The sequence below is a fragment of the Ailuropoda melanoleuca genome, chromosome 13, assembly GCF_002007445.2.
Source record: "Ailuropoda melanoleuca isolate Jingjing chromosome 13, ASM200744v2, whole genome shotgun sequence".
In the NCBI taxonomy this organism is placed as follows: Eukaryota; Metazoa; Chordata; class Mammalia; order Carnivora; family Ursidae; genus Ailuropoda; species Ailuropoda melanoleuca.
In genome coordinates, this window is record NC_048230.1 from 75,527,244 (window position 1) to 75,598,039 (window position 70,796).

General features: G+C 49.6%; 1 protein-coding gene and 1 long non-coding RNA gene across 11 annotated transcripts; both read right to left on the reverse strand.

The window, feature by feature from the left end:
• Positions 1-8,419: 8,419 nt before the first annotated feature.
• Positions 8,420-52,988, reverse strand: RASSF2 (Ras association domain family member 2). Of its 10 annotated transcripts, none has more exons than XM_019805503.2 (13): positions 52,936-52,950; positions 51,724-51,785; positions 51,402-51,461; positions 28,391-28,481; positions 25,898-25,973; positions 23,795-23,946; positions 21,379-21,467; positions 20,217-20,377; positions 19,278-19,379; positions 18,356-18,407; positions 17,807-17,928; positions 16,212-16,309; positions 10,480-14,323 (listed from the first exon to the last, which is right to left on the reverse strand). In XM_019805503.2, exons 4-13 carry the CDS (start codon positions 28,447-28,449, stop codon positions 14,254-14,256), a joined length of 981 nt encoding a protein of 326 aa, XP_019661062.1. In that variant the 5' UTR covers positions 28,450-28,481; positions 51,402-51,461; positions 51,724-51,785; positions 52,936-52,950; the 3' UTR covers positions 10,480-14,253. The 10 variants fall into 10 exon arrangements, with proteins under 10 accessions (XP_034497623.1, XP_019661062.1, XP_019661061.1 ...); XM_019805502.2 differs by lacking the exon at positions 52,936-52,950 and adding an exon at positions 52,697-52,833; XM_034641731.1 differs by lacking the exon at positions 52,936-52,950 and adding an exon at positions 52,570-52,586.
• A 9,283-nt stretch (positions 52,989-62,271) lies between these two features.
• On the reverse strand, positions 62,272-65,892 carry LOC109490493. The gene is made up of 3 exons (XR_002143823.1): positions 65,776-65,892; positions 64,575-64,682; positions 62,272-62,304 (listed from the first exon to the last, which is right to left on the reverse strand). It is a non-coding gene; the product is annotated as an uncharacterized LOC109490493 (long non-coding RNA).
• Between the last annotated feature and the right edge of the window lie 4,904 nt (positions 65,893-70,796).

A 70,796-nucleotide genomic window follows, 5' to 3' on the forward strand; every position in this document is an offset into this window, starting at 1 on the left:
GCTCCTTAGGGAAGGAAAAGCCAAGCTGAATATCTGAGATGGGGCCATCTGCTGTCACCTGGGAATGGAGACGACCTCACCCAAGGTGAGACAAGTTGGAGCAAATCGCTTGGGCAAGGAGCAAGAAAACAGAGGGGCAATTTCAGCATGTCATTAAGGCTGACACACAGGAGGGCTTGGCCTTCTGGATTACCAGCAGCCTCCTCCCCGGGAAGGGCTGTCTGTTGAGAGAAGAAAACACCCTCTTTCTTGGCTCTGTGTGTCATAATGGGATCTTGATGGTTCCAGTGTTCAGTGAACGACAGGGGGAAAGAACTGCAGATCACTCAGTGCTTTGGGAATTACCCATGAATATGTGCCGGCCTTGAGATTGCTTACAAGAAGGGAATGATCCCTGAGAAGTGGGGTGTTAGGGGCTGAGGGGCTGGGGTCAGCCCTGCCTTGGCCTCATTTCAGTTACCTTTGTTTTTCATGCCTGGGCGATGTTCCAGGCTTCCACTGGTATGCATTCTCTTGTCTCCTAAACAGGGTCATCCAAGGACTGCAGGCACTCCTTTTTGCCTAACTACACTTTTCCCAAATAATTCTGGTTTTCCATAGTATGGGTAGGCTGGAAAATGGCCCCCAAAGACACCAGGAACCTGCCAATGGTACCTTGATTGGAAAAGGGATCTTTGCAAGTGAGACTAACTTAAGGGTCTTGAAAAAGGGCAATTATCATGGATTATTTAGGTAAGCCATAAATAAATTTCTGGAGTGTCACCTGGGGTGGAGGAGAGAAGCCTTTCTTTTTAGGGCATCCAGAAAATTGCAAGCTGAAGAAATGCGGAAATAAGTTTACAAAAGTGTGGAATAGTTTAAATATTTACATCTAACAAATTGCTGCTTATAACACATACAGTTACACCAAGTTCATGTAGCAGACATTGTCCATATCCACTTGCCATTTCTGGCCACGTACACCTGACCTCTAATGGCCAGCACTTGGGTCCCTTGGCCTGTGGACTTTCTTTGGCCACCATGGCTTGCTGTGCCTGTGGACCCTGAAAGTCAGAGATGCCAGGGAATTAATGCCTCCCCCACCCCCCAAGAGCAGCCCTCTCTCTCCCTACCGATGCCTGATGGAAGTCGGTGTGTAAGTACCCCGGCTCCCTTGCCCCTCGGTGGGAGAACTCTGAGGTATGCTCTACCCTGGCTTTCAGAGGTCTCAGGTCGGATGGAGCTCCAGTTGCCCAGACAGTGACTTAATTTACATGTGAAATATTTGTGTGCGTGCGCGGGATGCCCAAGGATCAGGATGGGGTACCTTCCTGTCTGTGTCTCTTGCCGACTAGCTGTTTTCACCAACCTTCTGTCTTGGCATCTACTTTCAGAGAGTGAAATCGGTTTTGTGCTACGTCTATAGACTTAAACGTACGTTCTCTACAAATTCTGAATGAGCAAAACATTACACACTGTGAAACAAACCTTTATCACCAGGACTTTAAGTTCTTTTATGTAGTTCATTGGAACCAAATTGTTAGCTTTCGATATGTCTCCCAAGAAAGACAGTATTACAGGTCTTGATCTTCTGAGGGTGCATTTTTGGAGCATTATCCTTTGGGGGGATAAAGCAGGTTAAGTCATGACCGCTCAGCAGGGTTCATTTACAATATACCCTGTCTGGATTCTTGGGGCTGGCTCATCCTTTAAGTGGTGGCTCCTGGGATTTTGTGTTTTCCCCTCACCATGCCGAATCTCACACTGGCCTGACAAACAACTTGGTGACTATAAGGGCAGCTTATAGTTAGTTTCATGAAGCCTAAAATCTACAATATTTTCATCTTAATTCAGGGTCAATTTCAGTGATTACATTGGGAAGAACATGGTGTATGATTCCCAGATGAATTTTTGGTCCTAGCTCAAAAGTGGAATGAACTCCTAGAAAGTATTCCTTCAACTTCTTTTTTAGCTAGATTCTTAGGTGACAGGCATGCACATGGAACTCAGAGTGAGGAGTGTTGCGGGGAGGGTCTGTGACATTCCGTATCAGGAAAATCAGAACTGTCACCACATGTGGGCGATCTTAATACTGCTTTCTCGTTTTTCAGTGTTTAGGGTTTAAGGTCAGAGTTATTAAGGTTTAGGGCTCTGGGTATCAGAGTCGAAGTCACATTTAGGTCCAGGTAAGCCTCAGAGTAACCTCTGTCACAGTTCTCATGTCATTTGGATCATCAGGATGAAGGCATAACATCACTAGGGGGAAGAGTGTAAGGTTAGGGTTGAGGTCAGGGTATCTGTGGGTCTGCTCTAGTCTGCTTTCCTGAGTTGACAGTTCACCGTCGTTAGTTTATGGTAATCAGGCATTAAAGTTCGCCAGTGTCAGGGGAGTCAGAGCCAACCACACCTCAATCCTCTCAGTTCGGGTTCAGCACGAATGGCCTCCCAGGGTCAGGGTTAAAGGCAAGGTATATAAACAGAACCCTGCTCTTTGGGGCATAGATGCTGAGTCACTGGGGTGGGGGGTAATCAGGGTCAGGACAGGCCATCAACAAAGCGTCTGCGCCATTGCCTCTTAGGGTTTTTAGATCGCTGCGTCATTAATGTCAAGTTCATTGACGTTGTTAACATTAATGTCGCTGAGAGTGGGAAAGTCAGGCTCATTAGATCTAATCTCCATTTAAACTATTTAAGGTCAATTTGGGTTTAGGATAATTTTGGGTCAATTAGAATTGTTTAGAGAGTCTGGGATTTTAGGTGTAATTACGCTCTCTTGGGTCTTTTAGGATCTTTTGGACTGTTTGGGTTTAGAATCATTTAGATGTGAATTTTTTTAAAGATTTTATTTATTTATCTGACAGAGAGAGAGACAGCCAGCAAGAGAGGGAACACAAGCAGGGAGAGTGGGAGAGGAAGAAGCAGGCTCCCAGCGGAGCAGGGAGCCCAGTGCAGGTCTCGATCCCAGGACCCTGGGATCACGCCCTGAGCCGAAGGCAGACGCTTAACGACTGAGCCACCCAGGCGCCCCTAGATGTGAATTTTGAAGACATTTAGGGAGGTGCAAGGGTTAAGATCCTTTAGAGTCTATTGTGATCCTTAGGGTCATTCAGAGTCATCCTAGTAAGTGTAGGGTCATGTGAGATAATTTGGGGCTTAGGGTTTTAAGCATCATTTGAGAAGCTTTAAGGTGTTTGGGGTTAAGATTTAGGGTTTCATTTGGTGAGGCTCTTTGAGGACATTTTAGAAAGTAGAGTAGCTTTACTTCTTTTAGGATCCTTTTGAGGCATTTAGAGTTATGTAATTTCTAGCCTTGCTGTACAAAGCGTGGCCTGTAGATCGCAGCACCCGCGTTCCCTGGGGCGTTTGACAGTAAGGTAGGGGGTCTCCAGCCCCCTCGCCTCAGATCTGCTGAAACCTAATCCACATTTTAATAAGACAACCCCCCCCACCACCACCCTGAGTCTCTTTGTTCTAAGACGGTTTAGGGTCCTTTGGGACCATTTCCAATCATTAGAGCTTTGGGGTTGTCAGACATCCTAGCCATGAAGCCATTGAAATGACCGGGTTCTTTAGAGCCCTTGGAATGAGGGCCATTTTTTTCATTTAGGATGTTTTATGCCTTTAGAGTTATCTAGGGTTCAAAAATACGGAAGGTCCTTTAGAGACTTCTAAGGTTCAGGTTCTTTTTGGATTACTTTGAGCTTTTTAAGGATGGGTTATATCATTTAGCATCATTTAAAGTGGTTGAAGATCATTTCGGACTTAAAGTTATTAGTAATTTATTTAAAATTTCAGTAATTTATGCCTCTTCAGGGTCTGTACGTGTCTGAAGTCTTAGGCCATTTTGGGTAGTTTAGGGTACCAAAAGGCTTGGGAGCATTTGGAGTGATTTATGGCCCATTAGATAGTCCGGGATGTCTAAGGCCATTTTGGTGGGGATTACAAGGGTTACGATTGTTAAGGACCCAGGGCCAAGACCTTAAGGCTGTTATTAGCGTTGGCGTTCTTGGCATTTTAAGGTCTTTGTGTTCAGGGTACATTGGATATTGACTCGTGCATTCCACGGATATTATCAAGGTGCCCACCCAGGGTCAGGCACTACTCTAGGTGTTGGGGTTACCCTCATGAGGTTTGGGTTCTAGTGGAGAGAGAAATAAATCAACAAGTATATTCAGCCAGTGACGAGTGCTCTGAGGGACATGAAAGCAGAGATAACCGGCAGGAGGGCAGCTGATGGAGGTAGGGCACTCCCGGGAAAGCCTCACTAGGATGCAAGGGTTGTGCCGAGACCTGAATCAAAAAGAAGCCAAGCACGTGATGAGCTGAGGGAAGAATGTTCCAGAAAGAGAGGGTGGTGAGTGCAAAAACCCAGAAGCAGGCAAGGTCTTGGCACGTTTGAGGGACAGCAAAGCCAGAGAGCATGAAGCGCAATGATGGTTGAGGCGGGTGGAAGCACGGGGGTCCCAGGATTAGGTGGGATGAGACCATTTAGGTCTAGGTAGGCTGGAAAAGATTTTGGCATTCTTTTAAAGGTCTGAGGTCATTTAGGGTCACTGAATATCACGTGGGTTCTTTAGGGTTAGAATTGGTTCCTTCAAGGTTTAGGATCCTCTAGGGGCTCTAGGAGCCATTAAGGATCATTTAGGCCATTAGGTCATTTTACGGCCACTTAGGATCTTTGTTGCATAGGATTTTTGAGATTCGTTTAGGATCACTTAGGGTTGATTAATAGCACTTAAGAATCTTTTTTTTTTTAAAAGATTTTTATTTATTTATTTGACAGAGAGAGACAGACAGCAAGAGAGGCAACCCAAGCAGGGGGAGTGGGAGAGGAAGAAGCAGGCTCCCAGCGGAAGAGCCCGATGCCGGGCTCAATCCCAGGACCCTGGGATCACGCCCTGAGCCGAAGGCAGACGCTTAATGACTGAGCCACCCAGGCGTCCCCAGCACTTAGGAATCTTAGACTTATTTAGGATCATTTTAATTGCTTATCATGTGTAAGTGTTTCACGTGGAGTCGTGTTTAATTGTTTAGGATTGTTTGGATTCATTTGGAATCTTTTAGGATTGTTTGGTGAAGTGGTTCTTAAATTCAGTGCAGAAAATCCTGCTGCCAGAGCCACACTTGAGAAGAACTAAATCAGAATCCCTCGTATGAAATATAGCCTCCGTGTTTGTAGAGCTCCCGGGGGACTGCAATGCACGGCCAAGCTGAGAGGCAGCACTTCATCCTGGCTCAGGACAGAGCTCCTCACGTGCACCCGCAGCCTCGGCGTCATGGGAGAACTCGTCAGAGATGCGAACTCTCGCCCCACACCATCTGCTGAATTAGGAACTCGGCGGGTAGGGCCCAGCAATCCGTGTTAAGAAGTTCCCCCAGGTGATTCTGATTCTAAAGCTCGAAACCACGGGCATGGAGTTTACAAGAATCTTCAGGATCCTTGACCTTCTTTTAGGGTGGGGGATTCTAGGTGCATTTTTGGATCATTGAATGTCATTTGGGTTAGTTTAGGGTTCTTTACTGTTGGCTTAGTGTGTGTATCTTTGTGGGGTACGGGTGGACACCTGAGGGAATTATTTTTAAATTAGGTTTATTTGCTAATTCCCTGAATCCAAGAGTACTCTTCGCTGCCACCCTCCCTAGACCTCTTCTTCCCTGCAGCCCTCGGAGAAGCTGAGCCCCTGCTCTGTGGGGATGTAGGTTCTGAGTTCCTGGATCAAACCTCCTGGCATGTGAGGTAAGACAGAGGAACAGGGACTGTCCTGTGGGCCAGGGTGGGGACTTGGTTAGCCGATCGGGCACTGCCTCTGGTACCCAGTTCTTAATAAAGGGAACTTCAGAACGTCAGAAACGAAAGTACAACAGTCTGACAGCATATTCCGCATGACCTCGGGTTTCCAGAATTTATAATAGGTTTTTTCCCCCCTCCTTTTGAAAGCTGTTGCTTTTCTAATTCCTGAAAGAAGCATCGAGAGTACTATTAGAAAGTGGGGTTTCGTGTCCAGGGTGACTGAGCCGAAAGACAAGGAATTCCCCGGTTTCTTACATAGAGCTTCCATCCCTCCGGCTCCTACTGGTTTTCTCACGGGCCCTAGAACTACAGATGTGATCCTTCCTTTCTGGAGTGCCGTTGTATCTGCCCGTCTGTGTTGTCACATTAGCGTGTATGCATGTGATGTCTATTACATGCACACTCACAGGGACTGCATTTCAATTGCGTGAAGGGCCTCCTAGGACAGTGAGGCCTTTGAAGTCTTGCACAGGGAGAAAACTGGCCCCAGCAAGGGGATAAGGGCCTAGCTGGCTTTCATGCTCTGGCCACTGTTTGTGTTTTGTGTGTGTGTGTTTTGTATATATATGTGCTTTTGGACCCTCAATATTTTTGGACATACTAGCAGGAAATTTTTTTTTTAAGATTTTATTTATTTATTTGACAGAGATAGAGACAGCCAGCGAGAGAGGGAACACAAGCAGGGGGAGTGGGAGAGGAAGAAGCAGGCTCATAGCGGAAGAGCCTGATGTGGGGCTCGATCCCATAACGCCGGGATCACGCCCTGAGCTGAAGGCAGACGCCCAACCGCTGTGCCACCCAGGCGCCCCTACTAGCAGGAAATTTTAACCTAAAAGCCAGTGTATTAGAAACATAAAGAAATCATAATCCTATCCTCCAAGGTAACTTTTTTCATTGGCTTTAAAGAGAGTCCTGCCAGCCTATTGAACATGTTATTTTATTCACTGTATGTAATAATATTTTCCATGTTTCTACAAAAGCTTTGTAATTATACCTTTAATGGCTGAATAATATTCATGCTTATGGTTTCTATTTTATCTGCAGCATTATCACAGAAGGGAGGAAGAAAGGAAGAAAAAGTCCTACTTGGCTTTTTTTTTTTTTTTAATTGAGGTATACTGCTGGGCTTTCCATTGGGATTATTTAGCTCAATCTAGGGGGAGCTGCTGTCTTTCTAATCCATAAATGAGGAATGCCTTTCCATTTTTTAATTTTATTTTCTAATCTCTTATTGCTGATACATAGAAAAAAAATAAATTTGTATCTATTCACATCGTTTTGGCAACTTTGCAAAATTCATTTGGTACTTCTAAATAATTTCTAGATTATTATGACCATTTTAAATTCAGCTTTCCCTTGTTGGTTTCTTTTAATGGGTCTGGATGTTATAATTTGTTCTTTTCGCTTAGATAACTCAAGAGCTTTTCGGCAAACTACTCCAATGTATTTTTGTGACTTGTGTTAGAGACAAAATTTGGCTAAGGAGCTTTAACAGTTTAAGTTGAACAATACATCACATTTCTGTAAATACGGGCCCTACCTTTAGAATCTTTCCTTGGGATCATTTTGGACTCAAGTTTTTTCATCGCCCCAGACATTCAGTATTTGCTATGCGTGGGAATTCTCATCAGCAGTTTGTTCCCGAAATTATACCCCAGACATCTCTGAGACATAATTACTTCCCATTAGCAAGACATACCCACGCTGTCCTGCGCCTTCTGCCCCAGTCTTTGGCACCAGCTACTCTCCTGGGAGCCCAATTTCTCTCAGTGGAGGTTATGGTAAGAGACCCCATAATCTGGGTGCTGCCCTCCCCTTAGATGGCTCTGCAGCTGTGGGTAGAGCGACGTTCACGCACGAGTTCATGCTAATGCGTCCGGTTCAGAAACTCCTTTAGGAAAAATGGAACTCACGGTAACACAAGAACGTTTAAATCAGTGTTATCAAAATATGATATGTAAAATATCCACATTGTGGGGCGCCTGGGGGGCTCAGGCGGTGAAGCGTCCCGCTCTTCATTTCAGCTCAGGTCATGATCTCGGGGTCCTGGGATGGAGCCGGCCCCCCAGCTGCACTCAGCAGGGAGTCTGCTGGAGATTCTCCCTCTTCCTCTGCCCTGCCCTCCCCCCAAGTTCTCGCTCTAAAAATAAATAAGTAAATCCTTAAAAATAAAATATCCATATTATATTTTGCCTTTCACCAAAACACGTGTTTAGATTTCAGTTCTATCATAAAATTTAAATTTAAATTCCAACTTATGGTTTCATCTTGAAAATCTCACACATTATAATGAGGGCGAGCTGTTTTTCTCGCCAATGTGCAGAGCGACCATACTCATCACCCACACCGGGACATTCTGAGAGACACAGGGGCTGCTTTTGGTAATCACAACGGAACAACAGGTATAAGCCGAAACTGTCCTGGGCAAACCAGAGCTTACAGTCCCTACCAGTGCGCCCGTGGATTTAAAGCTTAAAGTTAACTGAAGTATATACTTAAATCATAAGTAATAACTTTTTTTTAAAGTACGCTTCGTGCCTGGCGTGGGGCCCAACACGGGGCTCAAACTCACGACACTGAGGTCGAGACCTGAGCTGAGATCAACAGTTAAGACGCTGAACCGACTGAGCCACCCAGGCGCCCCTTAAATCGTAAGTAATCATTTTTTATTTTGCATAGTTTTAAAATGAAAAGAGCAATGTCGATTTCACCCAAGTTCAATTTTCAGTAGGTTTGCTTGCATCTAAGCATCTCAGCAAAACCTCTTCAAATGTATTCAAAACTTGACAGCTCGGTCTTGTGCTCATAGCAAACTCCATTCAGTACTAGCTTCATTACCTAAAATAGACAAAACCAAGTTATTTCATAAAATCTGTTTCCATAAGGAAAGCCAAGAACTGCTGGCTCCTTGGGGAGAAGATTATTAGTATTTGCTGGGTAATTTTCAGCACTCCAACTTCTGTAAGGCTTACTGCCTGATTTGGGGTGTTGGTGGGACCCCAGGCAGACTGTTTATCTTTTGTCTTTGTCACCTACATGCCCCCGTCTGAACAGTACAAAAACCTCACTGCCTTGGAAGTGTTTTAACTGTCTGCTCGTCCGTTGCACCCTGCTTAGCTAATTCAGCAACTAAAAAGCTACTGCTCGAAGTGAAAACTCTAAATATAAAAAATCAAAACAGCACTTAGGGGGAGCTTTGATTCATCGAAGCTTTTTTCTCTCTTTTTATTTTTTTTAAAGATTTTATTTACTTGAGAGAGAGAGAGAGACACAGCATGGGCAGGAGGGGCAGAGGAGGGGGAGAGAATCCCAAGTAGACTCCCCGCTGGGCTCAACATGGAGGTTTTGATCCCAGGACCCTGAGATCATGACTTGAGCTGAAATCAAGGTTGGACACTTAACTAACTGCACCACCCAGGCGCCCCTTTCTCTCTCTTTTAAAAGAAACATATAGGGGCACCTGGGTGGCTCTGTCAGTTAAGCATCTGTCTTCAGCTCAGGTCATGATCTTGGGGTCCTGGGATCAAGCCCCACATTGGGCCCCTGCTCAGCAGGGAGTCTGCTTCTCCCTCTCCCTCTGCCCCTCCCCCCTGCTCATGCTCTTGTTCGCTCCGTCTCTCTCAAAAGAATTTGTAAAAATATTTTAAAAAACAGTAAATAAATAAAAGAAACATATAAGTATCACTTGGGGGCATTGTGGAAAATTTTACCTTGGTTGTTAGCTTTTTTTAGAGGCCAAATTATGTTGGTCATTATTTATGCTCCTAGGAAGACAATTATCAATCACATATTCAAATGTTGTGAACCAACCATATAACCCTCTGTGTTAGAGTTCTCCAGAAAAACCGAAGCAACAGGACATGTCTACATAGAGATTTGTTTTAAGGAATTGGCTCATTCAATTGGGGGGTGGCAAGTCCAAAATCTGCAGGGTGGCCTGGCAGTCTGGACACCCAGGGAAGAAAGAGCCAATGTTGCAGCTCAAGCCCAAAGGCAATCGGGAGGCAGAATTCTCTCTCCCTCAGGGGAGGTACTATTTTCCTTTAGGGCCTTCAACTGATTGGATGAGGCCCACCCACATTATGAAAGATGATGATCTGCTTTACTCAAAGTCTACTGATATGAATGTTAATCTGATCTAAACCTTCATAGCAATGTCTAGACTAGTACTTGACTAAATATCTGGGCACCATGGCCCAGCCAGGTTGACACAGAATTAACCACCACACTGGCCCCACACCATAGGGTGGAACTTGGGCCCCCATCTGGGGTCTTGCATTTTGCAACCCCTGGGGAGCTGCCTCCAACAGAAGAAAGCCCGGGTCCCCACACCCCTGCAGGGGTGGCTCGGCCATTTTAGATATGGGGAAACCAAGTCTTAGCAAAAGGTTCCACGACTTGGCCCCAGGATCAAAACAGGCCTGGGGTAGAGTCAGGACAAAATCCAGCCTCATCAAATGGTAGCTCCCAGCTCTTTCCACCTCAACTCTTGGCTCTAGCAGGACCTGAACTCGAGACTCCTAGGGGACGTTCTCATTTCACTTCCTATTTGGAACATTACAGCCAAGTCTGAGCACGTCCAAAGCATAAACTCTCAGGGAAGATAATCAACTTATTTCCTGGATGTGCCTTCGCATTCCCATCCCCGGCCCTCCCACAAGGCAGGGCTCCCCGCCCAGCGGCCAACGCAGACCCATCCACAAAGGGACTTCTCTTTGAAAAGTGCTTTATTTCAACAAGATCTAAGTTAGCTGCATTAAAACATACCAACATGTTACAGACATTTATGGCTCCCTCCTGAGGCCTTGTCAAATTATGTTACAACACCCAGACGCATCAGTCTGTACGTTCAGAACCAAATGCTGACCCAGGTCATGTACCATGGTTGAGGCAAGTTATGATGAAGGAAAGAATACTCACAAAGCTAACACAAGTGGGGAAACCCTGAAGAAACACTAGAGTAAAGCACCACAAACCGTCGGCCTGGGGAGCAGGTCTGCAATCCGCGGGGAAGACTCCAAGGGCAACTTGAGGCTTTCCCTTCCCAGCTTGTCCACGTCTTGTGCTTGGTTCAAACACAGGGGGCGCTGTAACCCCCCGTGGCAGGGTAAACGCTTTCAGTTCTGCCTGAAAGAAGGGGTGCCGGATTCACCCGTATCTCTACCTCTCTCTCGGAGATCATTTCTCACCTCGCCTGACTCAAGCAAGCCTTTGTATACAACAACTGCAGTAACAACTCAAAACTGTGTGTGTGGCCTCGAGGATGCTGGAGACCTCCCCTGCCTGCCGTCTCAGCCCCCACATCATGGTTTGGCCACGAGGCCCTGAAATTCCCTCGTTCACAGAAAGTTCCTCTCTTGGTGACCTACCTGTGACACCACATTCTCCCCGCTACGGAGCTTGGCCTTCTTTTTTTTTTTTCTTTGGAGGAGAGCTTCTCTTAAGAGAGTGTCTTGCCTTCTGGGAGCCATCGCTCCTCTTTGTTCCTGACACTGAAATAACCACCCAACCCTGAAGATAAGAATTTGTGCCAAGATGTTTTGCATCTGAGAACAGATTTGTGTGTGTGTCATTCTATTGCAAAGTCTCATCTACAATGATGATAAAATGTCTTTATCTGGCCATCTCCAGGACAGAGTGTTATTTTCTTTCTGGTAGGGAAAAGGGAAGGGTGTAAACATTTCTCCTTGAAGTCTCAGACCAAAACCTCGGCTTTTGGTCCCAGCATTTTCCTCAAAGGTGGGGGGCTAATCTGAGCTCCTCCCCCCTCAACCTCACGTAGAATTCAAGTCCATCAGCCTGGAGCCCAGTGCACACATTCCTCACCAGTCCGCACAGGCAGGCCTGCTGTTTGTGCTTCTCAGTCCCTCCCCAAGATACCCCTGTTCACGCCCCCCGCATTTAACTCATCTCCTGCCCACTCATGTGATCACCAAGAAAGTGACCTTGTGCTTAATTCCACCACCACCTGGGGGAAGGGACCCCCTTCCCAGCCAGGCTTTTCCTTCATTTGATCACCTTGTAACACAAGCCCCTAGAAAAAGAAAGCCAGATGTGGCTATTCGGCTTTTCACAAGTTAGGGGAAAAAACCCTATAAATTGGCCTTTTGTTCTTCACACGATTTCAGGTTCATTGCACGCAATGACATAAACCCACACAAATCACTAGAGGAATTCAAAGCTGCAAAGCCATGTGATACCAGTGAGAAAATCCGGCTCCACACCGTGGAGAAGTGTCTCTGTTTCAGCCGCTGCTGTTTCAAAGGACCTTTCCAAAATTCCTGATCGGGTTATTAGGACGTGCGAAATGATCTCTAGACGGGGTGGGCCAAATGGAAAAGTACAGCCTGTGGTAACTGGAATGTATCTTCTAAGATGTGATCCCCCCGACTTCTACCCTGACCCCCCCCCACCATCTTTAAGAAACCAGGTTTACCTTAGTATCGCTTTCTCAGAAAGGGAGCTGGCAAACCTGACGTTTTGCCACATTTCCCTATTTAAACTCTCGCAGTTCTAGTGCAAATCAAAGAGGACTCGTATAAACCCGAAAGAGCTGTCCAACAAAAGTTAGTGGTCAGTAATTTGCTCTGTGGAAATCTTTCTGCCTAGCCCACCAAGGAGAATCACTGGGGCCCACACAGTCTTTGAACATTCAAAATAAAAGTAACTGGAAGAGAAGTTTCTGAAGTCATTTTCTCAAATGCACAACTCAGGAAGTGTGTTTGCATTCACAAACCCGCTCTTTCCCATCTGTGACAAAGGAAGCCTCTCCCCCTGCCCCCGGGTTTTCTGTGCATTTTGCAGGGGCCCACCGAGGTCTGTGATTGCGACTAAGGCCTCCGGATTTCCAGTCCACGTCCCATAGGGCTGGGGCACTGTCCCCGAGGAGGAGGTCGCCTTGCTAGGAGACCCCCGGCAAAATGCCAGGTGGCAGCACGCCATCTTTGTGAAAGTCAACAATAAGACCACAGCTGTGAGCCATCTAAAGAGGCCACGGAAGCCACAGAGGAGAGGAGGCAGGAGGGGGCAGGAACGGGTCTGCTGCAAACATCCACCTTCCTTGGGGACACTGATCAGTGGCTCTCCTTCCGCCAACTGCTCAGCTCCCCAAACCTTTCTTGGAGAGGAGGTGAAGAGATGGGGAGACCTTCCCCCAACAAGGCTGAGACACCTGCTGTTAGGAGCTCCCAGCCTTGCTTGGTTGATCTCCACAGCCAGGCACCCCGCTCCAAGCCTCTGTCTGTCCCTCTTCAAACTGTACCAGCCCAGCTACCCAGCGGTCTTCCTGATGGGAGCCAGAGGGGACACACCGTCCCACCCTTTCCCCCCACTGGGGTCTGTTCTAAACATCACCCAGGTGGCTGCTCCGAGAAGCTCCAGCCTCCCTATGCACCTTCACAGGGCAGCCCACCGAGCTTCCCTGAGTCCCACACTCGGTCAGTCGCTGGGTTGTCCTCATGCTTTGGAGTCCAGATGCATAAGGAGAGGGCAATCTCAAACTCATGGCCTCAGCTCCAAGTGCAGGGAGAGCCCTTGATGGGAAATGGGCTGGTCTCCCAGGCATCCGTCACATCTGTAAGGAGCTTCTGTGACTCCCTAAAGAGGGAGACTCTGGGCCCCACCCCAGGACAAGGCCAGGCCCCGTCCACACTAGCCAGAGTTGGGGTTGGCATGCTGAGTGGAACAACAGGCTGCCCTCCTGTCTCTGAGACGTGGCCATGGAGGTGAACACAGAGGCAGAATCCACAGAGATCATCACATACGTCTTCGTTATTTTAAACGATCCAAGTTTCCAGTGTAAAAACTTGTGGGGTTATTGCATCTAACCCACAGATGATTTATCGTTCTCTTTCCATCCGACCTTCCCCGAGGGCCTGGGACTGCTATTTTGTTAATTTCCAATGCCCAGGCCTTCTAGACGTACAGGGAGAATCTCTACCAACATATAAATACCCCAAATGGTGAGCGTGCGGAGTCCCCTTCCCTTCCCAACACGTGCGGCTACTCCCTGGCACTCGAGGGAAGCCATTGAGGTCAGCCCCTCAGATCGGTGACCCCCCGACGTGCCTGCTCTCCAGCTGCGCACCGTCAGGCTCCACAATGATGGAGCCGGGGCTCGGAGTTCAGTCGCATGTGAACATCAGGTAGGCACGTGGCTATGTACCATGTGTGCACACGCTTACGTGTGCATGCGTGTGCTCATGTGTGTACACACACACACACACACACGCACGCGCTTTGGGTCCTTATAACAAAATTCAAAAGTCCTTGTGAGTGAAAGAAAGGAGTGGAGCCTGGGGATCCAAGGATGGGAGTTGCCTGCTGGCTTCTCCATCCTGCTCCGGGCAACAGATGGTGGCTCGGCGGGAGCTGGAGAGGTCTGTATCTACACGTTTCCATGGAAGTAAGGTACCCAGCTTCCGGCGTGTCTTCTCATGTCAGTGGCAGCCCCTGTGGCGTTTGGATCCCCTCCCGCGTGTGGCTCAGATCGTTGCTGGGGTCTCGGCCATCTCCTCCAGCCTCTGCCGGATCATTAGCCGAAGCATGGTGTACCTGGGGACAGGGAGAGCTACGACGGATGGCAGAAAGCAACACACGCCTCCTCTGGATGTTCCCCCACCCCAGGCTCCAGGGGCCACCTGTCGGTCCCTTCGCGTCTATCACGGGGCCCGCCATCAGGCACCTTCTCGGCTTGTGTTCATTTCCACACCCGGATGAGAGAACTGAGCAGACCAAATCCAAACTAGATGATTTGACTGTCGTTAGGAACTCTGGCCAAAGAAGGACGGGCAGGCGAAAACAGCAGCACCAACAGGAAGGGTTCCATGAACCGAGCTTACTAAGCTCAAGGCACAGTAGCATGGGATCCTCACCGGGGCTGGACCATCGGAAACTGCCATTATTTGACCATCGTGAGGGGCCTACAAAAATGGCAGCTCCCTATGGTTCAAGCGCATATAGGCCCCTGCGTGTTGCAGAACAGACCAGAGCGACTACCAAGGGTGGGGGTCCACTTGTGACAAAGGCCTGGCTCCACTCCTTCCCTGAACTGAGACAGTGCAGAGGCCAGCATGCGGACCGCTTTGCAGGGCTCACGGACGGGCTCCTGATGGCCGGGGCTTTGCACCACACAGCAAAAGCTGTCTTTCAAGTCTGGCCCATAGCTAGTGTTCAGTAAATGTGAACTTTCATGCTAGTGATCGTCACTGTTACAGCAAATAGAGCACTGGCGCCATTCTCCAGGGGCAGAAATCAACCCGTTGTTCAGCTGTATCCCTGAAAAGCCATCCACTCTATGACTAAATGTGGCAAAAAAAAAATCATAAAATTCTCCCCAGAGAAATAGGGTGAAACAGGTGAAGGGGATTAGGAGGTACAAACTCCCAGTTGTAAAATAAAAAGTCACAGGGATGAAAAGTGGAGCGTCAGGAATACAGGAATAAAGTGTAATAATGTTGGATGGCGACAGATGGGGACTACGCCTGTTGTGGTGAGCCCTGAATAATGGATAGAACTGTTGGATCGCTGTGCCAGAGCCTGAAGCAAATATAACGCTGTGTGTCAACTACACTTCAATCACAGAATTTAAAAAAAAAAAATCCTCGCCAGAGAGAAGCTTTACTGGACTTTTCAAGCCAAATGTAATTTCCAGGGGCACGTGGGTGGCTCAGTCGGTTGGGCATCTGCCTTCAGCTCAGGTCATGATCCTGGAGTCCCGGGATCGGGACCTGCATCGGGCTCCCTGCTCAGCGGGGAGTCTGCTTCTCCCTCTGCTGCTCCCCCTGCTTGTGTTCTCACTCTCTCTCTCTCTCAAATAAATAAATAAATAAAATCTTTAAAAAAAAATAGTAGGGGCGCCTGGGTGGCACAGCGGTTGGGCGTGTGCCTTTGGCTCAGGGCGTGATCCCGGCGTTACGGGATCGAGCCCCACATCAGGCTCCTCCGCTATGAGCCTGCTTCTTCCTCTCCCACTCCCCCTGCTTGTGTTCCCTCTCTAGCTGGCTGTCTCTATCTCTGTCGAATAAATAAATAAAATCTTTAAAATAAATAAATAAATAAGTAAAAATAAATTTAAAAAATTTAAAAAAATAGTAATTTCCAGAAGAGAAATGTTAAGAAGGGAGAAGGGTAGGAGGAAAGGATTTCAGAGGTCAGTTGCTTAGACTTCTTTCCACTGCTAAGCCTGCCTTCCTGAAATCCCCGGAACACTTTTATGTCCCACATTCAAATGAGAAGCTGACACAGGAAGCAAAGAGACCAACACACTTAAGCTTTGCGTCCCCATCTGAGATCCACATTTGTCACGGGAAGCTCCCGGAAGAAGGTCCACAGGACCCAGGCCCACACAGCCGCCCAGCACAGTCCCCGGGAGGCATGGAACGGAGAGCCGGCTCCCTGAGCCCCCGGAGCAGCCCAACCAGCGCCCTGGGGCCACACGTACTTGCGCATCAGCTTCCTGACTTCGCGATCTTCTTCCTCTTGGAGCTTCTGAATGAAGCTTTTTAGGACAGGCATCTCAAACTTTATGTACTGGGCCACCTGGGGAGGAAGAAGTCGGTCTGGGGTGCATGCACGTCCCCCCCACCCATACTCCAAAGCCTTTGGTGTCCCTCTCATGTAAGGCGCAAAGACGCAGGAAACCTCTTTCTGCACTGACCCAGGATTTCTTTAAAACGCAGTAGCCAAGCCTTGCTCTTCTCAAGGCTGGCACAGAGTTTGCGCTGATGATCGCTCCCTATCGGTGACACGTGTCTCAGAACTTCTCAGTTCTCGTCCCGTGTATCCCAATGCACAACAAGGTGATTATCAAATGTGGGAAAGCTCTCTCTCTTGATGCAGTGAGGCAGGGAACACCTGAACCCACAACATTCAATAGACCTCTCTGTTCTCCCCTAACAAGATTTAGGGAGCCATGTTGCCTCTGGAGTCTTGAGCAGGCATCCAAATGGGAACCGGCTCCGGAGAGGCTGGGGGGGTGAGGGTGGCCCCCAGGTGCGCTGAAGTTCCACTGCCATCCCCCCTCCTCCGCAAGAATCCTCACCCTACTCGATCAACTCTTTTCCATGGGAAAAGCCTATTAGTGTCAAGCTGCTGTATGACTTGCAACTTGCTTTGGTCAATGGAACGTGCGTGGACACGATGTAAGCTATATTTGGGTGGAGGCTTCAGACGAGCTTCTGAGGTTTGCCCTGGTTTCTAGCACACCAGGCATCTGCCATGGGAAGTGTACCCCAGGGAGCCGCTACCCCTCAGGCCTGGGTCTCTGAATGAGGCATGCAAGGCACGCCTGAACTCCACCCCCAGCCTGGAGCAGAGCTGCGTCCACCAGCCTGCAGCATCCTGAGCAAGAACAGAAATGGTCACTGTTGCAAGCAGCTAGGATTCGGAGATGTTTGTCACTGTAGCAAAAGCTGGCTAACACATAGGAGAAGGTAAAATTACTGCAAACAGCATGAAGTTGCTAAGAGAGGTCGCAGAACCTTCTCAGCCCTTACAGTAGCCTAGAAAGGTTGAAGACATTTACTCTCTATGTAAACCACTTTGTGCCTGAGTGTTCCCCCAACAACTCCCCCAGGGTATACTCTTCACCTAGCCTCCACGTTCATTCTCCCTGCCTCATGACCGTTCCTGCTTCAAGAAAACCTAGTATTTAAAAAAGAAAATTAAGAAAAAAAATTAAAAATTACAAGAAATTTTAAATAAAAAATTTTAATTCAAAAAAATTCTTAAATTAATAAATAAAATAATTTTTAAAAATAAAATAAATTTAAAATTCAAAAAAATAAATAAAAAACAAAATAAAAAATTTTAAAAATTAAAAATAAAAAAATTTTTAAAATGAGAAAATTTTAAATTAAGAAATAATAAAAAAAATAAATTAAATTTTAGAAAAGAAAAGAAAACTTGGTATTAAGGAATGGCAGCAAAATGGGATGTGGTCCTCGGCCAGAAAGTCAAGTCATAGCCCAGTTGCAGGTAACCCAACCAAATCTCCCCTCTCCTGAGGAGAGACCACCCAACCGACGGGGGACTCACGTCGTACGTGACTTCTTCCACCTGGTCCTTCTCCATGAGAAACACTCTGGAGACTTGCTCACACGGTCCCTGGAGGATTCGGGCAACCAGAGGGTAATCGGTGTTCTTCAGCTTCTGTTTCTCTGGAACCACACACAGCCAAGAGCAGCCCTGAGTGGGGCCTGAGGCCTTTCTCACCGTAAGTACTGGCCAACTCAGGGGCCCCAGGGGCCCAGGCACCTTAGAGGACGCGGCCAGGTAAGTCAGGAGACTGCACGGTGAATGAACAATTCTGGTTCAAAGCAACCGTTCCCTCCCCGCTCTGAGGAGTTGGTTTTATCTACCTCTCAAGAAAATCCAGTTCCCCTTACATAAGCCATTGGGTTTTAGACCCCATACGGCATTCCCCAGTGGACTCAGCCAGTGACCCCCACCGGCCTCGGAGGCAAACAACACGTGGAAGTTTCCGAAGGCCAAACAGCAAGCGAACGAGGCAGAGGTAGTGTGTTTCCACTCGCTGGTTCGAGTGAAATAAACAATTTTCAAGTACGCTGTGTTTCTCAGACTTACCACCGCTGGTGTGGACCACATACAAAGCAAACTCCTCTGCGGAATTCTCGATCTGAATCAGAAACAAGAGATGCTTGAAGAAAGCGCACATTTACACACCCCAACTCCCAGCCATTGCTTCTTGAACGCTGCAGAGCTAAATGGATTTTCGGCGCTCCCGACGGGGAACCATCTCACCAGAGGGGATGAGGAGAGGGGGCAGGCAGGTAACCCTATCAGTACCAGTCGATAAGAAGGACTGACATTGCTTGCCCCCTGCCAAGCACCGGGCCACACACAGCCCCTCAATGGGGTCCCGTGAACCCTCCTTTTACAGAAGATGCAGCAGAAACACAGGGAGCTTAGGTCCCTGGCTCAGCTCCTCCAACGGCAGGTGATGGCTGGGGACTTGAACCCAGAGGTCACCAGCCAACAGTGCCTCAGTGACAAACAGTGATCCCTGTCTCCCAAAGATTTCTTACAAAGGGATTGTGGAAAACCTACGGAGTAACGGGACTCTAAGGACACCCATGCACTAGAATGTGAACGTGTCTCGGAGTTCATTTTTCGGAGCAGGGTCCCCAGATGTGTTTCAGAAGTCAGTCTGTGCCCGGGGCCTGGGGTCTGAGAGCCGGTGCTTCTCAGAATTCAGCAGCACGAGGCAGCACGAGCCAGCAATCCTGCCAGCTGCTGAACGGGCCCCCTGGCCTGCGGGCTTTGGATTCGGCAGGTCTGATTCAGGGCTGGGGCCTGGGAAGCTGCTTTGCTAACAAGCTCCCGTGGGATACTGATGCCATGAGGTCAGAAGACCCCAAACTCCCCCCCCCGCCCAGTTCCCCCCACCCCATCTTACTGCACGCTCTCCATGGTCTCCCTTCCCACCTCGGGGCCCCCGCAGGCCCACACGCCGCCCCTCCAAGGTCAGCCCGCAGGGGGGACTTGCCTTGAATTTGTTGAGCAGAAGCTTCAGGACCTGTGGGGTGGTCATGGTGCTGTTGATGCGGACGTTGGTGACGGAGCCGTAGGCCGGCGTGAACACTGATGTCTATCAATAGAGGGTCCAGCTCAGGGTGGCAGTGGGGTCAAGAATTGGGCCCTAAAACCCAGGTGTCCCAGCCCCGTGGCCTGGGGTAAAGGGCACAGTGACAAGGGCACTCACCCCGTGTACCCTGAGAGCCACGCCCCCACACACAGCCTGACAGACAGTGGGCTTTGATGTTGACAAGGCAGCCCGGGGCTGCGCCTAACTCGGGAGCTCATCTCCCACCCACCGTCCCCATGGGAGGCTGGGGGGCGCGGTGTCTGAGCTCGCCAAGTGGCTGGGTGGGGGAGGGGGGACCGACCCAGATAAGGAAATCCCTCTTTCCAAAGAAAACACGCACAAGGCCCCTTCCTCTGTGACTTCAACACAAGGTCTCTGACCCCTCTCCCCTGATGCACTTGCTTCTGGGGCTGGATTCGGACCAGGCGGCGGGAGGAAAGGAGGGTCAGCTAGTGTTGGGGGGGGCGTGGGTAGTGTCTGGACGCCCCCTGATTTGAGTCCTGCTTCAGGGGGTACACTCAGCTCACAGAAAAGTGAGACCACACAGTAGCCGAGAGGCCCATGGTGTAGGAAGAGGGGAACGTGTGGATTTTCCAGGGAGGGCGGACAGCTCTGATACTCGTGGGATAATCTCATCCACCACCCTAGGGGGGAGTTTCCTGATCTGGGGTCCCTCATCCCTCCCAGAGCCAGCAGAGCCTGCAGCCCACCCACGACCCAAGACAGAAGGGCAAACACTTGGCTTTCCACTTGTCTGTAGCCTTGAGGTGTGGCCGCTGCCCAAGAAGAGGCCTCATTCCCTTGGGGCTACCCCTGCCCCCAACCCCCCATCCTCTCTACCTTGTGGTTGTAGAAATGGCCATTGATGGAGAAGCGGTGGCGTCTGATTCGCCTCTGGTCACTGGGTGTCCTCACGTTGCCACGGCGACGCACCCCAACATCACTGCGTGTGCGCATCAGCTGTGGGGTGTCTTCCTGCAGGGGCTTCAGGCCCCTGGAGTCTAAGAGGGAAGGGGCAGGTGAGCTCTGTCTGCCTGGACCGAGGATGCGGGCAGTCTGCACACAGTACCCTCTTTGTGGCCAATGCCACAGTACCCACCCCCGCCTCCCCCGAAATACAGTTCGTAAAAACAGTATTTCCTGCCGCGGGAAAAACATACGGTATAATTTACTGAGAAGCAATACAGTGACAAGATTCAGAGCAGAGACTTCAGAGCCAGATTCCCAGGGCCAAATCCCAGTTTTGCTATGTTTCACTAACCCCTCCATGCCTCAGTTCCCTCATCCATAAAATGGGCATAATAATAGCACTCACATCACGGGATTGTTGTGAGGGTTTACTGAATTAATTCACAAAGCATTTAGAATAGTGCTTGGCACAGGGGAAGCATGACATAAGGACTTGCAAGATATTGCCAACTGACAGTATCTATCAAAATTACAAATGCACATAGCCTCAGACCCAGAAATTCCACTTGGAAGGATCCTACAGACACTGACAATGTGTGAAATGACACGTGTCCAGAGCCGCTAACTGCTGTTTGTCACAGCAAGAGACTGGAATGACTTCAGCGTCCATCAGTCAGGAGTGATCTCAGCTATCATTTCTCCACACAATGGAATACGGCAGAGCTGGATAAGAATGCCGAAGTTCTTTACGGATTTGTGTGGAACAGTCCTCAAACTAACAGAAACAGGGATGTGCAACATGCTACCACTTATGTAAAAAGGGGAAGAAAAGAAATGACCTCCCACCATAAAGGTACCTTGCTGTGTATTTGCTCGTATCTGTACAGAGGATCTCCGAAAGAATGCATTCAAGTATTTTCTAGGAGGGAACCACTTATGTGAGTAGATAAAATTGGGGAACTTCCGACAGTCTCCTTTGAATACTCTTTGAATCTTGAACCACGTGAATTTTATTTATTCAGTTTACGGCATCTAGATCACATCAGTCTTTGCACAGGGGAGCCCGACGCGGGACCCTTCCCACCGCGCGCACCTGTAGGGCTCAGCGTCTGCTCACTCTCGGGCGGGGCATCCACTTCCGAGATCTGAATGCTGGGCATGGTGAGCGGCTTCAGGGTGGAGCTGGGAGACAGAACACAGAAGGGACACCGGGTCAGCCCCTGCAGGAGGACCCACCCTCTCCTGCAAGGGGAGCACTTGGCCTGTACCAGGCTGGGGACCGGCACACCCCCATGGGGGCGGCCCATGCAGAGTGTCCTGTGAGGCTGGCCCCACTCTAGGGCTGAGCACTGGGCGGGGGGAGGGGGTGTTCTGGAGGAGAAGAGGCTCCTTCCCGGCATCGGCCGCAACACAAGCACCCGATTCATCAAGCCCAGGATGGAGAACACCGAGGAACAAAATCTGCATGCTGTCTGCACTGAGTTTCTTCAGCTTATTTGGAAAACCCTATAATAATGGACATCTGTTTCTCCAGACAAGATTCCAGTTCAGATCCTTTCCTGTTGGAGGAGTGACTCAGAAATGGCTTCTGGCATCTATAAGGAACGGGTCTAATAGTTTGGCTGCCACGAGGGTCAGAGCAGCTTTGGAAGGGCCACTGATGACAGCATTCTTGGGGCTGCCAGACGGGACGCTCAACCAAGCTGGACCCCATGCAACCAGTCTGAGCAGAGTCCCGGATAACTGGCAAATGACTCCCCTCTAAGCCAAAAGGGATAACGACAGCAGCTCAGAGATGCACACCCAAAATCAACAGGAGATTTGAGCAGAAAGGAGAATCATATTTAACCCCTTATGGCCATCCCATTGTGAGAAGAGTGTGGGCTCTCTGGGACCCAGTAGAGATGGGACTTAGGGTTCAGGGATGATGGTTTTAAGGGACGACAATAAAAACTGAAAATCTGACAGAACTTTCCACTGTCCTAACTCTGGACTTCTGACCCCAGACCGGAACTGGGGAGAGCCACTCCAGAGTGGTGAACGTCTGGTGCTCCCAGCGGCCACCGCCCACCCCCTCACCGAAGCAGAAACTGGTCTCAGCCTGCTTCTCGTTCTTACCGCAGTGGCCCAGGTATTCACTTTATTCTAGCCAGCATCGGGGATAACATTCATTACCCTTCCTGACAGCCCTCTCAAAAGTCCTGGCAGGTTTTAAGAACCAACCAAGACCAGCTTGATGTTGTAGGGAAGGGAGAAGAAACGAGCGAGCCAAGTGAAGCATGCGTCAGCCGGCTCAGCCAAAAATCATGCAGTCGAATGGCATTCTAAAAATCCTCTCACATAGGGGACGGACTGTAGCATAGTTTGGGCGTCGTAATGCGGCTGTGGCAAGGGTTTGGCCCACAGGAAATCCAAGATGGCGAAAGGGCTGAAATCGAAGTACAGCGTGAAACCAGCCAAGGAGGTGAAGCCAGAGAACCTTGACCAGACATCCCAGCGTCTGATGGGCTGGGCGACTTCCCTTCTAAAACTCCCTGGGAAAGAAAGCAGATCAGCTCCAGGGTTTGGCCACAGTGCAGGTTTCTCTCAACTTTAGAGAAAGACGGATTTGGCTGCGGAGTTTAACAGAACGTCCAGCGTGTCCAGCAGAGAGGGCTTGGTTCTGGTTGAAAACAGAAAACGCATCACTGTGGTTTTGGCTGAGAGGTCAGCACATGCCGCCCACACTCTGGCCTCGAGGCAGCAGCAGCAAGTTGGAGGACGGAACACGGCTAGTCAGTCACTCGGCACCAAGAACTAAAGTCCCTGGAAGAAGTCCCAGCAGAGAGGGCGGGCCTCCCTACATGCACTTGGCTACTCAGTTGGCAGCAGAGGGAGGGGAAGAACAGGCTCGGGCTTCACAGACCTTCCAGTGGGAATGTGGAGGAGGGAACCTCCTAGACTACTGTCACACTGTCACCCAGCTCCGGGTGTGGCCTGAAGGAAGCAGCCCCCTAGCTGCCCTCACAGGAGTGGTTTAGGCAAGGCCTGATGTTCCTTTTCTTCTTCCAGTTTCCCCCAAGTCATGGAGAGCTTTGGAGAGAAGGTTCTAGGCCTTAGTGTATCCACAGCTGGGTCATTCTGTAAGGAGTGGTCCCCATGGGAAGGCGCTGGGCACCAGGCGTCCATCAGAAATCTGCAGGCTAGGCCCAGCTGGCCATGAGCGATACCCCTCAGAGATTCAAGAATTCTCCATGAGGAAAGGACACACCACAGCCAGGCCTTGGCCCTCCCCCACTCTGACTCTCACCCAGTGATTGTGGTGAGAGGCACGGTGGCCCGATCACAACAACATCGGCTCCTTCCCCCTCCTCCTCCTAAGCGCAGAACAGGTGCACAGGGCAGGTGGGGAGAATGGGAGCTGGAGTCAAGGCTTGCTGGAAGAAGGTGGCACTTATCTGCTCAAGAACATTGAAGAACAGAACCCCCAGACACTCCCGGCCACCCGCAATCCCACCTCTCCTACTCACCCCTGAGCTCCCAAGTTACAGCCGGAGTGCCAGGAGGAAGAGGATGGTGGGGGGCGAATGCGCTCGTTGTCATCTTGCATCTGCAGACGGATGGGCCGGCGCAGCCCCCAGGAGATGTTCAGTAGCCCCTCCACAATGAACTCGTCTTCCTCCTGCCCACGAAGCAGTTGGCACGGTGAGCCGGCCCAGAAAACTCCGCAGAAGCCAGCAGCACGCGGGGGCACAACGGACAGCGCCCTTGACGCGTGCTGGCTGGGCGCGCCTGTTACACCTCACCCCAGCTCGAGACGCACCCCACCGCAAACGACCCCTGACGCCCTCAAGACGACCTCACAGGTCAACGCGAAAGTTGCCTCGAAACTCAAGTGCATGTATGTGAATGATAAAAATGGGTTTTCTTGTCTTTATACTTTAAAGAAAGAAGAAGACATCTCTCAGGGTAAATGAGACGAGCCTTGCTAACAGAAGCCAGAGCTAGATTCTTGAACTGGCTACTTTCCCCTCCCCTAGTGGAGAGTGATACGTCTTGTGCTACAACATGTTTAGCGATCTGACCTGCTGGTTGAAGGAGATTTAAAATAACATTTCCCCAAGTTTATACTACCGAAAACGAGCTCCTCAGGCCGATCAACTGTTACCTTAAAAAGGGTGTCAGGTGGTCATGAGTTGGGAGATGATATGTTAATCAGATTTCTTACCAGTAGAACTTCCCAGAGCCTTTAATTAGCTAATGTGCTACATTAGGCCTCTCCAAGAGGTGAATAAATCCTCCAAGAATTCCAAATTTATACTCAAGGGTTGTTGACTGCTAACAAGTTAAACGTCAGACCCTTCTAAAGGCATTGGCAGGTTTTGTCTCAAAGAACCGAGTCTCATTTACTATAATGAGTCTCTATTTAATCATAGAGCATTCTGAGAATTTATTCTCTAAGACACACCGCAGAAAAGCTCTCCAAGGACCAAAATCCTGTGAATAGCCCAGCCACTCATGAGGAGAAGCTTTAAGGACAGTGCCTAAAAAGGGTCAGGCCTTCTTTCTCAAGTCTCAGAAAACCCCACAGCTGTCAGACCTGGGCCACGGCACTTCTTCAGGACAAGCCACGTGGATGAAGAGGACACCCATCCAATGAACAACTGACCCCGATCCCAGGATCATCCCCAGGGGCGAGGGGGAGAACAAAAGAAGGCAGGAGAGGAGGGGAACAACTTTCAGGCAGGTGGGTGTCTTGGAGGAAAAGGCTGTATAGATGGCCTTCTAGCTGGTGAAGGCTGGCACACCTACTGTTACATCACATGATTTTAGGACCGGATTTAACCCAAAGTAGGACTTTGTCTACATGGACTGGTTTGAGGGACACAGAAAAAGCCACTGCATCTCACATACTCTCCCCAACCAGCCCGCCTTCGTAGCTGAAATTCAACCATCTGATATCTGTTTCTATGGATTGAATCACCATGGCTTGATAACCTGAAAATGTGTTTAGAAGGGTATTACACATATCTTATCAGTCTAGAACACTTGAGTATAAATTACTCTACCAGGCTTCTACATGACTCACCATCTATCCTGATAACAGGCTTTACGGAAATGGATACGGGTTAAGTAAGCTTAGATTCGGGCTGGGGGCTGAGGGAAGCCGGAAGGAGAGCAAAGCGCGTCCCAAGAGGGCACCCTAGGAAGACCACTGCAGTTGTGGGGAAGGGCCAGCGTTTCCACACAGAGCTGACACGGCTTGCCCAGTTGCTGTCGCAATCAGACATGGGCCGGGATGTGTAAACAGAGAGGACTGGGTAAGATCCCTGAATTGCCCGAGAAGAAGCAGCCTGCTTGAGAGCCATGGGAAAGGGCCCCGCTTTGGAGGACCCCCTCTGAAGCCGATGCTAGCCCAGTCTCATCCCCGGGAATGTCTCTGGAACAGAAAAGCTCATCCTCTTTAGAACAAAATGAGCCTGGGATCTCCTTCCAAAGAACTCCAGGGACTCCCGCTAACATCCTAAATGAGAGGCCACTCCCAAGGGGACAGGAGAGGCAGGGACCCTTAGGCCCTGGAGACATGGAGACAGACTGGGCTGGCCCACACGCCTTCCCCAGGGACTCCTTACCTCACGGTGTCGGAGCTGCAAATTCTGGCCTTCGTAGTACAAATTGTAGGTCTTCAGATGCAGGAGAAGTTCATTCCTTAGGGCAAAATACAAAAGGTGTGACATTGTCAGCTGAAGCCACCGTAATGCTCCTGTTCCCCCTTTTCTCACTTCCAACCTGGCCCTCAGCAACCCCAGTCTGGGTGTCTGTCCACACGTGTGTAGACACATGCACACAGCCATCACACCCATCCCCATCTTCCCCCAGGATCAAGGTCAAGAACAGACCCCACCTAGAACAGACTGAGCGTAAGAACACTCCAGCAAACCAAGGCTGGCTGCTCTGACAACACTCCCCAAGCCAAGCTCCATACGCAGTCCTCAGTAAGGCAAACACACTGCAAAGTCCACAGTGTGTCTCTGGCCTCTCACTGTCCTTTCTCCCTCACCTCTGGTGGGACAATCACTACAGGCTTTCACGAGACTCGGAAACTTCTAGGCTTTTCAGAAAGTTAAAAGGGACAGGTCTGGACCCATGGGCTTATGCTTCACAGACACGACCCGATGGTGTGCTTAAAAACTTCCCAACTCCCATCAACAGTGGAGGACGACTAAAGGGAGCTGTCGCCACTCGGTGGGATATTACATAGTGACAAGAATACGAATGAGCCACGCACAACACGGAGGAATCTCACAGACACTAGGCCGAGGAAAGGCCACATATTGTGTGATCCCACTTGGATGAAGTTCAAAGTGGGTGTTAGAATTCAGGAGAGCGGTTCCCTTGGGGAGCAGTGACCACAAGGGGGCAGAAAGAGGTTCTGGGCCCCGCAATATTCTGTTCTACAAGGTTTTCTCTTTTTATTCTATCCTAAGTGCTCTTAGTTTATTGAAAACAAACATGGGGGCGCCTGGCTGGCTCAGTGGGAAGGGCGTGTGACTCTTGATCTCAGGGTCGTGAGTTCAAGCCCCATGTTGGGTGTAGAGATTACTTAAATAAACTTAAAAAAAAAATTTTTTTTAACTTGCAAATCTCCCTCTGAAGCCCTATATCAGGCCTCCGTAGCTGTTAAATCCTGGTTTCCGGGCGGCCCCCTGGGAACACAGCTCTACTGAACAAGAGACAGTGAGGACCCCCCACCTTTGTGATCAGGGTGAGCCCTCATCCAACCTGAGAAGGATCCACTCCATTTTCTGTGAAAGTGCGTGCCGGTGCCCGAGGGCCGGGAAGGAAGGAGCTTGGCCACGTTGCCCTGTGCTTATGCCTGTTCTCAGGCAAGATGCTACAAAGTTTGGTCTCTGAATGCAACCATTCAATGGAGCGGCTTGGGGCCACACCAGAGGTCAAAGCTGGCTTGAAATTCCAAGAAGCTCCTGACAAGTTAAACCTAGAAAAATCGGAGTAACTCTATGCAAGCCTAAATGAATTAGTGACAAATGAGACTCCAAATAACTTAACACAAAAGCTGCTTGGTGTTTTGGAGCGCACAGATCTGAAATTACTGGCCAGCCAGGGTCCCTGGAGAAACCCCTCGATGAAGGGATAAGAATGATCCCCAGTTCACACAACTGCGTGTCTGTCTATGGCCAAATATGTGGAAAGGAATTAAAACAATTTGGTCTCGGATAAGTTAAACATTTTGTTCAGACAGCGTTCAGTATGAACGAATCCCTGTGCTGGATAAAAATATATTACCCTCAAAATTATCATTTAAAGAAGTCCCTTTTAGCTCCCATTAGCAAAAACTCTGAGCTCAGGAGATTTAAGTCCATATAAAGCAGTGAAACTATCTCCCATTCAGGGGGCATCTGTGCCCATTCTGGTCAGCACCCCAGCAGCACAGGGACACAACCCAGCGGGGACTCCCTCAGGGGACACCACGGACAGCGCAGGGGGCAGCCACCATTAATTCCTCCTTCCAGAACACCATCTCTCTTGAACCCCCAAAGGTGTTGAGTCTTGAAGGTCCCCTTTACTTCGCTGTCCATGGCCAGGCTCCGGGGCCATGTTTTTATCTAGAATGCCAACCTTGGTGTGCTCTCACTTATTCACACTCAGCAGCTTCCCTGCTTCCCACACACAGGCGCAGCCCCCCCCCCCCCCCCCNTTCCATTCAGGGGGCATCTGTGCCCATTCTGGTCAGCACCCCAGCAGCACAGGGACACAACCCAGAGGGGACTCCCTCAGGGGACACCACGGACAGCGCAGGGGGCAGCCACCATTAATTCCTCCTTCCAGGACACCATCTCTCTTGAACCCCCAAAGGTGTTGAGTCTTGAAGGTCCCCTTTACTTTGCTGTCCATGGCCAGGCTCCGGGGCCATGTTTTTATCTAGAATGCCAACCTTGGTGTGCTCTCACTCATTCACACTCAGCAGCTTCCTGCTTCCCACACACAGGCGCCGCCCCCCCCCCCCCCCCCCCGCCCCATACACAGAAGAGCCTCCCCTGCCAGGGGCTTCCATCACACGGGGCTGGCCACTGGGGACATAACACTAAAGCCAAAAATCTTACTTGGAGATATATTTGTCTTGCCCGCACGGGACTAGGGAGGTTTGGTGACTGTAGTCCATTCTTCTGTTCTCTTTTCATCAGAAGGGGAGGCCTATATTTGAAAAAAGACACAGGTCAAAGTCAAGTTGGGTCCTTAGGAACTCAGCAGAACTTGGGCCAGGGGAGGGGACACATGGCTCTCTGTCCCCGCCCCAGACCCGCAGCCTGGGCAGCCCAGTGCTTGACCCAGGGCTAGTGGAATACCACACTGTCGGCTACTGCCTCTGCTTGTCACAGCCTCTGGGAAAAAAACACCCAAAGGAGAGATGACAACCCTTGGACAACCCCAGATCAAATGCTCCAGTCCCTAAGAATGTTGCCATGGAAGGTGGTCCCAAGGGCGACCGACACGTCGCCCCTGAAGAGATCTTCACAACACAGGATAGAGATGTGTCTGACGGGGAAGACTCAGATTCCACTGAGGGACACCAAAGATTGGCCAGCCACCTAAATATGCCCACACAGAGCTGGATGCAATAAATCACAGCAGACACGTCTACAATCACCATTAAAATATGGTCACGTGAAAGGCAATAAATTACCTGGGAAAATGACAACACGTTATGGAAACGCAGGGCACAAAACCATGAGTTCGATTTTGTTTAAAATATATGTCAGCATAAAATATGCACATATATACATTTATATGAACAGATATATATATATTCAGATATTCAGATACACATGTCAGCGTCTCTCAACCTCAGCCCCACTGACACTTGGGCTAAATCATTCTTTGTTGTGGGGACTGTTCTGTGCATTGAGGGACATTGAGCAGCACCCCTGGCCTCTACCTACGAGATGCCGGTGGCACCACCCAGTCATGACAATTAAAAATGTCTCTGGACATTACCCAGTGTCCCCTGCGGGCTAAACTGCCCCCAGTGAAGAATCCCTGGCATATGTATATATGTATAAACATCAATGAGGGATTGGCTCTCTCTGGGTAATGGCATTACCCAAAATTTTTTGCAAACATTTTATTATGAGAATTTTCAGACGTAAAGATGGAGAATAAGACAAGAACAGCCGTGGCAGCGTGGCTCGTCTACCCTTGACATTTACTATCCTTCTTTATCACACATCTGTCCCGCTACACATTCCTCTATCTATTCAACAATCCATCTTATTTTTGATGCATTTCAAAGTAAGTTACAGACAAAACAGGTTTCATAACTTAAGGAGATTGAAATCATACCAGTTGTCTTCTCCAACCACAATGGTATGAAACTCGAAATCGACAGTAGGAGAAAAACTGGAAAAATCCACGAATACGTGGAAATTGAACACCACGCTTCTGAACAAGCGGTGGGTCAAAGAGGAAATGGGAGTAGAAAATATGTGGAAACAAACAAAAATGGAAATACAACATACCAAAAGTTATGGGATACAACAAAAGCAGTTCTAAGAGGGAACTTTATAGCAATAAACACCTACATTAAGAAAAAAGAAAGATCCCAAATAAACAATCTCGAGGAGCTAGAAAAAGAATAAACTAAGCCCAAAATTAGAAGGAAGGAAATAACAAAGATCAGAGCAGAAATAAATGAGATCAGAAAAACAATAGAAACGATCAATGAAACTAAGCTGGTTTTTAGAAAAGATAAACAAAATTGACAAACCTTTAGTTAGACGAAGAGAAAAAACTCAAACAAAATTAGACATGAAAAGGAGACATTATAACTGACACCAGATATATACAAATGATCTTAAGGGACCATTGTAAACAATTACATGCCAATGAATTGGATGACCTAGAAGAAATGGATAAATTCCTAGAAACACATAGCCTACCAAGACTGAATCATGAAGAAAAAGAAAATCTGAATAGACCAATAATGAGTAAGATTGAATTAGTAATCAAAAACCTCCCAGGTTTTGAAAAGAAAAGCAAAGCCCAGGACTAGATGGTCTCACTGGTGAATTCTACCAAACATTAAAAGAAGAATCAATACCCAATCCTTCTCAAACTCTTCCAAAGAACCAAAGAGGAGGGAACATTCCCAAACTCATTTTATGAGGCCAGCGTTACCCTGATACCCTTGTAGCCAGGTAAACATACTACCAGATAAGAGAACTACAGGCCAGGGATTCCGGGTGTCTCAGTCAGTTAAGCGTCTGCCTTCGGCTCAGGTCATGATCCCAGGGTCCTGGGATCAAGTCCCACATCGGGCTCCTTGCTCAGCAGGGAGCATGCTTCTCCCTCTGCCCACCACTCCCCCTACTTGTGCTCTCTCTCTCTGACAAATAAATAAAATCTTAAAAAGAAAAGAAAACTAAACGATGAGTGTACATGTAAAAATTCTCAACAAAATACTAGCAAACAAATTCAACAGTACATGAAAAAGATCACACAACATGATCGAGTGGGATTCATCCCTGGGATACAAGGAGGTTCCACACATGTAAATCACATATGATCACTTCGACAGATGCAGAAAAAGCATTTGACAAAATTCAACATCCTTTCATGACGAAAGCTCCAACCAATTAGATATAGAAGGAGTATACCTCAACATAATAGAAGCCAGATATGACAAGCCCACAGCTAACATCATACCCAACAATGAAAAACCAAAAGCTTTTCTGAGACCAGGAGCAAGACAAGGGTGCCCACTGTCACCACTCCTATTCAACACAGTACTGAAAACCCTTGCCAGAGCAATCAGGCAGAAAAATAAATAAAAGGCATTCGAATCAAAAAGGGAGAAGTAAAATTGTCTCTGTTTGCAATATGATCTTACATATAGAATATCCTAAGGACTCCAAGGGGCACCTGGGTGGTTTGGTCAATTAAGCATCGACTCTTGGTTTTGGCTCAGGTCATGATCTCAGGGTCGTGAGATTGAGCCCTGTGTCTGGCTCCGCACTCGTGGGGTGTCTTCTTCCCTCCCTCTCCTTCTGTCTCTCCCCCCACTCGTGCATGCTCTCTCTCTAAAATAAATAAATAAACCTTTTTTAAAAATCCTAAGGAGGGTCACCTGGGTGGCTCAGCTGGTTAAGCGTCTGCCTTCAGCTCAGGTCATGATCCCAGGGTCCTGGGATCGAGTCCCACATCAGGCTCCCTGTTCAGCGGGAAGTCTGCTTCTCCCTCTCTCTCTGCCTCTCCCCTGCTTGTATGCAAGTGTCTCTCTCTGACAAATTTTTTTAAAAAATTAAAAATTAAATAAATAAATAAAAATCCTAAGGATTCTACCAAAAATCTTTAGACTTAATCATTGAATTCAGTAAAGATGCAGCATACAAAATCAGCATGCGAAAATCAGTTGTGTTTTTTTTTTAAAGATTTTTTAATTTATTTGACAGAGAGAGACAGCCAGCGAGAGAGGGAACACAAGCAGGGGGAGTGGGAGAGGAAGAAGCAGATTCCTAGGGGAGAAGCCTGATGTGGGGCTCGATCCCAGAATGCCGGGATCACGCTCTGAGCCGAAGGCAGACACTTAACGACTGCGCCACCCAGGCGCCCCTAAATCAGTTGTGTTTCTGTACATTAACAGCAAACTATCTGAAGAGATAAAACAATCCCATTTACAATAGCATCAAAAAAATAAAATTCTTAGGAATAAATTAACTGAATTAACTGTACACTGAAAGTTAAATGATATTGATGAAAGAAATAAAAAAAATGGAAAGACATCCCATGTTTATGGATCAGAAGAATATTGGTTTTTTGTTTGTTTGTTTTTTAAGACTTTTATTTATTCATTAGAGAGAGAGACAGAGAAAGAAAGAGGACAAGCACGGGGAGAGGCAGAGGGGGAGGGAGAAGCAGACTCCCTGTTGATCTGGAAGCCCGATGTGGGGCTTGATCCCAGGACCTGGAGATCATGACCTGAGCTGAAGGCAAACACATAACCATCTGAGCCACCCAGGAGCCCTGAGAATATTGTTAAGATGTTCATACTACCCAAAGCCACCTCTTGATCAACATAATCCCTATCAAAATTCCAATGGCATTTTTCACAGAAACAGAAAAAAAATCCTGAAATTTATAGGGAACAACAAAAGAACTCAAATAGCCAAAGCAATCCTGAGAAAGAATAATGCTGGAGGCATCACACTTCATGATTTCAAACTGTACTACAAAGATATAGCAACCAAAACAGCATGATGCTGGCACACAGACCAATGGAACAGAATTAAGAGCCCAGAAATAAACCCATGCACATAAAATTAATATTCGACAAGGGAGCCAAGAATATTCAATGAGGGAAGAATAGCGTCTTCAATGAATGTTGGAAAAATTGGAAACTCCTATGCAAAAGAATGACATTGGCCCCCTATCTTAGACCAATCACAAAAAATAACTTGAGGGGCACTTGGCTGGCTCTGCCAGTACAGCATGCAACTCTTGAAGTCATGAGTTCAAGCCCCATGTTGGGTGTAGAGACTACTTTAAAAAAAAATTAACTTGAAATGAATTAGACTTAATTAAGACCTGAAACTGTAGAACTCTAAAGAAGAAAACAGAAATAAAGTTCCGTGGCATTGGTCTTGGCAACAATTTTTTGGCTATGACACCCAAATCATGAGCAACAAAAGTAAATATAAATAAGTGAGACCACATAAAACTAAAAAGCCTTGGGGCGCCTGGGTGGCGCAGCCGTTGAGCATCTGCCTGTGGCTCAGGGCGTGATCCCAGCGTTCTGGGATCGAGCCCCACATCAGGCTCCTCTGCTGGGAGCCTGCTTCTTCCTCTCCCACTCCTCCTGCTTGTGTTCCCTCTCTCGCTGGCTGTCTCTCTCTGTAAAATAAATAAATAAAATCTTAAAAACAAAACAAAACAAAACAAAAAACAACTTGGGTGTATCTTTCCAGCCCAGTGGGCCTCAGCCTGAGCCGAGTTTCATGCTGCCGTTGTTTGGCGATGTGACATTTTGGGGCGCCTGGGTGGCGCAGTCATTAAGCATCTGCCTTCAGCTCAGGGCATGATCCCGGCGTTCTGGGATCGAGCCCCACATCAGGCTCCTCTGCTGGGAGCCTGCTTCTCCCTCTCCCACTCCCCCTGCTTGTGTTCCCTCTCTTGCTGGCTGTCTCTCTCTGTCAAACAAATAAATAAAAAATCTTTAAAATAAATAAAAATAAAAATAGAACCACCAGATGATCCAGCAATTCCACTTCTGAGTATATATCCAAAAGAACTGAAAGCAGAATCTTGAAGAGAGATTTATACACCCCCGTCCACAGCAGCGTTAATCACAACAGCAAAAAAAGTGGAAGCCACTCAAGGGTCCATCAACCGATGAATGGATTAACAACGCATAGGAGACATATTCCACGGAATACCATGCAGCCTCAAAAAAGAAGGGGATTCTCACACGTGCTACAACATGGAAGAAGCCTGAGGACATTCTGCTAAGAGAAAGAAGCCAGCAACCAAAGGACAACTACCATATGATTCCACTAACAGGAAGTCTCCAAAGTAGTCAACATCACAGAAACAGAAGGTAGCAAGTTGTTTGCCAAGGCTGGGGAGGAGGGGGAATTCGTGTCTAACGAGTGGAGTTTTAGTTTTGCAACATTAAGTGTTCTGTGGATGGATGGTGGTGTTGCTAGGACAACAATGTGAATGTCCTTAATGCCACTGAACTGTGCACTTAAAAATGATGACGTTGGTATGTTTTATGTGTATTTTGCCATGATATAAAAGAAAATGGAAGAGGGAGGCAGAAAAGCCCGTGCGGTGGGGACACAATGTGAAAAGGACACAATCTGCCGTTGCTGGCGTTGAAGCTAGAGGAAGAGGGGCACAATCCAAGGAACATGGTGGCCTTGAGAAGCTGAAAAGGACGAGCAAATGAATTTTTCCCCAGGTCCTCTAGAATACAGCCCTGCTGACATCTTGATTTTAGCCCAGGGAGACCCTGTAGGTACTGACCTAAAGAACCCTCAGATCATAATTTTGTGTTGTTTTAAGCTGCTAAATTTTGGCACTTTGTTAAAGCAGTCTCAGGAAGCAAATACAAGAGGCCCCCTAAAAATGGGGCATCAACGCAGGGAGGAGAGTTGAAGGGCTGAGTTTCATTCAGAAAATTCAATCCCCAGCTGTGTACCCAAAAGTGGTACCCTAAGTACACAGGTGTTCTAAGTTCTAAATTTTAATTATTCGACTTTTCCTAAAAGGGAAAAAAAATCATAAAAATTAGAGTCCAGAGGTGCCTGGGTGGCTCGGTGGGTGACGCGTCCAACTCTTGATCGCAGCTCAGGTTTCGGTTTTGGGGTTTTTTTAAGATTTACTTTTTTATTTTACAGAGAGCGCAAGAGCAAGCCTGCGCAAGCAGGAGAGAAGGGCAGAGGGAGACAGAGAAAGTCTCAAGCAGACTCCACGCTGAGCAGGGAGCCAGACATGGGGGCTCGATCCCAAAACCCTGAGATCATGACCTGAGCCGAAACCAAGAGTCAGAAACCAAGAGTCAGACGCCTAACCGACTGTGCCACCCAGGCACCTCCTCAGCTCAGGTCCTGATCTCAGGATTGTGAGTTCAAGCCCCGCGCTGGGCTCCATGCTACTTAAAAAAAAAAAAAAAATCAGAATACATATGTACTGCAAAGAAGAAGGAGAAGGTGAAGGAGAAGAAGGAGAAAGAAAAAAGAAAGAGAATCAGACTGGTGAGAAAGGTTTTTTTTTTTTTTTTTGGGTGACAATTACCCGTAACTAGTGAGTATCCATTTTTTAAAAAGTATCCTTTCTAAGAGGAAAACAGAGCAGGAGGCAAACCGTAAGAGACTCTTAACTAGGAAACAGACTGGGGGTTGTTAGAGGGGAGGAGGGAGGGGGATGGGGTAACGGGGTGATGGGCATTAAGGAGGGCACTTGCTGTGGTGTGCACTGGGTATTATATGCAACTGATAAATCACTGGATTTTACCTCTGAAGCTAATAATACAGTATATGTTAATTAAATTGAATTTAAATTTAAATTTTAAAAAATGGAAAAAAAAAAGTCCCCTTCCTATGCAGGTTTAAATGTACACATTGCACAAACATTTCTTGTGTGCCTGACGCGTGCATTTTGCGCTTACTGATGGTGATTCAACAGCCAGGGGAACAGGCACAGCCCTGCCCTCCAGATGCAGTAAGAGATGGACAGCAGGAGACTGTTCTAGCAAGGGAAGCAGGTGCTATGGCAGCACACCGAAGGGCACCCAATCTGGACTTGGGTGGGGCCTAGGGGCTTTCTGGACGAAGCGACCTCTAGGCTGAGACCACGGGAATGAGGTGGAGCTGGCAAAGGGGCAGGGCAGAGTGGTCCCTACGGAAGCCACAGGCACCCCTGAGCCGTGCAAGATGGGGCGGGGCCCGGTTTGGGACCTTGACCACGTCCAGGAGTTCGAGGTGTCACGGGAGGCAGCGTGGTAGTCCGAATAATGGCCCCAAAGATACCCAGGCCCTAATTCCAGGAGCCTGTGAACGTTGCCTTATACGATAATCCCCAGGTGTGATTAAATTAAGGTTCTTGGAATGGGGGGACCATCCTAGGTTACCTGGGTGGACCCTAAATGCAGTTACAAATGTCCTTATAAGAGAGGCAGAGCGAGCTTCTGGAACATCAACCCCAGCAGAGAGAGAGAGAGAGAGGGAGAGTCGGGAAGGTACTAAGCTGGATGAGGATGGAGAAGGGGGCCAGGAGCTAAGGCATGCGGTTCCCCCAGTCACAAAAGGCAAGCAAATGATTCCCCCGCGCCCCCCCATGCCCCCATGCCCCCCGCCCCCAGCCCTCCTGACTCCTGGGCTTGGGCCGGATGAAACCGATTTCAGACCTCTGGCCTCCAGAATGTTAGAGACTAAATTTTTGTTTCCACCCACCCCGTCTGTGATCCTGTTTACAGCGCCCCTAGGGAATCAAGGGGAGGGTGTGATGTGACTTGAAATTCTGAACATCTGCCCCACCCCGCCTACTTTGAGAAAGGATTGTGGCAGACAACAGAGGCAGGGGGACCCCTGGAGGGGCCTGACCCGGGGAAGGGGGCGATGGGGGCGGAGTCACAGCGTCTATAGGGTTTAAAGAGGTAGAGCGAAAAGTCGTGATACACCAGTTAAAAAGGTTTGAAAAAGGGCCCCCCTGCCAGAGTCACCGTGGGGCTAAAGGCAGAGTCCAGGTGCTGCAGGGGCTGGGGGTGCCACATCCGCACTTGCCAAGTTGAGGAACACGGGCTGACTTTGAGACATGCCCACGGGACCCTCTGGTGCAGCCGGGTCTGCGGCCCGGGAAGGTGACCGCATGGAGCTCCAAGAGAGGGGGGTCTGGAACATACGGGGGGCTAAGGGGACAGGGCTCCGATGCACCTGCAGAGGAAAAGGAGTCCCTCGAAGAGGAGGAGGGAGATAGGTTGCCCCAGCAGCCAAGAGAACAAGGTGCCTTGGAAAGGAGGCGGGTCAGCAGAGCCAGAAGCTGGTGATAGGAGCCGAAGAAGGAAAACCCGGAGCAGCCTCTGAGCCGTGACGCAGGACCTCGGCCTGAACCAGTTCCACAGCCTGCCTAGTGCAGAAATGAGATTAGCGGTGCCTAGCCATCCACAGACCTTCTCACCCTGAACTCTCCAGTCTTCCTTCAACCAGGGAAATGCTGTTCTAGTCTTTCTTTGATTCTCTTCTCTTCCTTCCATTCTTGGTTCTTCTTCAGCAATGTCTCTACCTCCTCTCTCGAGCACTGTCTGTTCATCTAACCATCTATCCATCCATCCATCCAACCATCCATCCATCCATCCATCCATCCATTCCTGCCCCTATCCTCCATCCATCCATCCATCCATCCATCCATCCATTCCTGCCCCTATCCTCCAAGTACCATATCATTTTTACTCATAACCTTTCATCTCCTTCTTTCCCTTAGAATTCTGCAGCTAATCTTCTAACTCATGGATTGGATTTTCTGCAGGACTCTCTTTTGTTCACTGCCTCCATCATAAGGTATAATTTAGTAATTTCATTTTGCATCTGAAAGCAGTCTGTCCTGTTCTTAAGACAATTCCCTTTGATAGCACGCCCTCTTAAATCTACTCAGCAAACTAATTAGGGAATGTAAGTCTTCTCTACAGTTATTAAAACTATTTGGTACTTGAGAAAAAATAGGCAGATCAATGTAACAATATAGTGTACAGAAATAGACCCAAATATATTTGGGAACATAGACTATGGGGTGCATTTCTAAATAGTCAGGGAAAGATAGATTAATTTTTAAAATGTTGCTGGAGAATTGACTGGCTTTTGGAAAGGGGAGTTTGGGGAAGCTAAATCCCTACCTTACGCCTTCCACCCAAAGAAATCATAGATGAATAAAAAATTTAAACATTAAGACATAAAATCCTGGAAGGAAACATAGGATATATATCAACTTGAAGTGGGGAAAACTTTCCTATGAAAGACCCCAAATCCAGAAGGCATCATTGAAAAAAAACAAAATGGAGCCAACCTGCAAAAATTTCCAACTTCTGTTTAGAAAAAATTTTTACCCTATCCAAAGTCAAAAGTCAATGACAAAATTGGGAGAAAACTTTCACAATACATATGCAAAGGGCTAATGTCGTTAGTTTGTAAAATTAATAAATCCATAAGAAAAAAGATCTAATAGAAAATTGGACAAAGAACACGAACGGTTAATTCGCCAAAAAATAAATACAAATAATTAATAGATTTATGAAAAGACGTTCAACCGCCATAATCACTATTTTTTTACTTGCCAGATAAGTATAAATCAAGTAGTCTGATGGCCCAAATGTGGGGATTCTCCAAGGTTCCCTCACTATCTGTCGGGTGATCTTAGCAAGGCCATCGCTACATATCAGACCTCCAGGCTCAAGTTGCCCGATCTTTGTCTCCAACCTGAACTTTTTCCCACCTTTTTTCTTACTGCTATAAATCTTGAGTTAGGGGTGTTAGGTAAACACTTACTAGCCTACCACATTGTTGAATTAAACTTACGTGTAACTGATTCTAGGACCCAATCCCTACTTTGTCTGTCTCAAGGACAACATCTGCATCTCTCTTCAGAAACTTTCCAACCATCACCACAAATCACTGGCTACCTCCAACTAATTGGGGGTTTGGGGGCCGTGGAGTCAGAGGGGGGGTTCAGCTAAATTAACATTCACTTTAAGGCAAACACAGCAGCAAAGCTAACAAAGGGCCGGAAATTTAGAGTTCGGTCTGATATTCCTTAAACAGAGTATTGTTCCTCACACAAGGAAGGGTCAGAGGAAGATGGTTGATGGGGCTGGAATGTGGATTCAATGGGACACTTCCTCCAAGGGCGCCTGCCAATATCTGCAGCCTTGGAGAGAGGGATTTGTTCAGCTGACTCGTTGTAACTCTTCAGCCTTCTCTGTTATTATCAAGAATTTACGGGGCACTCTGGGACTCCAAAATGCCTTGTAAGAATCATTTACAAGCAACGCTTCCATGATGCCTTGAGAACACCAAAGTGGCAAGTGACCGGCGCCATCTTTTTGAGGAAGAGAGAGCACAACAGGGAGGAAGGCGGGGCTTCCCATGTGGGTCAGCGTCTCAGACACGGAACTGAAACAACTCACAGCTTCCCACACAGAAAAAGAAGGGGAGAGAAAGGGACGCAGATGAAAGGGCGACTTTGACACGAAATGTAAGTTTTATAGAAAAATAACTTTCTAAAAAAGTGTTCATAAAAGAAAAAACGTGGAGTTGCTCTTTGGAAGTCTAAATCCTATTTAAACCTACTGAACTCCTTATAGGAACATCGTCATTCACCCCTCAAGAATTCTCAATCAGTACAACTTCCCTGAAGAAAGACTTCAAGAGGTAAAATGTGTATTGAAGCACGTCTGCTAAAACATCTGGAGATGTGTGTATCATTGGGCTTGCCTCATGGGGACATGAGCCTCCCAGGCCTTAGTCACGTTGGAGACTCGTTGGGGCCACCAACTAGTCAGTCCTTCCTTCTGGCACTGACTTCATGCCCTGGCAGAACTTTCTAGGTTCTCTTCAGTTCCATCAAATGCCTGGGCAGTACCATGAACCTTGCTAGTGGTGGATGGGAAGACCCATCCGTTACTGCCTGCGGGTTCAACCTTCCCTAAGATCCAAGAGAATGTTTTGACAACTGGAAGGTTCCTAAGCCACTGGAGGTGATGACATCCCCGCCACAGAGAACATTCTAGGCCTGCTTTTCAAGCTCCATGAGTGTGCCCATGCTCTTCCACAGACCAGAGCAAACGCACATGCTCCCTAGACCCTGATCCAAAACTTAGCTCTCCCCCTTCCAAGTACCCTCACTGCCCCCCAGGCGGTGTCAGGGGGCAGGCACTCACACCCTGGCCTGTCCCTCACAGCACTTACCACCACGAAGAAACCACCCATCTGGTGTTTCTTTCCCTCCTGGGCCTGGAGCTTCCCCTTTCTGGACCCCAGCTCCCAGCCTATGCTTCTCTCCTGTGAATCTTCCCACGATCATTGTTTTTTCAAGGTCTGAGGTAAGAGGACTTCTAGAAGCAGGGCCCCACACAAGGATTTTTGGGCACATGAGTTATCGAGGAAGTGTTCTCAAGAGAACCCTGTAAGCAAGTGAGGGAAGCCGGACCGGGCGGGGGAAGGAGCTGGGTGACCGGGCTTCCGCTGGAGTCCAGCCACAGCCTGATCCCGGGGGAGCTCTGGGGTGTGAATAACTCCACGGACTTGTCGCGCCTTCAGACAGGCAGGCCAGCCTTTGCACCTTGTGCTAGTCAGTCACTGGTGGACAGCCGCCCTGGGAGGAGGAAGGTAAGCTCCCAGGCACTGCCCTGCAAGAACCGTTCCCAGGACGAGGGAGCAACTACGACTCAGAAGGAATCCACCTTCTCCCACCCGCTGTCCAGCCGAGAGGAAGCAGCTGCCCACACGAGGGGCCAGGTGCGCTGCAAGGCTGAGCTGCAGGGATGGGGACAGACACTTGCCAGAGCTCTGGACCAATCACACCCCGGCCAGCTGTCGCACAAAGGGTCCCTCCCTCTTCCTCTTCACAGACCTCCCACTCACAGGTGTCTCCAGCTTCCCTGAGAATAGATGAGGGGCCGTGCAAGCCCTTGAAAGTCACCAGCTCAGGTTCTTGTGAGGAAGGCAAACATCGAGCACTCGAGGACCTCGAGGAGGTGGGAAAAGGCATCCAAAACTCTCTTCAAGAAGAGCAAAATCTCCTGTGTTCTTAGCTCTTGGTTCCTCCAAACTCCGGGGCCCTCACTCCCGTTCCATCAGGGCGCCTGGAGAACATGCCGAGGTTCATCTTCCTCAGAGCCTCCCTCACTGGCTAATCCCTACAGTTTCTGTTCCAGCCTAGAGACTACGTGTCTCTCATCTTATTGATCCACTGGAAGGTCCCCAGAGGCAGAAGGGCAAACGCAGAACAGAAAGGCTGGCAAACCACCCCTTGGCAGGAGAGCCCAGAGGAGACGAAGAACCCGCTTCGTTTCCTACACTGTCTTCCTGGTGGCACAGCGGGAGCCGGCCTCGACCTCGGCAAATGGGGATGGATGGGGGTTGGGGGGCCACAGCCAGTTAACAGGACCCAGGCAGTCCCAGTCTCTAAGACAGCACAGCTAGGAGAATGAGACAGGCTCGGGGAGGGGAGCGCTTTCCACGGAGAATTCCCAGGGAGGCAAACCCCACAGAGCCCCCCTTTGACCGACGAGAGGGACAGGCAGCCTGCGGGGTCTCAGCGGAAACCAAAGCGGGAAGGAGAAGCAGCTGGCCTCGAGACACGCAGCTGCTCAGAGGTTCTCATTCTGGGCGCTCCTTAGACTCTCCCTGAGTGAGGACGGGGGGCGGGCAGGGGGGTGAGGGGGTCCATTTAAAATTCTCCATGTCCAGGCTGCCGCTCATACCAAGGACATCAGCCCCTCTGAAAGGGGCCCAGGCATGAGCATTTTTATAGCCTTCCCAGGGGGTGCCAATGTACAACCAGAGCTGAGAACGACCAGAAATCTGAAAGGGATAGAGCTGTGTAGACTGAGGACATCACCAAATGCATCTCAAAGCAGCCTTTCAGGAATAAAAGGAATAGAATTTTCTAAAAGCAAACTGAGTCGGGTCTTCAGCACCTGCCTCCCCATTGCTAATATCTCAAAGGGGAGAGAGGGCGGCGCGGAGCAACCCAAAGGGTCTGTACAGGCAGGGACAGAGCTAGCTGACGCAAAGGGCCCCACGACATGCAAACCAGGGCACCACACCACAGAAGCCAGGAAGCCAGCCCTGGGCCCCAGAAACAAAGGAAATGCTCACTGGAGGCCCACAACTTCCCCTTTTGGGGCCTGTCCCCACCTCTTGTCTGAGTCCTGCCCTGGCCCCCTCCGCAGGGGGATAATCTGGAGCTCCTGGGTTGGAGTAGAAAGTTATCCTACACAGTGCTTCATACGATAGCGTTAAAGACTGTCTCATCAGGTCTCCTGAGGGACTCTGCTTTGTAACCAGGCAGTGGTTCCAGAGATCGGGCTGACCCCTGTGCACTTCAGCCCCTTGGTATAGCGGCAGGAGGAAGTGCTGCTGGCAAACAGGAAGCCCCAGCCCTGTTGTGCCACACGAGGAAGGAGACTCGAGCTGTGGCCTGGCATGCTGCCAAGTTCTAGAGGTCACTGGAGATTCCACCTCCTGGTTCCTGAACCTGAACCTGTCCCAGACATGGGCAAAATCCAGGCTGCCCGGGAGGCAAACGGCACACCTTGCCTTCCCTTTATTCAATAAAAGGCCCACTTACTGGCCAGGCCTGGGTCCCCTCTGGGGCCTGTTTGCCTCACTGATCCTCCCTTCCCTGAATGTACCCCCTCTGTCCCCTTTTCCAGGCGTATAGGCCCCCAGTGACCCACCCACACGGCTCGCCCAGTCACTCTGCTCAGGAAAGAGTCTGGCACCAAACACCACCCAAGCAGGAGCTAAGGTCTAGTGTCCCAAGTGTACGGACTGCACTCTCTCGGCTTTACATCTGACCGTGAATAAAAGGCTTTGCCAGTCCCCACCCCCAAAGCATGCTAAGCATCAGGAAAGGGGGAGTGGAAGGTATCTGGTAAGAGGTGGGCAGGTGGAAAAGAGTTTAGCTCAGGAGAACTAGCAGAAGACTTGTCTCAGGAGGCCCTTGACAACTGTTTCCCCCACCAACCAAGAACACAATAATTATAGGGGCGCCTGGGTGGCACAGCGGTTAAGCGTCTGCCTTCGGCTCAGGGCGTGATCCCGGCGTTATGGGATCGAGCCCCACATCAGGCTCCTCTGCTATGAGCCTGCTTCTTCCTCTCCCACTCCCCCTGCTTGTGTTCCCTCTCTCGCTGGCTGTCTCTATCTGTCAAATAAATAAATAAAATCTTTAAAAAAAAAAAGAACACAATAATTATTATGGGGCTAATGACAAAACACCGGACGTAAATAATAGACAGTTATATAAATGAGAGTTTACTCTGGGCCACCTAGTATCTGCTTTGGCTCATTGAATCCCCACAACAGCCCCATGGAGAAACCTCACTATCCCCATTTTGCAGATAAAGCAAATGAGGCACAAAGAAACGAAGTAACCTGTCACAAAATACACAGCCAGGAAGGGGGGTGGGTCAGACCTGGGACCGTGTGAGTTCTTGCAAAGCAGAACCCTCCTGAGGTGGAGAGAGAAAAAAGAGTTTTCAGCTAAAACTCAACCGAGCCAGCCGGATCCTAGAGGAGGGGTTCTCACACTGGAGTGTGGACCAGAAGCCCCTGGAGGGCTCATTAAGTACAAATTCCTTTTCCCCACCCCGCCCCTGCCAGCTTCTGATTCAGTCCTTCTGGATGGGGTCTGAGGCTGTGCATTCCTAACCAGCAAGATCCCCAGTGACTGGCGCTGCCCGTAACAAGGCTCTAGAAGCTTCATCTTCTTCCTCACAAGCAAGAACTCACGGGGACGCTTTATTTTCTCCATTTTACAGATGAGGAGACAGAAGTTCCCAGAATGTTAGGTGACTCGTCCCAGGTCACAGACCCGACATGAAACCCAGGGCTCCTTCTGTGGTGCCCTGGCTAAGCGCTGGATAGGGGGGGCTCTGAGCAGGGCAGGCAGGAACGGGGTGGGGGGCTTCTGCTGTGAGCCATGGGGAAGGGAGGCAAATGAGTGAATGGCTGGACAGACAGGATGTAGGTAGAGCAGACCCTGCAAGGGGCCGGGGATAGAGACCCCGGCCAGGGACCTGGGCACCTGCCACAGACCCTAAGTCACATCTACCCTCTGTCCAAAGAATAGCTACCCGTCACGCTCATGGGTCCCACAAACCACCTGCTCCCCCAACCCGGAAAAAGCTGGGGGGCCTGACTGATGACAGGTACGAGGCCCCTGCTGAGGGGGGAACTCGGCTCCCATCCCCGGAGGCGGCCCCTGCCTGGCCCACCCTCTCCAGATGAGAAGATGAGATTCCAGCCACACCAGGCTCCCCAAAAGCAGCTTGGTCTGCAAAGCCCCTCTCTTCTGGAGGCCAACTGGGACCCTGGCCTGCTCTGCTCAGGCCTTCTGTGCACAGGGCTGAGTCCCCAAGGCAGCTGGGGCAGAGATCTGAGGAAATGGTCCTGGGATTCCTGCCAGAAGGGCCTGCCTCCCGTTCCACACCAGCGGGCAGGTGGCCAGGGGAGTGACCTGGAAAGTCACCACGGGGACTCACCCCAACAATCACCTCACAGGCCCGGATGAGCAACTACTTGCTTATAGGAAAGTCCCTCCAGTGTCCACAAGCTTCTGACCTTCTGGATGGGTGTTTAGGAGGAAAACAGAGGCCCTTAACCTCGTATCAAAGAACCAGGGTGTTGGAACAGGACCCCCCCCCCAAAAAAAAGGCATTAAGGAAGTAAAAACTCCAGACAGAGAAAGCTCTGTGTGTGTGTGTGTGTGTGTGTGTGTGTGTGTGTGTGTAGCATTTAGACCCTAGCTCAGAGGAACCAGAGACCTAGAAAGCCAACTGTTCAATTTGACAGACACCAAGGAAGGACCTTGGTCACATCTGCCTCCCTAAAGCAGTGCCATCATCACCTTCAACCAGAGGGGCCCTGCCAAGATGAACCCTCCTGGGCTACGATTCAGCGACGTGCAAACTTCTGCATGGCTGAGGTGGCCTGAGGGAAAGAGTGGGAAGCTGGCGGAGGCAACACTGGCCCTAATAAGGCAAATAAGACGAAACATTCCTTGACCTCATCTCTCAAAACCAAGGGCTACTTTCTAGGGTAGTATCATGTCCTGCCTTGGAAGGGCAAATTAAGCTTTCCTCCAGCCTGATAACTAGGGGATTTCTGGCACTGCCCTCCCACAAGGAGGGCCCGAGGCCGGGATCAGTCCTTGCGCCTCGAGCCCCCCCATCTGTCTGTGGTGAGTCTCTCAGCCTTTCGGGGATGTGCTGACCTAGCAGGGCAGGTGAGGGGGGTCTGCCGCCAGCTCCCCATTTCCTACAAGCACAGGGTTCTTTCTGGCCACTCTTCCTGTTTACTGAGTGATTTCTCCGAGACTCATCTCTGACCTCACTTCCCCTTCCTCAGGGAACCCCAGCGGCTCTTCCTTTTTTGGTGTTAAAGGCTAAGCCTGAGCTCTGTGTGCAGAGATCTTGGGGTTTCTGCTCCTTGCTACCTGGGGCCAGGATTGGAAACCCAAGGGCCAGGATCACGGACTTCCTCCACCCCCACCCCAGCCAAGATGGGCAGGTTCCTGGCACTTCAGAAGCAATAAGGAAGGGAGAAGAGAGGAAGAATCCAGTGTGCACGAAGCCCTCCCCTGGGGCAGCTCTTGGGGGGGCATCTCACATCCCCCTCCTTTCACCTCCTTAATACCCTGTGTGTGGAGAAATTCACCCTCACACAGCAATCTCAGATCCTTCCTAGTACCAGGAATGACGGCTCATCTGGGGGTTTCCAGAGCATTTCCAGGAGGCCGAGGGGGAGTTCCACGAACCACATTCATACCCTCCTCTGTCTGCCCTGCAACCAGCCGACTAAACCTAAAGAAAACTCAGCACCGTGAAACACAGAACTTCTCCTCAAAATGGGCTTCGAAGGCTGTCTCTGTAACATCTTTACATTTCCCCAACCACCTAGGATTAAAAGAACAGCTTCCCACTGGGCAGAGAAAACAGGCAGAGCCAGGTAAAGAAACTTCCAGAGTCCAGTGGGCAGGTCTGTCCCTCCCACACCTAAACCCACTCACTGACACGCCGGAGAGCCCAGCAGGCCCTTCTGGGAGCTCACTTACCAAGGAACTCAAAGCTTTTCCCACAGAACAAGGTGTCCCATTGAAAAGCCACTTGATCCACTCCCGTGACACCTGAACAGAGCCACACGACTTGGTTTCCCAGTTCTGGGTCCCAAAGCTTCCCGACCCCCTTTCACCCCAGAGTCGACCCGAGGCTGAAGTGCACACACCATCTCCCCTGCTCCCCACCCCACTGCGCCACATCCCCCATGAGCTTGTCACAGACACAAGAAAGCAATCCTTGTCCCAAACATGTGTGTGACGAACTGTTAAGGTCCCGTGTAGAGCTTCAGGAAGAGGGCGCCGGCTACCTAAGGCTACCACCCATCTCTCCGGAGCACTTGGGGCCTCATGGACCCCACCAGCTAACGTCCTCCCTGCACGCCAGCCGGGCCACCCTGCCCGCAGACAGAGCATTCAGCAGCCATACTCACAGCCACCATGCTGGGCACTTAGCAGGTCAAGTTGAGCCCCAGGATTTGGAACACACACAAAGGATGCTCGCAAATTGAAAAATCAAGGCTGTCGTGCTCAACCTTCAAGAAAGATGGTCCCAACAACCCACCTCTACCTGGTTTGGACCTCACTCACTGCAGGACAGCTCTGAGGTTCAAGGCACGGTGAACCCCAAGTGCTCGCACTCAGACCCACCACAGAAGCCGCCGTCTGGGGCCTGGGGCCCAGCTGCCAGCAACCAGCAAGCCACACTGCGGTCAGCTCGGAGGCCGGGAGCGCTGCATTCGCCCATGCCTGGCAGCCTGCTTTTGCCCCACCAGGCTGACGGGAAGGTCAGAGCCTGCCCCCCACCCCAGGGGAGGATGACAGGGGCAGGTCGGATGGCCAGGATCTCGTGGCCCTGCCTGAAATGAAACTACCAGGGACCAAACACCATGACTCTATCTCAGGGCTCTTTCTTTCCTTCTTATGACCTAAGTAAAACAAACATTTCTATTTCTTTGACACATATGGAGAAGCAAAAAGATTATGATCCATAGAAGAACAATTATTGAAAGATTCCAATTCTATGAGATACCTGGAACAGGCAAATTCACAAAGACGGTACGTGGAATCGAGGTTACCAGGGGTTCCGGGGTTGGGAATGGGAAGTTGATGTGTGATGGGTACAGGGTCTTTGGGATGACGGAAGAGTTCTGGAGATGGATACTGGTGATGGTCGTAGAACACTGGAAATACACACTATGTCACTGCTGTCGTCGGAATGTTTGTGGCCCGCCAAATTCTTATGTTGAAATCCTAACCCAAAATGGGGTGGCATTAGGAGGTGGGGCCTTTGGGCATGTTTCACAGGGGTGTTGCCACCCTCACCAATGGGATTAGTGCCCTTCTGAGAGACCCCACGGAGCTCCCCCATCCTTCCTGCCACGTGGTGGTAAAATGAGAAGTCTGAGATCTAGGGGGGCCTCTCGCCCCCCTGTGTGGGCACCCTGACCTCGTACTTCCAGCCTCCAGAACTTCGAGAAAGGCATCTCTGGAGTTTTCAACTCACTCAGTCCGTGGTATCCTGCTACAACAGACGGGACAGCCCCTGAACTGTGCACTTAAAAATGATGAAAAGGGCAAATTTTCTATTATGTCTATTTTACCACAATTCAAAATAAAAAATAAAAATATTTAACTTAAAGAAAGACTAAGATCAGTATCCCCCCTCAGATTTCACCACTCAGAGACAATCACTATGAACTATGTTCCAGAGAAAATATAAAATGGGGGGGAGGATATATTTTACAAAGAGCACAGTTTGGTAACCTGCTTTTGAGAAATATCATACTTTTCCACGGTAATGGATGCACATCGCTCCCCTATATTTTTTGTAGCCCCATGGTATTCCAGTGCATAGAGACACGGGTCTTCCCCCCCACCCAAAAGCAGGGCACACCTATGAACCTTTTCGTGAGCCAAAGAGGCACAAAGCAAAGAATCAATTACCATTAATTTATGTGGGAAAACTTGTTAGCATTCCCAGACCCAAAAATAACCTCTCTTAGGTTTTCCGGATACCTCGGGACACATCTTGCTAATGGATACACAAAATAAATCGAGACAAAGCACAGATGCTCACAGACACACTTCAAAGCTCTGGTGGCTCGATGCTGCGATGGAGTGTAGGTCCCGGGAAGGAGCTTGGCCGGGCGGCCCTCAGCGCTGGGGGCGTGTGCGGCCTCTACAAGGGCCCCCTGCGAAACAGTCACTGAATGCGATTTTTGCTTTTCGCCTTTTTTTCATAAAAACAAAAATCCTGGGACACCTGGGTGGCTCAGCTGGTTAAGCGTCTGCCTTCAGCTCAGGTCATGATCTCAGGGTCCTGGGATCAAGCCCCAAGTTGGGCTCCCTGCTCAGCAGGAGTCTGCTTCTCCCTCTCCCTCTCCCTCTGCTGCTCCCCCTGCTTGTGCTCTCTTTCTGATAAATAAATAAATAAAATATTAAAAACGAACAAACAAAAAGCCTCTTCGGATTTCTTTCTGTTAGCAAAACACGTACTAATGCAGCTCTTTCACAAAAACCGAGCAGCCCGCGGCAAACAACTTGGGAAAAGCGAGGGATACCTGAACCATAATTAACACGTTTGCTTTTGTTGGGGTTTAGTCTCCATTTCGGTGGTTGTTATTATTACAAAGACTGCTGCAAGGGACGTCCCTGTGCACATATTTTTCTGCACTTGTCCAATTATATCCTTAGGATAAGATTTCCTACCAGTGCAATTGCTGAGTCAGGGACTCCCTCGGGAGGACCGTCAACAGAGCTTTGTGAGGAAAATCACAGCAGGGATGTTGAATTGTGCCATACAAAAGTCCCTTTCGCCACGTGCACTTTTCTTGGCTTTGACTTGGGTGTCCGTGGCATTGCCTAGCAGTTCAGGAAAGTAGGGACTCTCCTTTCCCTAAGAAACCAGCCCCTCCCTCCCCACCGCCCTGGCCTCCTCAGGGGACACACCACGCCTGTGTCATGAGGAGAAGCCGCCATACTAGGAAAGCAGAAGGGGGCTGGGCCACTTTCTCCTGAATTCCCCTTTGCTAGCAGGAGGGACCACAGCAGAACTCCAGGGTGGCCCAGTGCACCCAGTCAGTTGTTCAGCATGTATCACGGGTCACGGCCCGGATGTGACAGCCATGAGCAGGGGTACTCCGTTTCCTCACCTAGCCGAAGGATAGCCTCTCTCCAAAGCATCGTAACTGGCCATTCACGGGCGATCATGATACCCGCTCCCAAATCCGCCATGGCCCCTTCTAGCTTATGAGCAGCACGTGGGTGCCTGAATGTTTGCTGTGTGCCAGGCTCCCATCTGAACGCACATCACAATATCACCATGAGAGAGTCGTAACTGCCATCTTACAGTTGGGGAAACTGAGGCTCAGAGACTTTACACGACTGTTTCACTGCAGCTTAAAGCTTATCCTAGGTTGGTTTTCCCCAGAAGTTGACCCTGAAACAAGGATCCGAGTGCAAATGGAAGGGGGCTGGAAAGTGAAGTAGGGAAAGGACAGCAGCCCGAGCAGGGAGCCAGTTACAAGGTAACTCTGACAGCATAGCCCATGTCCCCACGCCACCCCAGCAGAGAAGTGAGGGAGCTGGGGTATTTATACGCCTTCTCTCATCGGTCACTGGTTGAGGTCAAGGGAACGCGCACAGGAAGGATGATGACAGCATCTATTGCCAATATCATGTGGCTGGAGATGGTAAAATGCCATGAGAACTCCAAATCCAACTCTGCATTACTCTTAGAAATGAGCGGTTAATCAAACCCTTAACTGAGTGCCAACTACGGGGAATGCGCCATGCTGGTGAAAAAAACCTACTTTGCCAAATCACTTTGGATCGAGATGTCCAAGGACAGCGCGTCTACCTTTCTGTCAAGTTTTATCAATGGGCTGAATAGGAAGAGCCCTCCTAAGTCACTTTGCTCATCCCACGGGAATTAGCCAAGAGCCCTTCCCTGCCCCCGTCTTTTGCGTAAGGTTCCCCTCTCTGAATCAGCCACAGCTGGCGTGGGCAGGAGTCCTCCAGCCTCGAGCTGTCATCCCAAGCAGCTGCATCAGCTGCTGATTACAGGCTCCAGGTCTGCCTGTCGTCCCAGGAAAGATCAAATATGACCCGCTGGATGCCCAGCTGGCCTAGTCTGGAGGGTGTCCCTGTTTACGGTGCCCTGCTTCCCCTGTGCCTCCTGCCCTGCCCTCTCCCTCCATCCTCACACACACACACACCCTCCATGGGAACCCACAAGCCGGCCGAAGAAATGGAACCAGCAATCACAGGGCTGCAGGAGCTTACCCCACTTTAAGGACTCACTTAAAATCCTTCTAGAGAGGCAGGGAGGTGTTTAAATAGGACAGTGTGTCATTAGGGTAAATCACTGGACCCTATTGTAAGGAGTGGTGGGAGAGACGGAGGTGGCAGGAGGACACCGCTGCCTTGGTTTTAGCAACCTAGTGGTAACAGCTCTCAGCAGCTCTGTCTTGAAGACAGAGACTGGACGGCTTGTTCTGCCAGCACACTGCTGAGACCTGCCCGGTTTCTCGCCCTGGGGGAGAGAAGGAGACACGGGCAAGTCCCAGTCCCTTTCCTGGTCTCCCAGCAGGATTCTCTGGCAATCAGGCCCTGCCTGTAAACCCCCTCCCAGGGAGGACACTTCCGGCCCGAGTATCCTAGGGAGGACTGAAGGCAATAATCAGGCCAGCGTTCTTTTGTGCTGTGGGACAGCCATCGGCACTCCAGCAGAGGTGCCCGGATGTGCGGTCCTGGGCACCTCTCCAGCCAAGTCTCTTGGCCATTCCTAAGCAGCTCACGCACAGAAGGCAGACACGAAGCTTGGCTCCGGGGCCCCAGGAAACAGACCAAGAGATCAAAGCAAAACCAGTGGGTGACTGAAAGGTCCCGGGTAGGACAGTGCAGCTGAGAATAGGAAGGCTCGAGGGACAGAGAACAGGTGTAGGGCATCTACCACTGCTAACGGACCTCTAAAAGAATACCAACCGAAAGAGGGCCCGCAGCCCCAAACGGAAGCTGTGTAGAAATGCAGAGAGGGGGGCTCTGGAGCCCCGGGGGCAGGATGAGAATGCCCCTCACGAAGGTGGGGATGCTGCCACCCGAGGCACAGGTAAGCATGCCCTGGTCCACGCCGTCGGGTGCAGAGGGCACCCCCTCTCCCCGCGCCCCCACCTTCCCCTGGAGGGGGACATGCCTGGGGGTCCCAGGTCACCTGGCCTCCTTTCAGCCAGGCTCTCTGAAGATGCCCCTCATTCTAACTAGATTTCAACAGCACAAAAATAAGGGCAAGGAGCTTGGGATACATCTCAGCTGCACCCCAGCTACATTATCCTGTCTCCCAATATGCCACCCCTGCTCTCCTGTCTTCTGAAGGCGGGGGCAGGACTCACCGCCCAGCCTCCCCAGCACGGAGAATCCCCAACTGTGCCAGCCCACACCCCCAGGTGCCCCCGCGGGCAGCATCTCCGGCTCCCTGTCCTTCTGCCAGCACAAGAACCAACTATCATCTTTCCCAAACGACCCCACCTCTCCAAGCTCAGCCACCACGGGAGGCCCTCTTTTAGCCTGTCATGACCCCGGGGACTACAGCAGCTCCCAGACGGCAGGCGTCCAGAGGAGAAAGCCCAGCTGGTACCCACACTCACCACCCCGCTCCAGGGTCTCTGATCCCAAGTGCGCACCGCCCAGGCTGACTCCACCTTAGTCCCTGGGACACGGCATTTGGACACAAGTTAAAAAAACAAAAAACCCCCAAAAAACCCAGAAAAACATAAAAAAACCCACCTCTCTCAAAAAACCCAATATATCTTAGCCATGAGAAGTTTCTTGAATTCCTCAGAACACCTGCAGAAAAAGTTCCTAGTAAATAAGTGTGGATTGATAAATTAAAAAATAAAATAAAAATCCAACCGCAGATTCCTCTTCCAGATGCTCTGGAAAGAAGGGCCCTGGATCTGAATCCCAGCTGTTTAAAAGAATCATTGTTTCTAATTCTTTCCTCCTATTGTGTCAAGATCCGAGGCAGGAACAGAGTTCCACTCTGGGATTAATTGCTATTTGGCCGCTCACTGGTTCACATTTTCATTCATCCCATTAAGGTACTTACTATAAACCCGGCCCGCACGAGTCACGGCCTCTGTCCTCTGGGAGAGCCCGGATTCCGGACACCTGGGGATAAAGTACATGCGGCCCTGAGAACGGAGGCGCTCAGCTCCTGCTGTCACTGAGGGGCAGAGGTGCTGGGAACAGCCTGGGACCCACAGAGAGCCCCACAGTAAGATGGAGCCCTCCGTCGCCCTGTCGGGCCACCGCGCCGCTCCGTGCTGTCCCCAGGGTTTGTCCAGTTTAAGAGCTGAATGCAAAGCAGGCGCCCCAAATGCAGAAGTGGCTGGGTGGCCCAGGGAACCTGCCCCCCTCAGGCGAGAGAGGACGCAAAGCTGAGGTCCCCAACGACCTCAGCACTAGCTCGGAAGGCGGGCGAGGAGACCGCAAAGGGAAGTGCCACGAGGACCAAGGGCCCCCGCGCCCCTGCGCCCTTCCGAAGGGCACTCGGGCGCGCCGCCTGCCCGCGCGGGGTGCTGGAACCCGCCTCTGGGGGACCGTCCGTTGGGCAGAGAAGATGGGGACCAGGTTGGGGTCGGGTACTCCCCAGCGCTGTCCGGGCCTCCCATCCCTGCACCTGCTGCCCGGCCCCAGCTCGCCAGGGAGTCCCGGGAACCCCGGGGATGGGGCGGGGGCGCCTTCCTGTCGCCGCCCTTGGTGCGGAGGGGAAGAAGGCCCCCCAGGGGTCGCAGAGGGAAGACGAGCTTGGAGCTGCAACTTTCTCCTGCCAGAAGCTGGGCGCGCAGGGGCTGGCTCCTACGCGGCCCCCGGGGGGTCCGCACGCCCGGGAACCGCCAGCAGCCCCGGGAGCAGAGAGGAGACCAGGGCAGGGGAGGACTGAGGCGCTGACCTGGACCGGGCTGGGAACACCGCGGGAAAACTTTCGGCGAGGCTGGAGGGAGGCAGGGGAGAGAGGACCGGCCCGCGCCCGGCACCTTGCGCCCCGCATCCCGCGCCCGGGGCCCCGCGCCCCGAACCTTGCCTGCGTCCTGAGCCTGCTGCATCGCCCGCGGAGTTGGAAAGTGGGGGTGCCTCAGGGCGGGGGAGGGGGGTGCTCCAGCCAGCGCCCGGGTCAGCGAGCGGCGGGCCCGGCTCAAATCCAGTCGGGCAGATCAGGCGGCGGCCGCGCGATTGGGGGTCGGGCGCCCCGCCCTCCTCGCCTCCCCTCCGCCCCTCCCGCCCTCTCTCCCGCCCCCTTGCCTTTATCCTTCCCTACCGCGTCCGATCGGCCTCTCTCCCCGTCTTTTTCTAGCCCTCCATCTCTCCCCCGCCCCTCTTCCCTCGCCTTTCTTCCTCCCCTGGTCTCCCGCCCTCTCTCCCTTTCCTCCGTCCTCCCCTCCCCTCCTCCTGGGGGGCGGAGCTTCTCCCCTCCCTCCCAGACAATGCTGGGGCTGCGCGTCCCCTGCTTCCCCTCCTTCAAGTCAGGGCTCCGGCTGCCAGCGCTTCTTCCGGGCAGAAGGGGGGGGCGGGGAGGGGTAGCAGTGCAGGGGTGGAGAGGATGGACTGGCTCCCCTCACCCCATTCGCCGCTGCCCTCTTCAAGCCGGATGGAGTCTTGGCCCAAGCCCCTTGGCTCGCCCCGCGCTGTGACAGCCACTCCCAAGGAACAGTCACGCTGCCCCGCAGAGCCCACCTCCAGCGCCCCGGATTCCCCAGGCAGAAGATGTGGGATTCATTTTCTAACACCCCGCCTTATTACAAAAAGGGTTTGAGCTGAGCAGGGGCTAAGCAAGCCCCCTTCGACAGGCGGGTGGGCAGACGTGACCATGAGTGAAGGAAGCCAAGTTTCTTTGTCCACCTCTCACCTCCCTTTCTCATCCACTCCTGGACTCCAGGGGCTATCAGTGCAAAGGAAGGCTTGGAGCACCCCAGCTGCGGGGCCCCTTATCTATTGCCTTCCTCTTATCATAATTCCCCCCCTCACCCGCGCAATATATGCCCCAACCCTGCAGGGCGAGTCTCCAAGTCTAAAGCGAAGGAAGCCTAATGGTTAATGGGTAGCCAAACCCCAGAGTACAGCCGGCTCTGCTCATCCCTCCTAAAAGCCAAACATTCTTTACTAAATTCATTGTTTGGATCTTGGAATGTGTATCCCTTAGAAACAATGTTATAAATGGTGATGTGCTTCTCAGCCCAGCCACAAAAGCCTTTGAACCCAAAATGCAGCTGTGGGGTGGTGCTGAGAACTGTGTCAGCTACCCTGGAACAAGGAGGCCACTGATCAGCGTTTTTTGTAGGAAAAAAAAAAATTATCTACTTGTACTTTCCCCTTGACCTATAAACACAAAGCTCTCCCATTAATATTCCCCCTTACCCCTCAGCCACTACTCTGTACTGGCAAGCTTCTTTCCTTTGCAGGTAACATGAACACCATCAGGGGAATGTATTCTGAGGACATAGTGTTTTCTCTTGACCTCGAGGTCAGAACTGCAGGGAGAGCTCAGTAAGAGGCAAATCCAGAGCCTGGAGGGCTTCCAGTAACCCAGGAAGTCTTCTCTGAGGGGCCAGCTCTTCCCTTGCATCACAGGTTGGCCTTCCCTATGCCCCAGACACATGACAAAGGGTGGTCTCCATTTCCAAAAGTTCACTGGGGGTTGGAGCTCCCCTTTTGAAGACAGCAGCCAGGTGGAGCTGGAATCCCTTAGTCTCTACTCCAGTCTCCCAAGAGAGCAGCTCATTGGCCCAGCTTGGGTCAGGTGACCATCCTATGACCAATCAGCTGGGGTAGGGGACTCCTCTTGTACACACTGGGCTGCCAAGCACCCTGCCGGTAGGCCCTGTTTAAAACATAATCCAGTCCTCGGGACCGTTGGTGGGCTTGTTGGTTAAGCGTCAGACTCTTGGTTTTGGCTGAGGTCATCATCTCAGGATCCTGGGATCAAGCCCTGGTTGGGTTCCACACCCAGCGGGGAGTGCACTGGGTGCACTCACCTCACCACTGGAGATTCTCTCGCTCTCCCTCTTCCTCTGCCCCCAACTCTCTCTCTTTCTCTCTCTCTAAAATAAATCTTAAAAAAAAAAACAAAACCAGAATCCATTCCCCTCTACTTCTATTTTCCATCTTGGTGAATAAATTGATTAATTCAAGATACCAGAAAACATCTTCCTTTTCATCAATTTCCCCATACAGAAGCTACAGAAGAGAAAGGAAAAGGTTCTTATCCTTCCAGGGGATGTAGGGACAATACATCTGTAACAGGTTTAATACTTTGCAAATATTAAAATGATACATGAAAGCCCACCATCAAAACCATCTTATTTTGCCACCACCCACCCCTGGGGACTGACCTGAGAGGCACATGGCTTGAGGGAAGCAGCAGGTAAGCATTGTCTAGAACCGGTTCTCCAACAGAAATACAGTGCAAGCCACAGGTGCAATTAAAGCTTTCTAGCTACGTTAAAAATAGTAAAAAAAAAAAAAAAAAAGTGAAATTAATTTCAATAATATATATTTTTTAACCCAATGTATTCAAAATATTTCCACTTGAACATGTAAGCAATATAAGTACGTGACTCCTGAGATAGATAGTCTGCATTCTATCCGTGTACTGAGGCTGAGACTGGGTGTGCATTTCCACTGTAGCACATCTCAACTCGGACGTTACATTTTCATCAAGAATCCTTGATCTGCATTAAGGTTTATAAAATCTCTATCTGAAAATATAGATTCACATACCCAAGTTGTTCCAGACATACTTTAAATTTACCCAATAACTGAATTGAGTGTATCAGTTTTTACATTTAAATCTTAATTAAGATTAAATGAACTTAAAATGTAGTTCTTCAGTGGGACTAGCTATGATTCAGGGCTCCACAGCCGCATGTGGCCTGTGGCCACCATATTGGGACAGTACAAGTTTAGAGAGCGAGGAAGCCACTGACTGACTCAGAGTCTCAAAGTCAACTTCCCTCATCTCCTGAGCAAAGCCGTGGCAGGAATGTCAAGCATGGCCAGAGAGAAAATAATTTTCCAAATTCCTTATGTCTCCATAGAACACCACGAGAGGCAGGCTTTGCCACTAAATTAGAGCTCTACCACATGCCTGGGGAGAAGGCAGGTATGCAGAGAAGAAATGGAGGCCCAAAGCCCACTCTCGTGTTCCCAGTGGATTCTGGGAGAAGAGAGGAAGAAGCAGGAGACAGACAGTCGGAAGGAAAGGTTGCATCTTCCCTGATGATGACCTTTGACCGGAGGGAGGAGGTACGTCACCGGGTTAGGGGAAGTTCTGAGGAGATTGCCGCATGGGTTGCCGCCCTCCTTCTCCGCTTTCTCAGGCGCTGACCTAGGAGAGGGGCCAGCCTCTTTAAAGTCAGCTTAGTGGATCACCATGGTTGTACAGAGGTAGGGCCTGGAGTTAGTCTCTGGAGTCACCTGTAAGTCGTGTGTGGCACAGACATGATGCAGAAATCCCCGCCTGCTCCCGAGGATCAGGGGCCTCAGAAGGAGGCTAACTAGTGCGTCCCAGGCTTTCATAGGGCCTGTCTTCGTCTGAGTTCTCTCAAAAACAGAACCTGAAATAAGGACCTGGGTGCAGGTCACTTACTTGGAGTTGATCCCAGAAAGCAGGGAGGTGAGACAGGGTGGGAGGAGAAGCTAATAAAGGGCGTACAATGGAGGCTCCATTTCACTGGGGCCCTTTTGAGGAACTGTGTAAAACGTGCCTCAGAACTGTCCTCTCTGAAGGTCAGGGGGCTGGGGCATTTATCTCATGTCCCACCAGCGGAGGGGACTCCCAGGAAAGCTTACTTCTTACTTCCTGGTTGTGTGGACTTCTTTGGCCTCAAGGAAACGTCTGAGGCAGAAAAGCAGGAGCCGCTGCCTTTGTCACTTGAGGTGGGATGAGTCATTGTGCATGAGGTGACACAGAAACCAGCTGCTCTAAGACCCAGCGTGGAGAGGGGCAAGTGGACCCTGGAGGTTATGTCAGGGGCTGACAGGAGGACATGATGGGGACTCTGCTGAGGGAACATTGGTTCACGTCGTCGGGGAGGTCAGGGAGCTCTGCAGAGCTCTGAAGGAGCACGGAGCACCCAGTCCGTGAGGTACACTGGCCACAGGCATCAGTAACCAAACACTCAGGAGTGGGGCTATCATCCCTCAACATTCTGCTTTCAAGGGATGGTCTGGAGCAGATTTTCTACAGGGAGGCCTAGGGGAGACCCAGAGGCATCACCTTGCATGCCACCACAGGAAGAACTTGGGAAGTGTCCAAAGAGACCAGAGAGACTGTTTGAATTACGGCCTCAGACTCCATGTTTCTTCTCTGCTATCCAGGAGGTGAAAATCTACAAAAGAATATCTAATATCTTTATAGAGAAATAAAGAAGACTAAGCGAGGTCTGCCACTGGGACCCAAATATATCCGGACATGTCTGACACGCTCGCATGGTGGGCTGGCTGGAAATCTATTTGCTTGGGAGGCGAAAAGTCCTCCTGGGAGATCATTTTCATTCTAAGGAAAGAAGAAACCATGTTTGGTTTGGTACAGTAACAAAGTTTTAGTCGCCAGAAGGAAGGTGAAGTTGTAACTCAGCTCTGCCCCCAACTTGGCCCTCCGGACGCACCAGGAAGGTAGAGTAAGCACTATGTTACAACTCAAAGAACTGTTTCATAAACTGCAGGGAGACTCTGCGGCCCAAGCAGCTATGCTTTGGGGACCCTCCTGCTAAGCAACACTTCAGGGACCTACCCTCCACTCAGCGTCTCCATTTCAAGGGCTTGGTATGTTGACATTACCCAGAAAGTAGCTGATGGATTGCCAAAACAGTCAGTTATTCCCCTCCCTGCAAACACTCGGCAGTTCCTCCCACAAAAAAGGGGGAGCCTACCTCCCCACCTTGAATCTGGATTGACACTGTTGCTTTGGCCAATAGAATGCAGCAGAAGTCACACTGTACCTTTTCAGAGCCTGACCCGAAGAAGGCTTGCATTGTTCTCTCTCCACTGGGACATTACTCTGCCATGTGAGTAAGTCTGAGCGAGCCTGCTGGGAGGTGAGAGATCTCATGCCCCAGAGCCAAGGCAACCCAGCTGTCCCAACCAAGGCCCCCCAGACATGTGAAAGACCCAACCAAAATCTCTAAAGCCCTCTACCCAATCCAGAGTTGGCCACTGATGCATGAAGGAGCCCAGCTGAGTCTAGCCCAGGTAGTCGGCCAGTACAAGCACGAGCTAAATAGATGCTTGTCATCTTAAGCCACTCAGGTCCGGGTTGTTCCTTATACAGCAGTGGCTGTTAAAGAACTTAACAGGATAAAAAATGGTAACTCCGGGCAGTGATGGATGTGCTAACTAACCTTACTGGAGTAATCGTTTTGTAATGCACACTTATATCAAATCATCATGCTGGAACACCTTAAACTTACATCATGTTTTATGTCAATTACATCTCAATAAAGCCGGAGGGGAAAACACAAAAAATAAAAGCCTGTAATACAAAGGAAGGAAAAGAACTTAATAAGATAAAGTGGGCATGGCTGACATAACCAGGATATTGGTGGACACGAGTCTGGAGCCTTCCAGATTTGTTTATGAGTTTGTGAGAGAGGCCTCTGGGAATTCTCCACCCACAGACACCCTGCTTCCAAAACCGGTATGGAAGTATAGATGGCTGATGTCTTCGCAAGCTGGTGAAATTTCTATTTATGGCTGCTAATGTGACCATGTGTTCTCATAAAGTGGAGAGACGCAGGGAAATTTGAGTAACAAAGACTTTGTCACTGAACCCCACAGGTTTATCTTTCATGGAGAAGGGCTATCTTAATTAAAAGAGTCCACTTTATCCACCACTAAGAAATTTCCATAGCATCTTAAATATTTATACAGTACAGTGTCTGGACTCATCCGTGCAGACGGGAGGGCGGATTAAAGATCTCATGCAGTTAGCACCTCAGTAGACTCCGGTGTGCGAGCCTCCGGCCCCAGAGAGGAGACCTACCTTGCTGGATTTTTCCCTGCTTCACTTCAAGTGCAGGCAGGGGAGGGTGAGAGGGGAAAAAGGAAAGCCAAGGACTCAAATATATAGCTTAGACTCAGTTCACTTCTTGCAAATATGCATCTTTTCCCAATTAGTATTTGGTAGAGCGCCATAAGGCGAAATTCTCTGGGCAGCTATCCCTCCAAACAAAATGCTTATAAACAGAATTTGGTGCGGCACCTGGGTGGCTCAGTCGGTGAAGTGTCTGCCTTCGGCTCAGGTCATGGTCTCAGGGTCCTGGGATCGAGCCCCACATCAGGCTCCCTGCTCAGCGGGGAGTCTGCTTCTCCCCCTCCCTCTGCCCCTCCCCTGCTCATGTGCTCACATTCCCACTTCCTCTAAGAAATAAATAAAATCTTTAAAATAAATAAAGTACTGGAAGTCCTAGCCAGAGCAATTAGGCAAAAGAATACAAAACTTCAAAATCAGAAATGAAGTAAAATTGTCTCTTTTTGCAGACAGTATGATCTTATATATAGAAAATCCTAGAATTAATTTTTTTAATTTTTAAATTTGAAAAATAAAAATTTTTCTCCCTCTGCCCCTCCCCCTGCTTGTGTGCACGCTCTCTCTCTAGCTTGCTCTCTCTCAAATAAGTAAATAAAATCTTTAAAAAAATAAAAATAAACAGAATTTGGTAACTGAACTGTGTTTCAGATAAGATGGGAGATTCCATATAATTTTTCTAGGGATCTATTCAAGTTTCCTTAACCCCACGGTTACATTCCATCAAAGCTCCCCCTCCATTCTTGGATGTATTGAAATACTAATTACTTGGTGTGAAAATGTTATTCTGTCATAATGCAATACACATTCAAAATTATGTTGATAGATATTTACTAGACCTTCGTGGTGTGCAAGGTGCCACATTAGGCATGGTGAAATGAAAGAAATATCAGAATCAAGGAGCCAAAAAAAACCATTAAAGAGCATCCAGTCCAACAATGCATTTGGTAGGCTCAGAAATTGAGACTTAGAGGAGTCAACTCACGGCACCCTTTGGTGGCAAGAAACAGAAGACATTTGAGCCAGCCAAAGTAAAGAGAGACTGATTTTAAAGAACAAAAGTTTCTTGTAGAACTCATGGGAAGGAAGTAAGAGGGGCTAGACTATGACCTACAGTCTTCTCTCATTCTTGCCCCCACCTCTCTGTCTCCCTCTCTCACTCCCTCTCTCCCTCCCTGCTTCGTGTATTGCCTTCTCTCTTCATATCTGCTCCAACTTTTCCCCAAATGGCAGTCTTGATCCCAAGGTCTACATGCCCTTAGAGATCCTGTGCCCACCGTCAACTCACACAGTCTCTGGGTATCATCAGCTGTGGCTTGTGGCAGAGTAGGGTGGGCAGAAAAGGAAGAAGTGGGGGGAGGGGGAAAGTGCTTGCTTGGAGTCTCTATCTGAGTGATCACATAGTCTGTTCATCTCCCATCTGTTGGCCCTAACATCTCTGGCAGCTCAGGTCAATGGCCAGGTGGAATGGTCCCTCTCCGTGGGCCCCTGACCCCTGGGTATTCTTGAGAGACCCTGGGTGGCGGGTTCCCTGAATGTGCCATGCCTTCTCACACCTCCATTAATTGGCTCAAGCATTTCCCTTCTCTTGGATGCGCTTTCCTCCCCCTCTCTGCTGGACTCTTTCTCCCATTACCATGATGTAACATCCATCAGCGCCCGCCAGCCTTCATCTTCCCAGTTGAAACATGCAATCCAAGTAAAAGATCAGTCCATCGGAGCATCTGCTGCAACCCCTAAGTTCCACGGTCCAATTAGAAATCTACTTACATGCCTCCCATATTCCGGAGCTACCCTCGATGACTGCTCATTCTCCAAAACTTGGCTCCCATGCCACTTCCTTTGGGAAGTGGTTTCCCTGCTTTCCCCACCGACCCCATCACTTCTTCGGTGCTCTCACAGCAACAATTCAAAACGCATCTACAGTGAGCACTTCCTCAGGTCAACCAGCCCAATGGCCAAGATGGCACCCTATCAGTTTATCAGTTCATCTCCATCTGCCATACCGTGCGTGCTGAGCACATATCTATAAATGAAGGAAATGAAAAATGAATCCTATCACGTTATTTGCCACGTTACTTGCCACAAGCTTTAGCTCATTTAATTCTCATATATCCCTGGTAGGTGGTACTATTATTATCTTCATTCTTACAGAAAAGGAAACTGAGGCAAGGAGTGGTTAAGTAACTTGCCCAAGATCATAGCAACAAGAGTCAGAGCGAGACTAGGCAGTCTGTCAAAAGTGTCTCTCAGTGTTTGTGCTTTCTGTCTCCTCAGCAGCCCGGTCCAGGTGTGGAATGACACCTACTGACCCCCACCCGGCTAGCCTCACTTAAAACCTGAGACCGGGCGCCTGGGTGGTGCAGTCGTTAAGCGTCTGCCTTCGGCTCAGGGCGTGATCCCGGGCGTTATGGGATCGAGCCCCACGTCAGGCTCCTCGGCTATGAGCCTCCTTCTTTCCTCTCCCACTCCCCCTGCTTGTGTTCCCTCTCTCGCTGGCTGTCTCTATCTCTGTCAAATAAATAAATGAATAAAATCTTTAAAAAAAAAAAAAAAAAAAAACAAAAAAAAAAAAAAAACCTGAGACCAAATGAGGGAACTGAGGTTGGTGTATGTCCTGGCGTGAGAGTAGAGAAAGTCGGGTTATTGCTTCTTTGCAATCTTGAAAGGCTGGCCACTGGGAGCAACAGAAGTATCACCTCAGAATTCTTGGGGTAAGAACACAATACCCATCCACTCTTGGAAAACTTGTGGAGAAGCCGAAGTTGGCCTTGAGCCCAGCCTCACTCCCCTGTCTTCCCTCCTACCCCACACTCCCATTCTCTCTTTCATTATGACATAGAAGGCTCTGTCAGTCACTGATTCCTTCAACAAACACTCAATAAATAGGAACAGTGCCAGAAGTGTTCTCAACACTCAGGAGACAAAGGCCTGTCAAGTTACTGTTGTGTAATGAAAGAATTAAATATATATATAAATACAAATATATATATATTTACATCTTTAATACTACTGTTAATATATATTATTGTTAGTATTCTTTATATTACACACACACACACACACACACACACACGTGTGTGTGTATGTTGTCCAGAGCTTTCCAATGAACCAGAGAGAGAAAGACCCCTTGCTACCATTTAAGAAAGACTTTGTCTTGGGTAGATAAAAATGGTGATGAAGATTTTCTCATAAATTCAATAACTTAATGAAAAAAAATCACCTATAAACAATAATTCAAAAAAAGTTATAGCGCAAAAGAAAAAATTTAGGACAAAGGAAAGAGGAATATCAGCTGCCAGGACTTAGGAAAGAAGTGAAAGAGAAAAATAAAATCATCACAGAAATGAAGGACCCAGAGAAGCACCAAAAAAATAGGAGAAATTCAGCTCTGAACATCAAAGAAGAATTCTAGAAAAATAAATATCACCACATGGAGAATAATAATGAATTTTAGGGGTACCTCGATGACTCAGTTGGTTAAGTGTCCGACTCTTGATTTCGGCTCAGGTCATGATCTCAGGGTCATGAGATCGAGCCCCTTGTCAGGCTCCGTGCTGGGCATGGAATCCGCTTAAGAGTCTCTCTCCCCCTCCGTGCACCCTAAAATAAAAAAATATTAAAAAACTCAAAACAATGAATTTTAAAAGGAAGAGAATAATAAATAGGGAACAAAAACAAAGGAAATCCAACACATGTATACTGGCATTCAAATATATGAATTGAGAAAACTTCTCTAAACAGAAAACTTGAGTTTATAGATTTAAAGGGCATACTATGCTCTGAGAAAATAGATATAGTTTTCTTTCCTAAGGTTTTCGCCAAAATGTAGGTTTCATGAAGCGTAGGGACAGGGATTCTCGTCCTTTTTGTTCACTGCTGTGTCCCAGTGTAAAATCATGTCTGGCACCTGAGAGTCCCAGTAAACATTGATTGAATGAATTCCTAATGGAATAGACTGACACCAACATGTCCTAATAATATTACCATACTTCGAAGATAAAAATTCCTTTAGTTACCCAGGAGTGAGGTCAAATCACCCATTTGGAAAAAAAAAAAAAGTTCAGGACTCCTGCGTGGCTTGGTCAGTTAAGTGCCTGCCTTCAGCTCAGGTCATGATCCCAGGGTCCTGGGATCGAGTCCCCTGCTCAGCTGGCAGTCTGCTTTTCCCTCTCCCTCTGCCTGCCACTCCCCTTGTTTGTGCTCTCTCTCCCTCTCTCTCTCTCAAATAAATAAATAAATAATCTTTGGGGGGGAAGGTCAGACTGCCTACAAACGTCAGCACAGCAACAGTCAAAGCTAGAAACCAATGAAGCAGTCACGTACCTCTCATGACACCATGGTGTCCACAGAGAAAGAAAACATGACCCAAGAACTTCTATCAATCCAAACTGTCATCCAAATAGAAAGCACACAAATATTTCAAAATGACAATACTTCACGCATCTTGAAGAAAATGCTGAAAGACTAAGTCTGGGAAGCAACTGGCTAGAGACACAGAGGCAAAAGGACCCAAAGGGAGCACTGAATATGCTGATGTTTGGGATTAAAGTTAAAACAACTTTGGGGATTATGGTTCCAAAATACCACATAAATGTTATATGCCATTATGTTATAGAAACTATAAAGCCAACGGAGGTAGGCATTTGTTAAGTATACTGATTTCTGCTGCTGCTGCTGCTGCTTTTTTTATAGTAAGGGAATCAAAAAATATGTTGCAAGCAGACAGCCCAGATAGTAGAGTTACGGGTAGGGGTGTCCGAGTGTCCGCTGAGGGCAGGTTTCAGCCAGGGGCGGGGTATGCATCTTTGGTGGTCCCGGAGCTTAAGCATCGCTCACGCCTTTCAGCGTGTTGGGATCAAAGCTTATGAGCAGACTGCAAAGTGCTCGACGGTCTTGCACAAAGAAGATCTGTCTCACAGAAACACATTAATTCATCCCCACGGAGAAATAAAGCCTAGAACCAATAGTAACAACGAACCAGAACTGAGGAGAGGGGAGGAGAGGAGAGAGGGGACGGAGTGGAGGCACGCCGATTTGCCATCCCCGTGGTGGAGACTTGAATGACACTGTCTTAGATAAGAAGATTAAATAAGTCGTATATCGGAGTGCTATTTTGTACTATGTGAATTACTTATTCCATATGCACATATTAACTAGTCAAAAAAATTACAAAGTAAGCAAACGTAGCCCTGTGGAAGGCAGGGAGGGGGGAGGGAGGGGGAGCTGGCCGTGAAGCAAATCAGTTAGTAGCTGGTGGGGATTTCTGAGGGGTCCACAGGCTGCCTCCTCTCTAGGGTTAGATCCAGAATGATAGGGGCGTGGACAAGAAGCCCCTCAGATTTCCTTCCAATCAGTTTGGGAGCTGGAAGTGGGAAGGAACTGCGTCACCTCCCATCAGGAGCCTGCTGTAAGCTGGGACCTGTGACGACCGTGTGGGAAGTCAGACATCTCCGGGGAGCCAGGGTGGAGGGATGCTGTACGCGCAACCAGCATGACATCCACCCAGCACCAGATGCCTCCTCCAACCCCCAGCTGCCAAGATGCCACCTAAGCCCACCACCACCGCCACCAGTGGCAGCATCCGCAGCAAAACAGATGAGATCCGAAAGGGAATGGCGGGGCGGGGGGGGAAAAAAAAAAAAAAAGGCGGACAGAAAGGAAAATTTTAGAATTAACCAGATTTAACCTGGAATGACCAAGTTTACCAGAAATTAACCAGCATGTTTTCTGCTACTAGCTGAATGGGAGTTCAAAGGAGAGGTTAAGTTGTATTTTTTTAAGCAGTTTCACGTGTAGCTTGTCAGACAAGGGAGAGAATGAGATAAACGCTGGTCCATGTGTGGTCCACGGACTAGCAGCACTGACCTTACCTAGGAGTTGACTATAAATCCAGAACCAGGCAGTGTTCAGTTTTAATAAGGGGGTCAGGTGCTCCGAGGGCCCCTGCCTTGATAATTTCAGATGCTCCGTGGAAGCGCCTAGAAAGACAGGACTAGGTATAGGAAGGGAGGAACCTCCGGAAGGAGGTAACATCTGGATTGAGCCTTACAGGGTGACCAGGAGTTCCTTAGGTAACAAAGGGCATTCCGGGCAGAGCTAGACCAGGTTCAAAGCCACGAAAATCCTGGCGGTGTCAGAGAGCCGTGTGTGGTCTGGGGCGGCTGGAACAGCAGGTGGGAGGTGAGATGTGTTTTATGTTCCATTTATGCGGCCGAGAAACAAAGTTCAGGCTGAGCCGAGGTCCCTGGCTCCTGTGGCGTCTCAGGAATGCCACTCCCCCGGCCCTAGGCTTGAACACCGTTCAGACCGCAGGGCCAGAGTGGGAGCCAACGCCACCTCGCTCGTGGAGATGTGGACCGGCTGAGAGGAGCCAGCTGGGGAAGTTTCTTGGAGGACAGACATGCTTCCTGGGCCAAGAAGCCTCTGGAAGGAGCCAAGGAGGGGAGGGCAGGACCGCTCAGACAGCAGGAGCCGTCCATCGGCCTCTCCCGGCCTGTGTGAGACCCTGACCCTCCACCCAGAGCTGGCCCAGTCTCCGCGGTCACAAAGCCAACTCCCAGGGCTTTACCGCTTTGAGGCCTTGACCGCCCTCCTTGCTGGCCCTGGCCCACCCCACCCTCCGCTGTGCACAGAGACCACCATTCAGCATGTTCTCTCCCACGCACCACCTAACCGCTTTGCTGTGGAGACTCCCCGACCAGCCAGCCCGGCAGCCCCACGCCTTCCTGCTGTGCCCTGATTGAGAGCAGCCTGGGCTGTCCAGGCCTTCCAGCAACCTTAACCTCTTCCTCCCCAGACCCGGGCCAGGGAAGGGATGGGGAGGAGGGTCTGGGAGCAGCTGAGTGACTAGACGGAGAAGGTTCCGGCATCCCGCCGGTTGGCTCTGGTTGCAAGGGAATGGCGAAAGCAGTGCGCAGAGGAGCAGGGGGAGGGCGCGGGGAGCTGGGCACAGGGGAGGCGCCCGAGGCCAGGTCACGCCTCGTACCGCAGGCCGCAGGGAGGAGCCTGGGGTTCACCCATGTTGCAGTGAGAACCCCAAGTCATGGATCTCGTAGCGCTGTGGGACCTTACCTCCCTGGTGGGACACGTTGGTGAGGTGACATCTGGAAGAAGATCGTTGAGAGGTCAGGAAAGTCACAGCTGAAACCACAAAACCGGGAACACGATGGAGAGCTCGGTGAGAGGCTGGCGCCCCTGCGTTCGGGCTACTGTTTAGAGAACAGATTTGCAAGGGGTAAGATTAGAACATGGAAACCAGCCCAGAGGCTGCTACGGCAGCAAAGGAACAAACTGGTGATCACTTCCGCCACTGAGGTGTGTCAGCTGTCTACTGTCACGATACCGCTGTGCGACAGATAGCCCTAAAACTCAGGGCTGAAAACACTTATCACCTGTGGGGGGGGGGCGTTGGCCCTGCTTCATGCTGCAGGTGTCAAGCTCTGCTCCGCATTCTCTCCCCTTCCAGAGACCAGCGTGCTACCCAGAGTATGTTCTCCTCATAGCGAATGGCTGAGGCACAGGAGAGCACGTCTCACCCCACAGGCACGTTTCAAGTCTTTAAAACAACTCGTTGGCCAAAGTAGGTCACATGGCCAAGCCCAAAGCCCAGGCATGGGAAGAGCACCGCCCCTAGTGAGAGAAACCCCAGTCACGTGTCAAAGGGTGTGGACTCCGAGCCGACTCAGTTACAATCCCGTGTCAGGGTTACCAGCGGTAACCCCGCATAACGCTAATCAGTGTGACAGAGATAACAGCGGATGTGCAGAGGAGAGGACAGATTCAGGAGGTGGCCGCAGGGCGGGACTCACAGGGGTTGGTGACAGCCTCGGTCCAGGAGACCAGAGAGTAGAGGAGCCGCAAACGAGTGCAATGAAGCTGGAAGAGAAGCTTATCTGGTGGAGAAGGAAGGTGATGCCTCTGGCTTGAGACGTACGCTGCGGTTATGTCAAGGAAGCAGTTGGCTGTAGGGTCAGGAACTTGGAGATGAGGTCTGGGTGAAGGTTTAGAATGGCCAGTCATCAGCTTACCAAAGCCGACCAGAGGGGTTTTGCTGTGATGTCATGGGACGTCTGTTCTCCTTTCCCCAGTCCCCCACCCTGACACAGACCCCTGAAGACATCTGACCCCAGGGGACTAAGTGGACGGGGCACCATGCTGCCACGTGAGAGGACAAGTCTCTGTCAGGTTCAGAGAAGCTGAAAGGAAGGAGATAAACTCTGCATGGGACTGGAAAGAGGATTTTTGTTCTAGTTTGCTTGAGAAAATTATTGCTAGAAGCTCTCCCTTTCCCACTTCCAGATGAGGCACCCATGAAGTTCAGTGATAACCACCGGCGGGTGTCAGAATTCGGGTCCCCTCAAATGCAGACCCCAAGACACAGCAGCAAGTGCAAGTTGCTTAGGCGGGAGGTGGGGAGTGGGGAAGTGAAGGACACCAACACGGGGCGTGTGGAGCATGGTGCCGCTGGGGGCAACTGGGGCTCAGTCCTGCTGGGGACTTGGAACATACCTCAGCTACCCACCCAGTGGATGAGGAAGCTGGCTACTGATTCCCTTCAGCCATGGGCTGAGAGCTTCTCCTGTGGGTGTTGTCCCCTGGCACTTCCTGTTTGCTTGAAAGGTTCCCAGAGAGCAGCATTAGTCGAGTGAGTGCCCAGTGCCTAGAGAACGCGAGTGGACGCTGGCAGCATCTCCCACAGCAGGGAAGGCTGTCATTCTGTCCATCACATGGGGTGCACAGAAAGGCAGCCTTCCTCCCTGCAACATGTCCACAGGTGTTGGCAGGAGGGACAGACCACTCCCAGGGTTTCTGGGAACCATGGATGCCACCGGGGTTGGCGAGGTGAGTGTGGCCACCTCCAGAGACCATTTCAGGAACTCATGTCACAGGTCTCCTAGAACGGAAGGGGTGACACCTCCCATGTCTTAGTTTGGCTTTACCCCAAAGCAGAATCTGTATATTAATTAACTATTGCCATATAACCAATTACCCCCAAAAGTTAGCTTAAAGCAATAATAAATGCAGGTTATTTCATACATTTACTGTGGGTCAGGGATTTGGGAGTGGCTTAGATGAATGGTTCTGCCTCAAGATCTCTCCCAGGGGCTGCATTCTATCTGATGGCTTGACCGGGGCTGGAGAACCCACTTTCAAGGTGGCTCGTGCACATAGGTGTTGTCAGCTGGCCTCAGCTCTGCCCCACAACCTGGACCTCTCAATAGGGCGGCTCAAGTGTCCTCACAACACGGCGAGTGGCTTCCCCCAGAGCGAACGATCCAGGAGAACAAAGTAGAAGTTGTCGTATCTTGTGTGACCTAGACTTGAAGACACACCTTGTGATTGCGATGACATTCTATTCACTAGACATAAGCGATGAAAGCCATCAGCCTCAAGAAGAGGGAAATGAGCTCCACCTTTGGAAGGAAGGCATGTCAAAGAATTTGTGAATATATTGTGAAGTCACCACATAATTTATTTGGGAACTAATCCTAGGCAGACCAGGGAGGGAGTGAGGAAGTGGACAAGGGAAGGAGGAAGGTGACGTAAAGGTGCAATCAGCATAAGCAGTTTGTCGCTGTGGGCAACTGGAGCTCCATCCTGAGAGTTCTCTGGAACACCATGTGGAACGTGCCTTAGAGCCATCCCCCCGGAGGGTGGAAGTGCGGGACATGACCCACCGTACCGGTCCTGCCCTGGTAGAGGTGACATCCCTGAATCTTCCATTTCCAGGTACCCCTGCCTTCCGCCGAGCAAACTCCTGTCAGGCCCCGGCTCGAAGCAGAGGAAAAGCAAACAGGACAGATGCTTGAGGTAGGAAGTTGTCCGTGGGCCGGAAGCCGTCTTCGTCCGCAGCTGCAGATGAACTCGGGCAGCCCGGGGGTAGGGAATGAGGCGGCAACGTCATCCACGCCGGCCTTCAGAGCTTGCCTAAGGTGCTGTCTTCAGGACCGACCTCTCCGGCCCACACTTGACTTTGCTCAGTTAGCTCTCACCCCCCAACAGGAGCAGAAAATGACTAACAGCGCCTCGCAAGATGTAAGAGCTGCAAAAAATGTGGAACTAAGATATTATCGAGCTTTGTGATGAATAGTTACACATACAAAGTAGAAAGTACTGTGAATTCCCACATGCCTGTCACCCAGATTCAGCAACTATGAAGATTTTTGTCACAGGCTTCGTCTCCCTCCTCTTCTTCCCTTCTAAGTATTTTACAGCCAATTCCAGACACCATGTCCTATCACCCCTACGTACTTCAGGATCCAGCTCTAAAAACCACATACTTGCTCTCTTCTACCCCTAATTTAACCCCGGCTTTATCTACTTTTCTACTTTGCAAAAGTATTTTAAAGCCAGTTCTCTAAAAATTATGGGCATCTTACCATCTAATCACAATTATAAAAATGTGATTTTTATTTTTTTAAAGGTTTTATTTATTTATTTGCCAGAAAGAGAGAGAGAGAGGGAGAGAGAGAGCACAAGCAGGGGGAGCGGCAGGCAGAGGGAGAAGAAGGCTCCCTGCTGAGCAGGGAGCCCAATGTGCGGCTCGATCCTGGGACCCTGGGATCATGACCTGAGCCCAATGCTCAGGCAGACGCTTAACCAACTGAGCCACCCAGATGCCCCTACAAAAATGTGATTTTTAAATTGAAATATTCAGCATATGAACTGAAGGAAAGGATGGCTGATGTTGATATTTGAAAGAGAAAACTAGAAAAAAAAAAAACGAACTAGGCAGTTACACAGGAAAAATAATCAAACCGGCAACAGACTTTTAATCTGCAACACAGGAAGCTAATGGACACTGGGATAACAAGAACTGATCAAAAATTAAAAAGTAAGGGGCGCCTGGGTGGCATAGCGGTTGGGCGTCTGCCTTCGGCTCGGGGTGTGGTCCCGGCGTTATGGGATCGAGCCCCACGTCAGGCTCCTCCGCTGTGAGCCTGCTTCTTCCTCTCCCACTCCCCCTGCTTGTGTTCCCTCTCTCGCTGGCTGTGTCTATCTCTGTCAAATAGATAGATAAAATCTTTAAAAAAATTATTCTAAAAATTAAAAAGTAAAAAAGCCCAGCAACCCAAGAATCCTCTACTCAACCAAGATTCACTGACATGTCGGGGTAAAAGGAAGATATTTGTGGATGTGCTAGGCATCAGAATGTACTGTTCCTTCAGGAAATTCTCAAGAAAGAACCCTGTCCAAAAACAAATGACTCAGAACAGAGATTTCAAGTTGAGAGAGGATAAAGAAAAGAGGAAATGGTGGTGACCGGTGGACCTTTAAAAGTGCACACTGTTAAACAGCATAATACATGGTGTGAAATTGTGTGGTATAAATATTCTGCAAGGGTTTATGCATAGAAGGGACATACTGTAAAGGAAATTCAAGTAATCAGCTGGAATGAAGAGTATTCAACCATCTCAGCAAAATTTAGGAATAATAGGGTGACAGGCAGGGGTTGGTAAGTAGCAGCTTTCTAAATGTCGTCAGAAAAGATGAAGAAATGCAAGTATTATGCTTGTCTCGAATTATTGAGCGGCAAGGATGGGAGTAGTGAGAGGAATGGCTGGTGTCTTGGTTTTAAAGTAGAATTATGTTTGTTTATTATGAAATCCGGGGAAAGTTCAATGATATTCCCTACCTAACTGGGCAGAGAAGGGAAAAGAAGGAGGAAATGAACACAGTTTCATCAAATCAATAAAAAGTTAAAAAGGTAAACTAGATACAACAAAAGAAGTAATATGTAAAATGAAGAAAATGAAATCAAGAATATCACTTAATACAGTAAGTTCAAATAGAATTATACCAATAAAATACAGAAATGTCAAAGTTAAAATGTGAAATTTAGCTATATGCAAAAATATGTGCAAAAAACACAGTTGTAATATAATGTTAAAGAATGGCGATAACGGGATGGGCAAAGAGATATTGAGTAGATATAAATACTCCTGCTTCTACTAGTACAGCTATTACTATTAATAAAGTGCGGTAATTTTGATATTAAACAATATGAAATTTAGAATTTTAAAGCATTAAATAGAATAAGGAGGTTCATGATAAATGTCACAGTATACAAAGAAGTTATAACAGCTATAAAC

What these genes read in the sequence shown, in the direction of transcription:
- RASSF2 (XM_019805499.2), bottom strand. Translation starts at nt 28,449, where the DNA reads ATGGACTACAGTCACCAAACCTCCCTAGTCCCGTGCGGGCAAGACAAA. An exon ending in TGCAGCTCCGACACCGTGAG is followed by an intron (nt 23,947 to 25,897) that starts GTAAGGAGTCCC and finishes CTTCGTGGGCAG; the next exon opens with GAGGAAGACGAGTTCATTGT. An exon ending in GTCAGGAAGCTGATGCGCAA is followed by an intron (nt 14,324 to 16,211) that starts GTACGTGTGGCC and finishes CCCTGTCCCCAG; the next exon opens with GTACACCATGCTTCGGCTAA.